Source organism: Chlorocebus sabaeus, chromosome 21 (assembly GCF_047675955.1).
Source record: "Chlorocebus sabaeus isolate Y175 chromosome 21, mChlSab1.0.hap1, whole genome shotgun sequence".
In the NCBI taxonomy this organism is placed as follows: Eukaryota; Metazoa; Chordata; class Mammalia; order Primates; family Cercopithecidae; genus Chlorocebus; species Chlorocebus sabaeus.
The window spans coordinates 123,349,173-123,420,080 of record NC_132924.1 but is presented as its reverse complement, the minus strand read 5'-3'; the positions used below and the strand labels follow the sequence as shown (position 1 = coordinate 123,420,080).

Sequence of the window (70,908 nt, the reverse complement as noted above, 5' to 3'; positions counted from 1 at the left end):
TAATAGGTTTTATTTTAAAAAGCAGTTTTAGGTTTACAGAAAAATGGGAATGATAAATACTGGGAGTTCCCCTATACTCCTCACCGTCTGCCCCAACAATTCCCCCTATTAGTAACATCTTGCCTTATGTGGTACATTTGTTGTAATTGATGAGCCAATATTGATAAATTATTATTAATTAAAGTCCATAGTTTACATTAAAATTCAGCCTTGGTGTTGTATATTCTATGGGCTTTGATGAATGTGTAGTGACATGTATCTACCATTACAGTATCATACAGAATAATTTCACTACCCTAAAAATTCCCTATATTCCACCTATCCATCTCTCCCTCCATCCCCTGGAACTGCCAGCAACCACTGATTGGTTTACTGTCTCCGTCATTGTGTCTTTTACAGAATGCCATTTAGCTGGAATCATACAGTATATAGCCTTTTCAGATTGACTTAGTTCACTTAGCAATATGCATTTAAGTTTTCTTTATGCTTTCTCATGACTTGTTAGCTCAGTTACTTTTTGATTGAATAAGATTCCATGGTCTAGATGTGCCACACTTTATCCATACACCTATTGAAAGACATCTTGGTTGTTTCTAAGTTTTGACAATTATGAATAAAGCTGCTATAAACCTTAGTGGGCAGATTTTTGTGTGGACGTAAGTAATATATTTTTAAATAATGGGATGAGAAAAGAGAACTTTCTAAGAATGACAGTGCCATAAAGAAAACATTTGTTCAAATTTCCAGACAGCAAAAAAGTCACATTGCAAACTTAAGAGACAAACAGCAGGGGGTGGTATTTGCAAAATATGTGACCATAGTTGACAGTTCTATTTTACTTAGTACACTGTGAACTTAAAGGAGATAAGATTCTCAAACTCTTTGACTATTTTATTTTATTATATTTTATTTTATTACCTGCATGTCTGTGGCAGGAGAGAGACAGATCAGTGATTCTCTTTAGATTTGTCCAAAACGTCTTATAGGAATTTAGACCTATTAGGAATTACCAGATTTCTATTTACATCTCACTGTTAGGAAAACACACATTTTGAAATGAAACAACCATAATTCTACAGACTTTTAGAGAGGAAAAGTTGTAACTATTATTATAAGAAAAGTTAACTTTACAACATTAATATGAGAGAATATTTTGGAAGTCAAATGCAACTTTCATTGCAAAGTGCGTTTTGTATATGTTATCTGTGTTAGAACCACCCTCCTCTCCAAACTAAATCAAAGAATCAAGAGTTACCCGTATCTCACTCTCTCACTTATAATTTCTTTAAAAACTGAATCCATCTAAATGCAAATGTGCAAGTAACTGATCAAGCTCTGCTTCATTCACCTGAGAAAGTTCCCAGAGAGGAGCTCCATGCCCTCCCGCTCCCACCACCACAACACAGAAGCTCCCAGCATGACCAGGGCCATTCTCTTCCCTTCTCCCAAGCCCCTTGTTAAGTGCTTGTCACTTCGGCTAAATCACATCATGAATGGGGTTAGATGTCTTCCTGGTCCCTGTGGAAATGAAATCCTCCTGGGTGGGGAAATCTCCTAAGCCTGGCCCCCGCCTCAGGTCAGAGCACAGGTAACCTGAGGGCAGGGCATTTGGCAGAAGTAAGAGGGAGCCATAGAATGTTTCAAGCAAGATGCCTGCTCCTTGTGCAGTGGAACACGGAGAGTGCCCTTGGGTTCAGTCCTCACTGCCATCTAGAATTCAATTGAGGAAACTCTCTTGGCCAGGCTCACGCCTATAATTCCAGCACTTTGGGAGGCTGAAGCAGGTGTATCACTTGAGCTCAGGAGTTCAAGACTAGCTTGGGCAACATAGGGAGACCCCATTTCTTAAAAAAATAAGCAAAAATAAGAAATTATCTTTATGGTGCACTGCAGATGGTGGCTGGGAGATGTGTATATGTTCAGCCTGGGCCAGTAACAGGCAACTGTTGGCTAGCCCTGGGATGCAGCTGTACTCAGATGTTTAGTGGCTTTTCTGGGTATCAGTGCTCCTGCTAATTCTGGTAAAAAGATTGTTTTGCATAAAAGCATCACAGAGGTGTGGTGGGAAAAGGAAGCAGAGCTGTTTTACAAACAGCTTCTTACCCTGGCTGTCTCTCAGCGCTTTGAGTCACCCACTGAGCGCGGCTTTGTACGGAAACCCACACACATTGTTATTTTCCTGTTCTCAGGAACATGGTCTCTTTCTCTCTAGCAGACCAAATTTGTGGCCAGGTTTATCATGTCTCATTGCTCTTGTGTTTTTATAAAGGGCCTGTAAGCCAATGAGAGAGACTTCCTAGGAGAGGGAGAGTTGCTCCGAGGCCATCTGTAGGCCTTGTAAGAAATTCCAGGACCTGGAAGGTAACAAGGCTTGTTTTGTTTTCTTCCATTTTCTCTTCTCTCCCCCACCCCCACCCTCAGTTCTACTAGTAACAGTCTGTGTCAGCCTGGACAAGACACTTGATCTTTCTAAACCTCAGTTTCTTTATTCGTGATTTAGGAGAAAAAATCATATACCCTAAAGTCCCAGATATGTGCCAACTGAAAATATGACTGATACTATATTTTTAAGAACCTAAAATCTGGAATAGAATGAGCTCAGATGGTACCCCTATGGTGATACTAATGAGCTTATCTCTTGTGTTTGTGCAAGAGCATTTTCATATATGCACATAGTGGCTGCTGCACCCCCTATGTGGGTACACATACGGCTTCCCCACAAATTTCAAGACAAGGAAAGATCACCTGAACATCCTTCCCCCACCCTGGTCTTCCCCAGAAGTTATGGGATAGTCTTTGAAGAACAGGCTGAAAATTCACCTTTTGATTTTAATCTTATTTTATTCCCATTGCCTTTTGTTGTTGATTATACCACTCAGCTTGATGGAAGTAGTTTCCATTTTAAAGACTGGAGAAAGATTTCAGGAATAAGACTCAAGATGATCTGCAGTTATATATATGTGTGTGTATATATATACAGTTACATTTATGCATATATTTTTCAAAGCAGTTTCAGGTTTACAGAACAATAGGAATGAAAAATACTGAGAGTTCCCCTATACTCCTTACCGTTTGCCCCAATAAATTCCCCTATTACTAACATCCTGCCTTAATGAGGTATTTTTTATATATATATATATATGAAGAATTAGTTAAAACCCCGCTGTTAGCAAGAATGAAGTCATAGATGGCAAAGGCTTCATTACTAGGCAGTTACCCTGACTCATAACCCTCTAACTGGCAGATCCTCACAACTGCACGTCATGTTTCTCTAATCAGCATGCCATTTATCTTTTGGAAACTCCAGTGAGGGAAATAGAGAGAATATTATTGCTACTTTTGGCAAATGAGAGAAAGATAATCTGTCCAAGGTCAACTACTAGTTTCAGAGCATTTCACATTTTTTCCAGTGGGGATCTCCACCTTCCCCTTCTCCACCACGCCCCTCAGTGGAGGGAACCATTCTTTACTCTCATTAGCTCAGAGATGATGCTCTTTCCCAGTTTGAGGCATGAGCTGTTTCTTTCTTTCCTTCCTTTCCTCCTTCCTCCCTTCCTTCCTCCCTCCCTCCCTCCCTCCCTCCCTCCCTCCCTCCCTCCCTTCCTTCCTTCCTTCCTTCCTTCCTTCCTTCCTTCCTTCCTTCCTTCCTTCCTTCCTTCCTTCCTTCCTTCTTTCCTTCCTTCTTCCTTTCTTCCTTCTTTTCTTTTTCTTTCTTTCTTTTTGAAACAGGGTCTCGCTCTGTCACCCAGGCTGGAGTGCAGTGGCGCGAGCTCAGCTCACTGCAAGCTCCACCTCCTGGGTTCACGCTGGGACTACAGGCGCCCACCACAACGTCCAGCTAATTTTTTTTTTTTTGTATTTTTAATAGAGACAGGGTTTCACCGTGTTAGCCAAGATGGTCTCAATCTCCTGACCTCAAGAGATCAGCCTGCCTCGGCCTCCCAGGGCATTTTTGTTTTTATTGAAAGAATAAAAGGTCTTATCCAAAATCAAGTATCGTAACCATTAAGCACAGATGTATCTTTCTAACATTCCCTAAATTCTCAATGTTAATCACGTGATAGGGAAAAATGACCAAAATGCTCAATTTCTGCAATAATGTCACCTATATGACTCACTGCAACCTCGGCCTCCTGGGCTCAAGTGATCCTCCCATGTCAGCCTCCTGAGTAGCTGAGACTATAGGCATGCACCACTGTGCCAGGTTAATTTTTGTTTTGTTTTATGCTTTGGTAGAGATGGGATTTTACCACGTGGCCCAGGTGATCCTCCGGTCTTGGCCTCCTTCCCAAAGTGCTGGGATTACAGGCATTAGCCACCGTGCCTGAACAGGTTAAACTGATCCAACCATATTCCATGGGTGAGGCATTTAATACCATTTTAAAATGAATTAATGGAAGGATTGATGGATATAAGATGAGTGAGGTGAGTTGATGGCCAACCCAGAATAGGCATTTTTTTTGGAGGGGACTATGATAGTGTGGTCCAGAGGGCTGGTGTGGCATTTGGGTGGGGTTCTCTGTAGTGGTGGTTTGGGCTAGAGGGACAGCACTGTGACTGGAGAGGAAAAACTCCTCAATAAAATAATTGAGGAAAATGAGAACAATCCTGATGCTTCTGAGAAGCCCCCCTTTCACTTCTCTTTCTGTTCAGGCTGGATTCTGAGAGAGCAGCAATTTCAGGTTCTCGTTCTTGGAGGAAATGGCCCGCCACCAATCTCTTGGCCAAACACAGCACGTGAATAGCCCTGCTGCACACAGTCCTGGAGGGCTGACCCCTCTCAGCACATAGGGGCAGCCGCAGATTCAAGCCCTACAGGCACTCAATTTGCCCCGAAACACGTGAAAAACCTGCCATCTCCCTTTGATATCCTTTCACCCCCTCAGTCTCAGGTGCAGACTTGGCCTCATGTCACTGCTGCTTTAGGAAATCCTGGAAATCTTAGTTTCCTGGTGATTAAAAGGGGTAGATGGTATTACAAGATCGCCAGGTCCCTGGCCTCCCCAAGTGTAGGAATATCCGCTTGCAAGTCCACCCACCCCCCTGGGGCTCTTTCAGCATTGCCTCATCTTCCCCTCACACACCTCTCCAGGCACCTACCTGGTACCACTGGTTTTCCTCTGATGCTCAGGAGCCCCTCCTTGGAGACCCACATTCAAGACAATTCAGAGAATCATCCAAGCACATGAGAAAACAGAGAGTCTTGAGTTCAAAACCGTCAGCATTGCAAACAAGATGGCTTAAAAAATTTGTTGGTTTTCCCATTTGCTATCCTCCTTATGCAATCACATCTTTTTTTTTTGACAGTACGAATTTTACTAAATATTATTCATCAAAACTGAGAAGTTTTCTACCATTACTTTTCAAGATATTTTGTCCCTTCTCTTTGTCCTCCTCTTCTGGGATTCCTATTTGATATATGTTGGTACACCTGATGCTCTCCCACAGGTCTCTGAGATTCTATATATTTATTTTAATCCTTCTTTCCTTTTTAAAAAATTTTCTTTTATTGATTTATTTTCTTTATAAGAGGTAGTATATTTACAAGTTTTTTTTATACTTTATGTTCTAGGGTACATGTGCACAACGTGCAGGTTTGTTACATATGTATACATGTGCCATGTTGGTGTGCTGCACCCATTAACTCGTCATTTACATTAAGTATATCTCCTAATGCTATCCCTCCCCCCTCCCCCACCCCACAACAGGTGTGTGATGTTCCCCTTCCCATGTCCAAGTGATCTCATTGTTCAATTCCCACCTATGAGTAAATGCGGTGTTTGGTTTTCTGTTCTTGCGAAAGTTTGCTGAGAATGATGGTTTCCAGCTGCATCCATGTCCCTACAAAGGACATGAACTCATCCTTTTTTATGGCTGCATAGTATTCCATGGTGTATATGTGCCACATTTTCTTAATCCAATCTGTCACTGATGGGCATTGAGTTGATTCCAAGTCTTTGCTATTGTGAATAGTGCCGCAATAAACATATGTGTGCATGTGTCTTTATAGCAGCATGATTTATAATCCTTTGGGTATATACCCAGTAATAGGATGGCTGGGTCAAATGGTATGTCTAGTTCTGGATCCTTGAGGAATCGCCACACTGTCTTCCACCGTGTTTGAACTAGTTTACAGTCCCACCAACAGTGTAAAAGTGTTCCTATTTCTCCACATCCTCTCCAGCACTTGTTGTTTCCTGACTTTTTTAATGATTGCCATTCTAACTGGTGTGAGATGGTATCTCATTGTGGTTTTGATTTGCATATCTCTGGTGGTGAGTGATGATGAGCATTTTTTCATGTGTCTGTTGGCTGTATGAATGTCTTCTTTTGAGAAGTGTCTGTTCATATCCTTTGCCCACTTTTTGATGGGGTTGTTTGTTTTTTTCTTGTAAATTTGTTTGAGTTCTTTGTAGGTTCTGGATATTAACCCTCTGTCAGATGAGTAGATTGCAAAATTTTTCTCCCATTCTGTAGGTTGCCTGTTCACTCTGATGGTAGTTTCTTTTGCTGTGCAGAAGCTCTTTAGTTTAATTAGATCCCATTTGTCAATTTTGGCTTTTGTTGCCATTGCTTTTGGTGTTTTAGACATGAAGTCCTTGCCCATGCCTATGTCCTGAATGGTATTTCCTAGGTTTTCTTCTAGGGTTTTTATGGTTTTAGGTCTAACATTTAAGTCTCTAATCCATCTTGAATTAATTTTCGTATAAAGTGTAAGGAAAGGATCCAGTTTCAGCTTTCTACTTATGGCTAGCCAATTTTCCCAGCACCATTTATTAAATAGGGAATCCTTTCTTGGTTTCTTGTTTATGTCAGGTTTGTCAAAGATCAGATGGTTGTAGATGTGTGGTATTATTTCTGAGGGCTCTGTTTTGTTCCATTAGTCTGTATCTCTGTTTTGGCACCAGTACCATGCTGTTGTGGTTACTGTAGCCTTGTAGTATAGTTTGAAGTCAGGTAGCGTGATGCCTCCAGCTTTGTTCTTTTGGCTTAGGAGTGTCTTGGCAATGCAGGGTCTTTTTGGTTCCATATGAACTTTAAAGCAGTTTTTTCCAATTCTGTGAAGAAAGTCATTGGTAGCTTAATGGGGATGACATTGAATCTATAAATTACTTTGGGCAGTATGGCCACTTTCACAATATTGATTCTTCCTATACATGACATGGTATGTTCTTCCATTTATTTGTGTCCTCTTTTATTTCACTGAGTAGTGGTTTGTAGTTCTCCTTGAAGAGGTTCTTTACATCCCTTGTAAGTTGGATTCTAGGTATTTTATTCTCTTTGAAGCTATTGTGAATGGGAGTTCATTCATGATTTGGCTCTCTGTTTGTCTGTTACTGGTGTATAAGAATGCTTGTGATTTTTGCACGTTGATTTTGTATCCTGCAACTTTGCTAAAGTTGCTTATCAGCTTAAGGAGATTTTGGGCTGAGACGATGGGATTTTTAAAATATACAATCATGTCATCTGCAAACAGGACAATTTGACTTCTTCTTTTCCTAACTGAATACCCTTTATTTCTTTCTCTTGCCTGATTGCCCTAGCCAGAACTTCCAACACTATGTTGAGTAGCAGTGGTGAGAGAGGGCATCCCTGTCTTGTGCCAGATTTCAAAGGGAATGCTTCCAGTTTTTGCCCATTCAGTATGATATTGGCTGTGGGTTTGTCATAAATAGCTCTTATTATTTTGAGATACGTTCCATCAATACCGAATTTTTTGAGAGTTTTTAGCGTGAAGGGCTGTTGAATTTTGTCAAAGGCCTTTTCTGCATCTATTGAGATAGTCATGTGGTTCTTGTCTTTGGTTCTATTTATATGCTGGATTACGTTTATTGATTTGTGTACGTTGAACCAGTCTTGCATCCCAGGGATGAAGCCCACTTGATCATGGTGGATAAGCGTTTTGATGTGGTGCTGGATTCGGTTTGCCAGTATTTTATTGAGGATTTTTGCGTTGGTGATATTGGTCTAAAATTCTCTTTTTTTTTTGTTATGTCTCTGTCAGGCTTTGGTATCAGGATGATGTTAGCCTCATAAAATGAGTTAGGGAGGATTCCCTCTTTTTCTATTGATTGGGATAATTTAAGAAGGAAGGGTATCAGCTCCCCCTTGTACCTCTGGTAGAATTCGGCTGTGAATCTGTCTGGTACTGGACTGTTTTTGGTTGGTAGGCTATTAATTATTGCCTCAATTTTAGAACCTGTTATTGGTCTATGCAGGGATTCAACTTCTTCCTGGTTTAGTCTTGGGAGACTGTAAGTGTCCAGGAAATTATCCATTTCTTCTAGGTTTTCTAGTTTATTTGCATAGAGGTGTTTATAGTATTCTCTGATGGTAGTTTGTATTTCTGTGGGGTCGGTGGTGATATCCCCTTTATCATTTTTTTATTGCATCTATTGGATTCTTCTCTCATTTCTTCTTTATTAGTCTTGTAGCGGTCTATCAGTTTTGTTGATGTTTTCAGAAAACCAGCTACTGTATTCATTGATTTTTTTGAGGGTTTTTTGCATCTCTGTCTCCTTCAGTTCTGCTCTGATCTTAGTTATTTCTTGCCTTCTGCTAGCTTTTGAATGTGTGTGCTCTTGCTTCTCTAGTTCTTTTAATTGGGATGTTAGGGTGTCAATTTTAGATCTTTCCTACTTTCTCTTGTGGGCATTTAGTGCTATCAATTTCCCTCTACACACTGCTTTAAATGTGTCCCAGAGATTCTGGTATGTTGTATCTTTGTTCTCATTGGTTTCAAAGAACATCTTTATTTCTGCCTTCATTTCATTATGTATCCAGTAGTCATTCAGGAGCAGGTTATTCAGTTTCCATGTAGTTGAGCGGTTTTTTATTGAGTTTCTTAGTCCTGAGTTCTAGTTTGATTGCACTGTGGTCTGAGAGACAGTTAGTTATAATTTCTATTCTTTTACATTTGCTGAGGAGTGCTTTACTTCCAACTATGTGGTCAATTTTGGAATAAGTGTGATGTGGTGCTGAGAAGATGTATATTCTGTTGATTTGGGGTGGAGAGTTCTGTAGATGCCTATTAGGTGTGCTTGGTGCAGAGTTGAGTTCAATTCCTGGATATCCTTGTTAACTTTCTGTCTCATTGATCTGTCTAATGTTGACAGTGGGGTGTTAAAGTCTCCCATTATTATTATTGTATGGGAGTCTAATCTCTTTGTAAGTCTCTAAGGACTTGCTTTATGAATCTGGGTGCTCTTGTATTGGGTGCATATATATTTAGGATAGTTAGCTCTTCCTGATGAATTGATCCCTTTACCATTATGTAATGGCCTTCTTTATCTGTTTTGATCTTTGGGGTTTAAAGTCTGTTTTATCAGAGACTAGGATTGCAACCTCTCTTTTTTTTGTTTTCCATTTTCTTGGTAGGTCTTCCTCCATCGCTTTATTTTGAGCCTATGTGTGTCTCTGCATGTGATATGGGTCTCCTGAATACAGAAAACTGATGGGTCTTGACTCTTTATACAATTTGTCAGTCTGTGTCTTTTTTTTTTTTATTCTTTAAGTTCTAGGGTCATGTTCACAACGTTATTGTGGAAAACAGTGTGGTGATTCCTCAGTCTGAGTCTTTTAATTGGACCATTTAGTTCATTTACATTTAAAGTTAATATTGTTATGTGTGAACTTGATCCTGTCATTATGATATTATTTGGTTATTTTGCTCATTAGTTGATGCAGTTTCTTCCTAGCATTGATGGTCTTTAAATTTTGGTATGTTTTTGCAATGGCTGGTACCGGTTGTTCCTTTCCATGTTTAGTGCTTCCTTCAGGATCTCTTGTAGGGCAGGCCTGGTGGTGACAAAATCTCTAAGCATTTGCTTGTCTGTAAAGGATTTTATTTCTCCTTCATTTATGAAACTTAGTTTGGCTGGATATGAAATTCTGGGTTGGAAATTCTGGGTTGAAAGTTCTTTTCTTTAAGAATGTTGAATATTGGCCCCCACTCTCTTCTGGCTTGTAGAGTTTCTGCCGAGCGATCTGCTGTTAGTCCGATGGCCTTCCCTTTGTGGGTAACCCGACTTTTCTCTCTGGCTGCCCTTAACATTTTTTCCTTCGTGTCAGCTTTGGTGAATCTGACAATTATGTGTCTTGGAGCTGCTCTTCTCGAGGAGTATCTTTGTGGCGTTCTCTGTATTTCCTGAATATGAATGTTGGCCTGCCTTACTAGGTTGGGGAAGTTCTCCTGGATAATATCCTGCAGAGTGTTTTCCAACTTGGTTCCATTTTCCCAGTCACTTTCAGGCACACCAATCAGACCTAGATTTGGTTTTTTCACATAATCCCATATTTCTTGGAGGCTTTGTTCATTTCTTTTTACTCTGTTTTCTCTACACTTCTCTTCTTGCTTCATTTCATTCATTTCATCTTCAATCACTGATACTCTTTCTTTCAGTTGATCGAGTCAGTTACTGAAGCTTGTGCATTTTTCACGTAGTTTTCGTGTCATGGCTTTCATCTCTATCAGTTCTTTTATGGTCTTCTCTGCATTTATTATTCTAGTTATCCATTCATCCATTCTTTTTTCAAAGTTTTTAGTTTCTTTGTGCTGGGTATATAGTTCCTCCTCTAGCTCTGAGAAGTTTGATCGACTGAGGCCTTCTTCTCTCACTTCGTTAAAATCATTCTCTGTCCAGCTTTGTTCCGTTGCTGGTGACGAGCTGTGTTCCTTTGGAGGGGGAGATGTGCTCTGATTTTTTGAATTTCCAGCTTTTCTGCACTCCTTTTTCCCCATCTTTTGGTTTTATCTGCCTTTGGTCTTTGATGATGGTGACGTACTGATGGGGTTTTGGTGTGGGTGTCCTTTCTGTTTGTTAGTTTTCCTTCTAACAGTCAGGACCCTCAGTTGCAGATCTGTTGGAGTTTGCTTGAGGTCCACTCCAGACCCTGTTTGCCTGGGTATCAGCAGCAGAGGCTGCAGATGACAGAATATTGCTGAACAGCGAGTGTTGCTGTCTGATTCTTGATCTGAAAGCTTCGTCTCAGAGGTGTACCCAGCTGTGTGAGGCGTGAGGTGTTGGTCTGCACCTAGAGGGGGATGTCTCCCAGTTAGGCTACTCAGGTGTCAGGAACCCACTTCAGCAAGCAGTCTGTCCATTCTCAGATCTCAGCCTCCATGCTGGGAGAACCACTGCTCTCTTCAAAGCTGTCAGACAGGGACATTTACATCTGCAGAGGTTTCTGCTGCTTTTTGTTTAGCTATGCCCTGTCCCCAGAGGTGGAGTGCGTGCCACATTTTCTTAATCCAGTCTGTCATTGATGGATTTTTGTGTTGGTTCCAAGTCTTTGCTATTGTGAATAGTGCCACAATGAACATACGTGTGCATGTGTCTTTATAGCAGCATGATTTATAATCCTTTGGGTATATACCCAGTAATGGGATGGCTGTGTCAAATGGTATTTCTAGTTCTAGATCCTTGAGGAATCGCCACACTGTCTTCCACAATGGTTGAACTAGTCTACAGTCCCACCAACAGTGTAAAAGTGTTCCTATTTCTCCACATCCTCTCCAGCACCTGTTGCTTCCTGACTTTTTAATGATTGCCATTCTAACTGGTGTGAGATGGTATCTCATTGTAGTTTTGATTTGCATTCCTCTGATAGCTAGTGCTGATGAGCATTTTCTCATGTGTCTATTGGCTGCATAAATGTCTTCTTTTGAGAAGTGTCTGTTTATATCCTTTGCCTACTTTTTGATGGCATTGTTTGTTTTTTTTTTCGTGTAAATTTGATTGAGTTCTTCATAGGTTCTGGATATTAACCCTCTGTCAGATGAGTAGATTGCAAAAATTTTCTCCCATTCTATAAGTTGCCTGTTCACTCTGATGGTAGTTTCTTTTGCTGTGCAGAAGCTCTTTAGTTTAATTAGATCCCATTTGTCAATTTTGGCTTTTTTGCCATTGCTTTTGGTGTTTTAGACATGAAGTCCTTGCCCATGCCTATGTCCTGAATGGTATTTCCTAGGTTTTCTTCTAGGGTTTTTATGGTTTTAGGTCTAACATTTAAGTCTCTAATCCATCTTGAATTAATTTTTGTATAAATAGTGAGGATGGGATCCAGTTTCAGCTTTTTATTTGTGGCTAGCCAGTTTTCCCAGCACCATTTATTAAATAGGGAATCCTTTCCCCATTTCTTGTTTTTGTCAAGTTTGTCAAAGATGAGATGATCGTAGATGTGTGGTATTATTTCTGAGGGCTCTGTTCTGTTCCATTGGTCTATATCTCTGTTTTGGACCCAGTACCATGCTGTTGTGGTTACTGTAGCCTTGTAGTATATTTTGAAGTCAGGTAGTGTGATGCCTCCAGCTTTGTTCTTTTGGCTTAGGATTATGTTGGCAATATGGGGTCTTTTTTGGTTCCATATGAACTTTAAAGTAGTTTTTTCCAATTCTGTGAAGAAAGTGAAGAAAGTCATTAGTAGCTTGATGGGGATGACAATGAATCTATAAATTACCTTGGGCAGTATGACCATTTTCACGATATTGATCATTCCTATCCATGAGCATGGAGTGTTCTTCCATTTGTTCTTCTCTTATTTCATTGAGTAGTGGTTTGTAGTTCTCCTTGAAGAGGCCCTCACATCCCTTGTAAGTTGCAAGCACATCTTTTAAAAAGGTCCACCCAAATATCATTCTTGAAAAGAAAATAATCTTCCTTGGAAAGATGAGTTTTTTGGTTTTTTTTTTTTTTTTTTTGAGACAGAGTCTCACTCTGTCACCCAGTCTGGAGTGCAGTGTTGCAATCTCGGCTCACTGCAACCTCCACTTCCTGGGTTCATGCAATTCTCCCCCCTCTGCCTCCTGAGTAGCTGGGATTATAGGCATAGACCACCACGCCTGGGTAATTTTTGTATTTTTAGTAGAGAAAGGGTTTCACCATGTTGGCCAGGCTGGTCTTGAACTCGTGATCTCAGGTGATCCATCCGCCTCGGCCTCTCGAAATGCTGGGATTACAGGGATGAGCCACCACGCCCAGCCAAAAAGATAGATTTATGTTCAGGTTTGCTCTTTCTCTGAGTATCAGTAGAAATAATCAGCTTTGGCTATCGGTCAGGTTTCTCCAGAGAAACAGAAACAACAGGATATATCTAGTGAGAGATTTATTTCTAGAAATTGGCGCATGTGATTTCGGGGGCTGGCATGTCCAAAATCTGTGGTACAGGTGGGCAGGCTGGACACTCAGCCAGGAGTAGACACTGCAGTCTTGAGGTGGAATTCCTTCTCTGGGAAATCGGTTTTTGCCATAAGACTTTCAACTGCCTGAGTGATTTCCCTCTATGTTACGGAAGGTAACTTACTTTGCATTAACCACATCTGCAAAATACCCTCATAGCAACACCTGGATTAGTGTTTGGTTAGACCATTGGGTACTATGGCCTTGCCAAGTGACACATAAGAATGACCATCACACTCAGTTTGAAGGGCCCTCTCACAGATTGCAGGATGACAGAAAGTGCTTTGGTTTCTATCCAAAACATCAGCACTTGCTTGGATGTAAAGGCAAGGCTTGAGTTGTGTCATCAGAGCTGTGGGTGGATAACTCTTATTTGAATTGTGTGTACTGTGGGACAGACTTTGCAACCAGATTAGATTAGCTTCCATGGGACCTGGCTAAAGAATAGAGAGATTCCAGGAGGCAGTACTGGTGTTAAAAATACCCTCAGGCTCAATTACAAAGAAATTACTAGGGAATTACCTCATAGAAAGTGAGTTTTGACATTTAGTACTTCCATGAAATTGATTCCAAAATCATTTATTTATTAATTTATTTTCCCTGCTAAAGTAATCACTGGCCAATTTAACTGTGTCTGCGTTGGGGGGCAAGGAGCTAGATACCATCATATGTGGCATGATCTTAAGGAACATTAGAAAATAGATTTATTCCAAAAAGCATTTTTTATTTATAAAAATATTTTATTTGAAAATTTATTTTTGGAATCTATAAACGGTTAAATTCCAAAATAGTAGTAATACATAATTTTTAACAATATTTTAATATTTCTTTTTACTCGAGTCTGCCTTTCTGTTTTTCTTTCCATAAGCAAACACACTGGATTAAAGCAACAGTACTCTTATCTTCAAGTTCAGTGCCTGAGTTTCTTGAATACTATTTCCATTTAGAGTTTAGTAATTACTTAACTTCACATTATTCTGTCACAAATGATAATCTATATATAACTCTACCTATATAGTAAAAATCATAAAACTGTTATAAGCCAAGTCAACAGAATTTATAAAGTTAATATAAAACAATAACTATACAGATACACATGTGCATTGGTCCCTATTAGAACTATGCCAACATGACAAGCATTATTTAAAGAATGAGTTTTTGGGCATAGAGAAGTGAGGGGTCACTATCATAAAAAATTATTAGGAAGATTATAGGTAAAAAGAAATCAGCCTATGATTTTAACTAACTAAAGGAGGAAAAGGGAGCACGTCATCACAGCTGATGTAGTTGGGAAAATTCAGTTACCATTCTATCACAAACTGGTTGGCTACTTCTAGAGCTCACAGTCAGGCTCTTCAGGCATTCTGTTACTCTCTCACTAAAAGTTTCCTTACATGGGACATAAAGCTACTTTTATGATAACAACAGGATATTACAATGCTGTTTAATCATTAGCAAGCAATAGAAAAACAACTTGGAAATTGGGGGAGCCACACAGTCTCATTACCCCTGAAGACAGGGGCCAAAATAAGTCATTAAGAAACAGTATTTGATCAACCCAAATGCTGATCAGTGATAGATTGGAGAAAGAAAACGTGGTACATATACACCATGGATTACTATGCGGTCGTAAAAAGGAATTAGAGCATGTCCTTTGCAGGTATATGGATGAAACTAGAAGCCATTATCCTCAGCAAACTAATGCAGGAACAGAAAACCAAACACCACATGTTCTCACTTACAAGTGGGAGCTGAATAATGAGAACACACAGACACAGGGAGGGGACTAACACACACTGGGGTCTGTCGGGGAGGGTGGGGTGGGAGGAGGGAGAGCATCAGGAAAAATAGCTAATGCATGCCAGGCTATTAGGTGGCATGGTGATGGGTGGATAGGTGCAGCAAACCACCATGGCACACATTTGCCCATGTAACAAACCTGCACATCCTGCACATGTAACCCAGAACTTAAAATAAAAAAAAAGAAAAAAAAAACAGACAATATTCAAAGAGCACTGTATTATCTAACGTGATTTATAAAACAAGAAACGTGCAGCAATTTTCAATGGAAAATGCCATAGTGTTTGAAAACTAAGAATGTTTTGGTGCTGATTTTTATCAAAGCGGTACGCCAAGTCATTAAATTGAAACAAATTCCAAATTCACAATTACTTGCATCATCTCAGTTTACTAATCCAATAAATGACAAAAAAAAAGACAAATAAATAACACAGCATTGTAGAGTCCAGCAGCTTTTTTTTTTTGGCTCCCTATGGATAAAATCTCCAGTTTGCCCATAGTTTTACCTAGAAATCCAGTTGTAGAATCAAATTGTGAATCCATTTCAGCTAATAATTTATTTTGGGTTTTAACTTCATGGCCTATTTCAATGGAAACATATTTTATAACAGTTACTTTGCTTCTCAGACTTTCAGTGAGTCTCTTGTTTTTTTCTTCACAGGCACTATACCCACTATTAGCATAGCCATCGTTCCCAGAGTTGCCAGGAGGTACTCCTTCACCCAGGCCTGCATGCTTCATTCTGCTAGAGGAGAGAGGGAAAAGGTGGGCGCAAGAGGGTTGGGTGAGTGGGAAAGAGTTAGGGGTGACCTGGATCACATCTTCAGTACCAGGGCCCTGTGGAACACTAACTTCTTCCCTTAAAGCGCCATGACATCAGTCCAAAAAGTATTTTTTCAATTGACCAGGCATAGGCTCTGCAATTCTGCAATTAGGGACTCACTCTTTAGCATTAATGCCTTGAGCCTGTTACAAGGCAACGCACTGAAACTTTGCACACAGCAAGGTCCTCATGTTGCTTTGGAAAGGGTTGTATGGGTTTTTCATAGTAGCGAAGCCTGAGAAGTCATTCTTCTGTGGGGCCTGGGTGGATTTTCTACCTGAGCACTGGAAGTAGGAGGTAGGAGGTAGGAGGAAAGGTATGGTGGGAACAGTGCAAGGAGGTGAGGGGGCTTGATGAGAAGTGCCCCTGGGGTAGTGACTGGTCCAAGACTGAGGTAGGAATAGGGAAGCACCAATCCTCTGTAGCATAAGGCATTAATCTGAGCCCAACAAATCAGTTCTTCTCTCCAATTACTGGATGTTCATGCCCCTACTCCCCACCCCTAATCTGGACCCATGACAATCTCCTACTCTTGGGGTAAGCAACTCATCTTTGTGTGTCTGGGACTTTCCCAGTTCAGCACTGAAAGTCCTTCAATCAGGGAATCCTCGCAGACCTGGGCCAACCAGGATGGTTGGTCACCCTTTGCACCACCATCACCATGGAAATGTAGGGGAGAATTTCTTTTGTGAGTTTATCAAAAGGGGATGCTTTGCCGGGCACACTTTAGTTTGGGTACCAGCCCTGAGACCCTAAAAGTGGACAAGAACACATGACAGCCAGATGTTCAGTTGGAAATGACTGCTGACTTTCTTGATCTGGGTGGACAGCATCCATCAGCCTTCCCTGCCTTCCATTCACCGCCTCCCATTAGCTAAATACAGGTGCTGGGAAACGCAGGTATGTGGTGCATTCTGGGGCTGCCTATATGTTAAATACAGGTGCTGGGAAACGCAGGCATGTGGTGCATTTTGGGGCTGTCTGTATGTTCTTCAGCAGCAAGCCCAGGCTACTGCTGAGAATACCTGAAGTCAGCAGACCTGGGTGTTAGTCTCAGCTCATCCCTTAAATAATGTGTGACCTCAGCAGGCTTTTCTTTTCTTGCCTCAATTTCCTCATCTGTAAAATGTGATGCTTTGTGTTGGATATCACATCCGCCTCCAGTGTGAACAATCCATGTATGTTTTCCCCTCTAGGATAAGATAGAAGGGCTTCGAATGGGTGGAGCAGGTGCCTTCTGCACGGGCAAGGGAGCTGCACTTGGTAAAGCTCTTATAAAGGTCAAGGGTTGTAGACTCAGAACTGGGGGGCAAACTTCCCACCTGGCAGTGAAAGGCACAAGACTGTATTCACCAACGACAAAGAAAACACATTTACCCCCAGAAATACAGCATATTAAGCTCTTAACTGCCATCCTCTTTTCAGTGAGGACAAGATTTTCCAAATAAAACTCTGTGATCGTGAAAAATAGAGATCAGCTAGGGATGGGAGAGGGAGAAAGCGTGAGATGGACCACGCAGTGGCGGAGAAAATGGCCGCCTCCTGGCCCCAGCCCAGGTCCTCAGGGTGGGAAGCATCGAAGGAAGGCCAGAAAGGGGCAGAGCTCAGCAGTCCCAAAGGGGAAGAGCCCTGGAGCTCTGGCCAGCTGGGTAGTCCCACAAACACTGTGTGAGTCCCTCCATTCTCTGTACGTGGGGTCAGGGATGGGAGTGGAGCTGTGGAGTCCTCACTGACCCAGGGTGCCAGTGCCTCTGGATGCCTTTGCCTTCTGTCTTTTGGTGCCTCCACCTCAGAATGCAGTTTTTACACACTCACTCTTCACCCACTCTCACAGGCTGAGGACAAGGCAGGTTGGCTCCAGGATCACTGCTGCTGCTGATCCCCCCGGTGGGCAAAACAGGCTGAGGGAAAAGTGCCACAGGGAACAGCATCCTCGGCCAGCTCGTGTTTGAGTCCAAGCTGGGGGCCCAGTCAGTAACCAGGACGTGCCAGGTGGAGACAGGAACATGGAACAGGAGGAAAGTCCTGGTGGATGACACGCTCTCCATCTTTGAGTCAGAGGTCCAGACTCAAGAGTTGTACAAGAACACTGGGGACTGCTACCTGCTGTCTGCCCCGGGGCCCCATGTGCTGCTTCTGGTGATCCAGCTGAGGTGTTTCACTGCTTAGGACATGGTGGCCGTTAGGAGGGTGAAGGAGGTTTTTGGGGCAGGGGCCATGAGGCATGTGGTCATCCTCTTCACCCACAAAGAGGTCTTAGGGGCCAGGCCCTGGATGACTATGTAGCAAACATGGACAACCATAGCCTGAAGGACCTGGTGCAGGAGTGTGTGAGGAGATACTACAACTTCAACAACTGGGCCGCTGTGGAGGAGCAGAGGCAGCAGCGGGCACAGCTCGTGGCTGCGATCAAGAGGCTGGGGAGGGAGCGAGAGGGCTCCTTCCACAGCAACGACCTCTTCCTGGATGCCCAGCTGCTCCAGAGAGCCTGCCAAGAAGACTACAGGCAGTACCTGGCCAGTGTGGAATAGCGGGTGGAGAAGCAGAGGTGACAGCTGAGGAAGGATGAGAGTAACTGGCCATGCAAAGTGCTCTCCAGAGTTAAAGAGCAGATGCTTTCTTAGGTTGTCATGTCTGCCTTTTTATCACATGTGGTTTGATTTTTCTTGCCATTTTAATGAACTTGTGTATCACTTGTGGACACTGAGCATTTTAGGTGATTTCTACAGCCTGCCTTTTTTCTTTCCCAGAGTTGCCATCTCTGTTTATGTGTCTACAACCCTTTGCTTGCTTTTTACAGAATTTCACTCCCAATTTATCTTCCTTGCAACAGACATATCATCAATTTTCCATCCAGTGCTTTTAGATAAATAAAATATTGGCTGGGTGTGGTGGTTCATGCCTGCAATCATAGCACTTTGGGAGGCCAAGGCGGGCAGATCACTTGAGGTCAGGAGTTCGATACCAACGTGGCCAACATGGTGAAACCCTGTCTCTACTAAAAATACAAAAATTAGCTGGAAAATCACTTGAACCATGAGGTGGAGGTTGTAGTGAGCCGAGATTGAGACACTGCACTCCAGCCTGGACGACAGAGTGAGACTCTATCTCAGAAAAAAAAAAAAAAAGAAAGAAAAAGAAAAACGAGTTTTGTTTTGTTTTGTTTTGTTTTGTTAACTTGTGAGTGTAAATCATAAACTGGCTGGGTATGGCCATGGAATATTTGGTGGCTTGCAGGAAGAAAGGTGCTTGTCTACGAGGGTCTGAGAATGTCTCACCCTGGGCCCTGCTTTCTGCATTCCTGATGTCCAGGGGAGAAATGTGCTATGAGACAAGCTGCTGGCAGAATTCCTTATTTTATTCATAAATATGCTCAGATTTATTCGCAGGCTGAAAAGATGATGCCCTGCCCCCACCTCAGAAAACAAGGATGGCAAGGTCAATCTGCTGAACCAAGTAGGGGACCCTGGAGGTGTGGAGGAGGCTGGAGGACAAGGGGCTGGACTTGAGGGAAAGAGAGCAAGGGGTTGCAGTGGTCAGATGGGGCCTGCCTTGCGGGAAGCAAGGAGAGCAGCTGGGAAATGCAGGACCTGGGATGTCCTGGAGCAGGAGTTTTTAGGGCCAGAGAGCAGAAAACCTGTGCTCAGCAGACTACATGGTAGATGTCCCAGCTACTTATCTCAACTTTGCTGCATAGACAAAGGCCACTATGGATGAGACTGTAAGTGATGTGCAAGGCTTTGATCCCTAGAACTTCATGAGCACTGAACTCTGAATTTCATGCAGTTTTCATGTGTGAAGATAAAATGTTATTTTTATTCTGATTTCTTCAACCATTTGGAAATGTAAACACCCCTCTTAGCTCATAGCTGTACAAAACAGGTGGCGGGCCAGATTTCGGCTGAGGGCTGTCATCTGTTTCACTGATTTCCCATTGTTGGCTGGGCTGCACTGCAATGCCACATCTCTAACCCCAAACTCAGTACCATCCAGGACAGTGATATGTGATGTCCGTGGGAATTTGAGGAAAGGGTGGTGGTCCCCATCTCAATGGCAGTAAAGAGAAGAAGGCAGACATGGGGCTCAAGTATGGGCAGGTTGGGAATTCAGTGGAAACAGGTAATCAGATGAAGAGGAAGTCCCTGGGTCCCTCCCCCACACCTTCTTCTTTGTGTTCAGTAAGGGAGACCTGCAGCCGTCCTGGAGAGGCCATGGCTGGATGGGCAAGTGACTACTCTGGGGTGAGTCTGAGGTGCTCAGCTGTGATGCCCCTTAGCAGCATCCTCCAGCTCTGCTTCTGGCAATGAAGCTCCATGTCTGGTTCCATGGCATTGACTCCTGCATCTTCTAGCACAGAACTGATTCCAAACATGTGCAGGGAGTGTGTTGTGTGCCAGCTCCCTAAACCCTGGGAACCCTGAGTTCTCAGACCAAGGACCACCTCCTCAATGCAGTGTTCCCAAACTGCTCCAATGAGCTTGATTTAATTCAGTCCAGCTTCATAGACATTTATGATGTTAGTACTGAGGGTCAGGGTCAATGCCTGGCACCAGGAGTGTAAGATAAAAAATAACAGGATTCTGCTCCCCAGGAGACTGTGGGGTGGAGGAATGAAAGCACATAAAAGTGGGGCTGTAGGAGAAGGTTTCTTTTGGAAGCAATGTCAGCAAGAAGGAGACCACGGCAGGCTCTGCAGAGGCTTCCTAGATGGAGAGATGCTAAGCTGACTGGGAACATCCTTGGCTCTTGGGGGAAGTCACTGGAGCTGAGGGGCATGTAGTTAAGGAATGGGATGGGAGTCAGCACACAGGAGGAGGAGTGCATGGGGGGCTGGAGCTGGGGCTGGGTGGGGATGGGGATTCTGGGCCTCATTCTCAGGATTTGAGGGTGCCTCCTGGAATCCTGGCCAGAGGCTTCTAAGCAGGTTGGTGTATCTTGGGAAGATCAGGTGGCAGCAAGAGGCAGCTGGGTTGTATGAGTATAAGCCTGGAGACAGGGATAACATTCAGAGGAAATCAGCACCTGCACTCCAGTAGTAGCAGTGGTGATGGACAGGACAGATTCGGGAGAGCTAAGGAGGTGCCCCGCGGTGTGGTCACTGATGACAACATTGGGAGGGAACTCACCTCTGTCCTGGGTGACTTTGAAATGTGGCTCCCTTCACTGCAGAAGCTCCACAGAGAAGGAGTGGGCTGAGTTGAGGGAGGCAAAGACTGCACATAAGTGTGGTGACCTTGAAGCCTCCGGAAACTGGTCCAGTAGATGTTGTCTGGGCTCTCCCTCCCTCCAGGGAGGCACTCTTGATGGACATAGCCATGATCTTAAGAAAGCATTACAGAGCGGCGCTGCCAGAGTAGCCTCCTTCCAGTGGGGGGATGGCCCATTCCCGGGTCACCCGGTCCACACTCCCTCTGCTAACAAGGAAGCACTTTCATGGTGAGCAGGATTGCCTGGTACCCAGCCAACAGCCTGCCCCCCACCCCAACCCTGTGGACATCGACTTCCAAAGAAATAGAGCTGGAGAGCTGATCCAAGGACATTTTACAGTGGAGAAGGAGAAAGGGTTTGGTTAACCTTTCTCATGTGTGAACGTTTGCCAAAGTGATTCCTTGCAGAGCACTGAAATGTGAGCTGTGTTTCTCTTGGGCCCCTGGCCAAACTGAGAAGAAAGCACAGAGAAAGCCCTGCATAGAGGGCACCCCATTTCCTTGACCCTTTCCCACTCCCATTCGTCAATGCAATCCAACTGAAAGCGTTTTGCTTTACTCAGAGTTCAGGGAATGTCCACTCTGTGGCAAGCACTTCAGTAGGAGCAGGAGGTTCTTCCTAATTTTAGGAACAAGAAAAGCCGACCCTGTTCCTTTATTCTGGATGCCACTTGCTCAAAGGAAGCATGTAGACTGGGAAGTTCCAACAGATTGAAAGGATAAAAAGGAATGTGGAGAAATTTTCATTACTTTGAATGTTTTAAAACGCAGGTAAAAGAGACCCAGAGCTCAAATAGTTTAAATAAGTAGGAAATTTATTGGCTAACACAACTGGAAATGCAGAGATGGGGCAGGCTGCAGGGCTGGTGGCTCAGGGCTCAGGTGGCCCCACTCTCTGTGCTGCTCTGAGGTACTGCCTTCAACCTCAGGTTGGCAGCACAAAGCTGCTGACAGTCCCAGTGTCACACCCAGACCCCACAATGCCAGGGACAAAGATAGGTTCTATCTAAGGAGAGATCTTCCATCCCCACCTCTGCAGACTTTTACTCACTTATCATAGACCTGCATGGGATCTCAGGCCCGTTCCTGAAGCAGTCATTGGCAGAGAGAGTGGGATAATGTTTACAGCAGCCAGGCAGTCTTGGAGTGGAGGCACACAGCTCCAAGTCTATAAGGTAGAAGGGGAAATGGGAGCTGCACAGACAGCACGCAGTGTGCTCCACAGACCATGAGGATCCGAGTATGAATTGGTGATTATTAGAACAATGACTCCATGGGGTGATACGTTAGAAGTGCTCCAGGGTCCGGAGATTTAAATATAATGAAAGATGAACAGAAAAATAATTAAAAAAAGTATGCTGCACCAAAAAAGAAAAACAAAAATCTCATAATGCAAAAGCATCAAGTGTTTGACTCTGAGGAGCGCCTTGTATGCCCAGTTACTCTCATTCTCCCTCAGCTCTTGCCTCTGCTTCTCCACCTGCCATTTCACCTTGGCCAGGTACTGCCTGTAGTCTTCCTGGCAGGTCGCAGCTCCAGTTCTTTGGAGCAGCTGGGCATCCAGGAAGAGGTTGTTGCTGTGGAAAGAGCCCTCTCGCTCCCTTCCCAGCCTCTCAATCACAGCCAGGAGCTCTGCCTGCTGCTGCCTCTGCTCTTCCCCAGAGCCCCGGTTGTTGAAGGCACAGTACCTCCTCTCGCACTCCTGCACCAGGTCCTTCAGGCTGCGGTTGTCTGTGTTTGCTACATAGGCATCCAGGGCCTGGCCCCCTAAGTCCTCTTTGTGGGTGAAGAGGATGACCACATGTCTCATGGCCCCTGCCCCAAAGACCTCCTTCACCTTCCTGATGGCCACTGTGTCCTGAGCAGTGAAACGCCCCAGCTGGATCACCAGAAGCAGCACGTGGGGCCCCGGGGCAGAGAGCAGGTAGCAGTCCCCAATGTTCTTGTACAACTCTTGGGTATCAGCCTTTGACTCAAAAATGGAGGGCGTGTCAACCACCAAGACTTTCCTCCCGTTCCATGTTCCTGTTTCTGCCTGGCACGTCCTGGTCACTGACTGGGCCCCCAGCTTGGACTCAAACACGCGCTGGCCAAGGATGCTGTTCCCTGTGGCACTTTTCCCGCAGCCTGTTTTGCCCACTAGGATAATCCTCAATGCCGGTGGTGTTGCAAACAAGTTATCTTCTGATCTACCTGTAGAAAAAGAAGTTTTGTGTCTTACTAAGTTAATGATCCTTAAGAATGTTAGGTCATTGTTCATGGTTATCTCATAAAAGCTATGAACCTCCTCCCCAGAATGACAGACATGTTGATGTGTGTATAAAAGTGTGCATACAACTGTAGGTGAATCTTGCATGTAAAAAGCCTCACTGGAAGCCCATGCTTGGATCCACAGCCAGGAGTCAGAACTGTTGCATTAAGGGGATGGATTAAGCACTTCATCTGGATTGTGGCAAATAGAGCTTTCCTGAAATAAAATGGTCCTTGTGTTTTCCCCTGCGTGGTGTTTAGGCCAGATCCATGGAGAATTATTAGAAGGAGGGAGGGGATGAGTAGTTATAAGTGAGAAAATGCAATTACTTCTCTTTCACCCACACATTTCCAGGCACACTTGTATAGACACACTCCACACATTCATCCAAGCCTTGAGGGTCAAGCAGGTCTCCACTGGCAGATCTATAGTGACCCCTGCCGGGGGTCAGCTGCCTGTCCCTGGGTCTGTGCGCTCTGGATAGGGAGTGAAATGTTTGAAATTGAGGTGACGTAGGTTGTAGTTAATGTTAGGGCAACGTCTGGGAGATGACCCTAAGGTGGATGGCTCAAAAAGGTAGAACATAAGCTCAATAGAAGCATGTGTGTTGAAAAGCCAATCTATGCGGCTGATGGAAGCACATGAAATTATAGCAGAAGTGGTATTGGAGAGGGTGACACTGTGGCAGGAGCTAAAATCTTCAAGGCACAAAGAGGGGAGAACCTGCGGATTTCTGGAGCCCAAATGAATTCAAAGTGCACTTTAGGCTCTTAAAAATCTATTATTTTATTCCTCCCACTCTGGGTTGGTTCTTCCTTTTCTTAAGTTATTCTGTGGTGTTTTGTAGCAAGCACAACGACTAAATCCCTATGGCGACCTTTTTTGTTGTTTTGTTTTGAGCTGTTAGCAGACAAAGAAAGAGAAAACATAATCACCATTTGCTTCCAGACCCTTCAACTTATGACTTGGTTTCCTTTCCACATTTCCCACACACCTAGTGCAGGGAGAGCATCACACTATGGGGTGTGTGTGTGTGTGTGTGTGTGTGCGTGTGTGATTGTTTGATTAGGCACAAGAGGTATGGCGAGGTAAAAAACGATGGTTGCCTTTATCTTCTTCATTTAAAATGAATGGGTTTCTGCCACTGTGTTTTAGGTGGGGGTAAGTGGGGAGAGAATTGTGATTCTCCCAAGCATCTGGGGCTCTTGAGAACTTCAAGACTTTCTTACCTTCAGCCATAGCTCCATATTTGCCCTTCTGGAATCCTTCCATTCTCTCCTGGAATAAAAATAGGAAAAGGATAAAAAGCAAATGCCCATATGGGAGCTGGTAGAGCCTGAGAGCACCTCAATTCAGACATCTAAGAATAATTATCCTCAGATGAGCCATTTCCATCACTAATTTTCTAACTCATATTTTACTTTGAAACATCTGTAAATAACTTTAAGCAAACCAGGTGATGTTAGGTTATGCTAAAATAGTGAACTATTGCTTCCCTCCCCTCAACTTAACAGAAAATCAGGAAATATTTGGAAGCAAATCAGTTGATTATCTCCCCCAACCAGAAAGGCATGAAATGAAGAAAGCATTCTTCTATGGAACAAAGAGTGCATGTTAAAAAAAATTGAAATTACACTAGGCAAACTTACCAGAATAGAGAAAAAATTGCCTTGCTATAAATAAGATTGGTTTATTTGTAGTGGAAACTTCCAGTCCTAGAAAGTCTTTGTGTCAAATGGGTATTCCAGTGGCGGAGAGGAAATTACAAGGTACTTTCCAATGGAGGGGTGGAAGTGGGGATCAGGGACACAAAGAACTGACGTGAGAGGAAATGGTGCAGGGGGACTGGTATGACCGCCTTCCCATCCTGACGGTTGGTAGAGAGGAGGTAGTGAGGTGATTGAAGAGAAAGAATCAACTTCAGGCTAAATTCAAGAACAACTCATTCCTGCTCTGAGTTTCCAGCATTGTGTAACAGCATTGGGGATGTATATCTTCCACCTGACTGGATATTGCCAAATATGACTCCCAGGGAGTCATGCTAACTCCTATTTGCACCACCCATTTATAGGAAGTCCTCAAATCTTGACAGGCACTTGGTAATATTACACTTTTAATTTCCTGTCATCCTTATGGGCAAAAATAAGGATGTCTTAATTGACTTAAACTTATATTTTACTGATTATCATTAAATTAAAAGCAGTTTTCATGGTTTGCTATTTTGGCTATTTATAAACTTCCATTTTTAATAACTTCTGTGATTTCTGTCTTTTCCACATTTTTCTATTCATTCAGTGGATTTTCTTGGCCTTCTTTAGGTCAATCAATCTATTTTTGTATTATCAGAATGTATTAAGACAGCTTCCTGCCTCCCTCCCTTTCCCTTCTTTCTCTTCTTCCTCCTTTCCTCTTCCCCATCCCCTCCCTCCTTTCTTTCTTTTTCTTTTTTTTTTTTTTATTTTTATTTTTATTTTTTTTAAATTTATTTATTATTATTAAACTTCAAGTTGTAGGGTACATGTGCACAACGTGCAGGTTTGCTACATATGTATACTTGTGCCATGTTGGTGTGCTGCACCCATCAACTCGTCATTTACATCAGGTATAACTCCCAATGCAATCCCTCCCCCCTCCCCCCTCCCCATGATAGGCCCCGGTGTGTGATGTTCCCCTTCCCGAGTCCAAGTGATCTCATTGTTCAGTTCCCACCTACGAGTGAGAACATGCGGTGTTTGGTTTTCTGTTCTTGTGATAGTTTGCTAAGAATGATGGTTTCCAGCTGCATCCATGTCCCTACAAAGGACACAAACTCATCCTTTTTTATGGCTGCATAGTATTCCATGGTGTATATGTGCCACATTTTCTTAATCCAATCTAAAAACGATGGTTAGATGCCACGAAGTAGGTGGCAATGCCTTAACCGTATGCGTGTTGTCAGGCCCGAGGGCCTCTTCCATCCTTGTCAAGGGGAGTGCTAACCTTCTCTCCTTTCATACAACACCTTTCTTTCTTTTTCTTAAGCCCCGAGAAGAGTATTCTCTCTCCCACACCCTGTTCTTGTCTCTGGTAAATTATGCTTCTGGCTTTTGCTAAAACAGCACCAGTTCCCTAACATCCTCTCTACTTTAGATGACGTTTTCTGAGGTTTGGAATCAACAAAATGATGTGGTAAGGGTCAAGAGGACAGTGGTAATGATGTTGATTATGAACATCGTAATTGTAATAAACCTCTGTGCAGACATTTATCATTTTCAAATTTATTTCATCCTTCTTATTTTAATTGCTCTCTCAAATTTCCTGTGATGTGATCAAGACTGGTCTTAAAATTTCTATTAAAATGCAAGGAAACTGAGCATTAAATGACCTGCCAAAGGTCACATATTTACAACAGAGCTAGCATCAAGAAATGGCTCCTTTTGCCTGTGTATTGTCCTTGATTCCATAGGCGGAAAAAGAGACTGTTCCAAAAAAGTCAACAAACCTCTTGGAACATGTGTACAATGCTGCTACTCCCTGGTCAGGAGACAAAATAATTGGACAGCTAGAAGCCTACCCTAAAACCAACACACAGAATTTTATTGCAAAATCTTGAGTGCATTTCCTATAAAAGGTTATTCAAAAATAAAATTGTCGGTGGCAAGAATTTCTCTGAATTGGGGTCTTGCCTTTTAAAACAGCCAATTACCTGTCACAAAAGTCAGTCAAACTCTGTTATGTTAGGCAATGAGCAGCAACAATAGCTCTCCCAATCCAATCTCTCTGAGTGGACCAGGCTGCATTGAGGAATATATTTTTGGCAGATATTAACAAATAACAAAGTGTTCACAGGTGAGTCAGAAAGGATACTGATGGCAATGCTAAAATGAGTCATGGAGATGATTATAAAATAACTGAATAAAGCATGGTGGACACATCATAGGCTTGAAGGAAAGGGATACGTGTTGGTCTACAGGGCAGACAAAAGTGGGGGAATTGAGAATGAAGGCAGATGTCTTCTCCAAAGGAAAAATTTTACCAATAGTCCCACAAATGAGACCAAAGGTCATGAGAGGTTGGAAGGCAGTGTGCAAGCAAGAAAGTAGCAGCCTCTGGCAAGCCGGTGGGAGGGTCCGGCTCAGGGAAAAGGGTGAAGCAAATGAACAAAATGCATGTTCTGATTTGAAAATTGCATGAACCTGATTTTACCATGAGAAGAGCTTATTTTAGCAAATCACAAGAAAGCAGCCTCTTCCATACTATTTTAGAAAAGGTCAAACCACTTCTTGTCTTCTTTGTTCATAAGTATTTCCTTCACCCGTCTGCCCCAGCCCATATATTTCCAGGTATTGGAATGATGTGTTTTGCGGTTTGGTCACTGTGGTTCCATGGCATGTCTCTCACATAAAGTTTGGCTGACAAAGGGGTTGTTCGCAGGTGCCCCAAACATGAGCCTGTTTCCCTACAGTGTATCCTGCAGGGTTTCATAGGAAAAATGTGGGAAATCTAGGGGAGCATGGGGTAGTTTTCAGAAGTTGAAAGTCACAAGAAAAGGTCCACTCAGGGGTCTTGTTTGGAACATGAGGCTCCTGGGGTGGGAAAATATCCTACACTTGCCCTGGGGAGCCCTAAGAATCCATCCTCAGCTCCCAGGCTTGTCTGAGACATAGTGCGTGTCTGGCTGGTCTGAGACAGGAGAAATTAGGAGGGTAAAATTGAGAAGAATGTCCCAGCATGCTGGGGAGACAGGGAAAGCCTATTACCCTCTAGGAGCTTCAGTTTTCCCATCTGTCCCACTGGTGAGAGGATCAGTTCAGCCTTACTCCCTGAGAGTTTCATGGAGATCGACTTGGCTAAGTAATGGGCAATGGGGCAGCAAAGCCCGCTGCCCGGGACTGGGCTGTGAGTGCAGGCGCAGATTCTTTAGGCTGTGCTCCACCAGCTGTGCACCTGCTGATGCCCGCAACACTCACCACCATTGCCCCGTTTTACTGACCAGGGAACCCAGAAGTGAGGGGATCTGTGCAAGGTCACGTCAGAAATGAACAGCTGTGACCAAACTGTGATCCTTCCGATTTCCCAAGTCTCTGTGAGCATAAGCCCAGTTCTCCTTACCAGAAATGGCTGTTGTGCCCGGTCCTCCAGGGTGGCTGTCATGTAGGCTCTGGCCAGTTGGTCCTCTCTCAGGAAGGTGAAGTGACAGCAGAGAGAGCCCTGCTCTGTGGTCTGTGTGTGGGGAGGCTATTCACAGGGCTGAGGGAGGCTGAGCAGATGCAGTTAAGGAGGAGCCATGTGCAGGGGCTGAAAGCTCCATGACTCAGCTGCAAAAAAAGAAAAGTAGAGATTATGGAGTGTGCCCGTCACACCCCTGCAGACTAGGACACCCTAGTATTGGCTGGAAACTGATTGGGAACAAGCCCCTGAAAACCAGCCAAATGCAGCGATGTGCTGCCTCCTTAACGGGCCACTTCCTGTCATGAGCCTGCCCTGGGACAGTGTGCCCCGTCCTATTTCCTTTTTATTTTTGACTGTTTCAAGCAAGCAGTATTTGGAAGAAGGAAATATGAAGGGAATTACAGACTCTCCCACTTCCAAGTTCAGAAAAGGCGCCTGGTGACTGGAAAGTTCTGGGCAGCAGCTGCTGCCCTCAGCACCCATCACTGGGGCACCTGCTCCTCCCAGCACTCTTGGGCCCCTTCTCACAGGCTCTACTTCTGGAAAGCTTCCGCTAACCAGGATCAGAAAGGCACTCTGGTCCACAGAGGACCAGAACAAGCCCTCGCAGGGTTTGACTCTTGGCTTGTGACTTACTCTGGCAAGCTGTCTGCCACGTGATGGAGCCCTCCCTGTGGGGACTTTGTGGAGTCCACGTGTCAGTTTATCGGGTAAGGGTTGAAAGCAGGGTGATAGAACCTCTATTTTTGAACTGATTGGGAGAGCGGTGGACATAAAGCTGATTGCCATTTAAGATTAGAGCAGTGGACATAAAGCAATTATGAGATGGAGAACACAATGGGACGTAGGCAGAGGGCCATCAGGGCCAAGAGAATCCCCACATCCCTCGTTGTTGACATTTGAAGTGGAGCTTACAGTCATATCATAACAATTGTCTAAGAGTTGATGGGTAAAACAATTTTAAACAATCCCCTGCCAGCCCAGAAAACCTCTCCACAGAGGCAGAAGAGAAAGAAAACAATTTTATTGAACGTGCGTTGAACCAGAATGTGATCTGGATCCCAGACAATCCAGGAAGAGATTGCAAAGATGGAGAGGGATGTCACCTGGTCATATAGCCAGGCAGGTGCCACCCATTACACACGTGTTCTCAAGCTAAACCGTAACTAGTACTCAAGTAAGAGGACTTGACAGTACCCTTTTTCATACATAGTTCATCCTAAACTCACTCAGTAATCATCTGTGTTAGCTAATTGTCTTTTTCCAGAGGAAAAGGAAACTTCTCATATCCTCTATGGCAAGAGGAAGATTTACAACTCAGAAAGTTGCTGGCAGATGTCGGGCTCCTACCTAAGTTAGGCTCCTAAATTAGGCCCCTGCTTTCCCACGGAGACTGGGAGGTGGGGACGCTACCTTCCCTGATGTTTGCGTTTCAAAGGGATGGCTTCCACGTGCTCTAAAGACAGCCCTGGGCTGTCAAACAGCTTTTAAAAAGATTGCATTACAAAGAGTGGAGAAAGAATTCACTTACAAGCTTTCTAAATAAAATACTCTAAGAAGGGAGGGGTAATTCTTTTCCACTTTGTTTTTTCCCCAGAAAAGAGAATTAACGTTTTTTCCTTATATTTGACTTTTATTGGTCCTTACACTTTTAAATTATTCAAGGACTTTCAAGCTAGTCAGCACTCATAATTTGTGTGAATTGAGCAGAGCAGGGCAGGAAGTGGGCTGTAATCTGACCAGGATTTCACCCTTATTAGATGGGGACCAGGTACTCCCCCAGCAACTGCCTGGAATCCCTAAAAAATTTGATGGACAGAGTTCACATCAAAATCTTATAAACAGTGAGGGGCACCGATGCTAACCATTCTTATCAATGTAGCAAATTAACTTCGTTCTAGTGACATCTTCAAACTCCCTCTCTTCTTTCCTTGTGGTTTGAACTATTCGCAAACATTATATTTATCCACTTAACTGGGTGCTCTGGCACCCCAGCTAAGGACTGATTCTCCGCTTTGAGTTCTGGTCTCTAAGTCTTATCTTTTTTTTCTCTAGTAGTTCCCAGGCTCCTCTTATGGCTCAGAGAGACCTCAGGGAGTCAGTGATGAAATGTGTTAACTGGTCTCTATCAGTTTTCTGGATGAGATCGTGGGCTTTATAGAGGCCAGGGACTGTCTTCAGGTCAGGATCTTGCTAGAATTTAGCCCTATAAAGTGCTCAAAAATACTTACCGAATAAATGAGCAAAACATATGACTTAAATGCTCTAACTCTTCCCTCATGTCTCCCTTTGTAGTTACATTTAGTGCTAGCAGAATAATCTTAGGTAGCTACTTTCAGAAAGCAGGACTGTAGAAATTCATATATATCCAGATATGAAAGTATTTCCAAAACTAGACTCTTTGTGCCTTTTCCCACACCCTCTCTATTCCTCTGTTCAGATTTGCAAAACAAACAAACAAACAAACAAACAAACAAACAAACAAATCCCCAGGAAACCTGGGACACCTAGGAAGTGGCCATTTTCCTTATCCTTCTGTTCAACACCAAATTCAATACCTTTTCAGCCTGGACAGAGACAGTTATCTACCAAACCTGACATAGTACAAAATGTGATGAATCATTGCTGAAAGCAGGTCTCTATCCATCCCCAGCCACCTCTGCTATCCCTGTTCTCGCTCTGCGATGCTCCCTGGTGCACAGAACTGGGCACGCTGAGTTGCAACTCGTGTGCTCTAGTTATGTGATGAAGTTTCTGGAGTTCTGAGCGCAGTAGCCATCTCAGGGTAGATACCTGTAGGCTGCCCTGAGAATCAGCTTTATTAAGCTGAGGAGATGCCAAAGCTCCATCTCAGAGACATTTTGGGCAACCACCTTCCCTATCAACTTGGAGTGATTCAAGGACCTCAAAGTTCACGCCTTGGACCTTCTGTTTCAAATGGAAGATAGACAATTATTGCCTTCTGATGAAGAAGGAAGGAAGAATAAGGGAAAGAGGAGGTGCGACATTTACCACTTTCTCTGGGCTGAGGTCCTAGGTGACCAACCGGCCAACTTGCCCTGAATTTGACTGGATTTAGTACTACAAGGCCCACGTCCTGGGAAACCCCTTAGTCCCAGTCAAATTGAGCCTGTTGGTCACCACATGGTTTCCTAACACTTAGTCATGCTTGCTCTCTTTCACCATCTTGCCTCTGTCTCTTCATCCGTCATCTCACCCTATTCCACGAAGGTCTCCCATGAACATGACTAGTGGGAAATGTGGAAATGAAACCCCAAGCCAGAGTTGGGAGGGGCTGAAGCCAAATGCTGAAGTGTGATTTCTCTTCCTTGTCTGTAGTCACTCTAAAAAAAGTTCTTTCTTGGAACTTTTTTAGAACATTGTGTTCTTATGAAAATCAAAGAGCAGGTAAAAGTTGCTGAAAAAAAGTATTAAAATGCAGGCACTTCTGTATTATCAACATTATCATTTCCTTTGTTTCTGGACAAGGTCATGGCTACTCTTTTCAGAGCTGAGAGGGGGCCAGGTCAGGGGCACCTAATTGGAGGTGAGAAAAGGAGCCTCCTGGATCAGGGTGTTCTACAGAGACCACACCTGCTGAAAAGGCTTCATGGGGGTGGGGGGCGGGGGGCAGAAATCATCTAGGGGTGAGTCCAGGAGGTAGAGTTGAGGATTCAGAAACATCCAGGTCAATAAAAGGGGCAGCTATTTGAGCCCACAGTTGACACACAACATGGAGGAAGGATTAATGATGCCATGAAGTACACTCTAAGTATCTAAATATTGCATCTTTAAAGCAAATTTACCCTATTCTCCTGAGCCTTTGCACACTAGACCTAATGGGTGGTAAGTCCGGACAGCACCCATGGGAAGCAGACAAAAAGCCACCCTCTTAAGGAATCTGAAATCTTATTACAGAGACAAGACTTACGCAAATGAAAGACAATGAGTAAGGGTCCTAAATGAATGTTTTGGACAAGTGTATTTCATACACCCCATTACAGAGCATTAAAAAATGAAATAGAGCAGAAGAGAAACTATCAAAATTAATCACACAAAATATAAGTGTACGTAAGTTCTGGGAAGCAGTAAAAATTTGAGGGTCATGGTAAAAAATACATGAAAGCACAGTTTTAGACAATGTATTAAGCAGGATTTTGGGAAGAAAAGAGGTCAAAACAGACCAACTTGAAGGAGAAAGCCCTGAAGTGTGGAGTAGAACTTGGACATGTGATCAAGGTTGACAGGAGGTGAGGAAGGGGCCCTTTGAAGTGGTTATTTTAAAGGAAGCAGAGAGTATGTAGGTGTCAGGGCAGGACAGTGCCTAGAGTGGGTGTAAGAGCTTTTTATCATGACGTCTGGAGTTGTCTGGGTAGCTGATATCTGGTTGTCTAATTCTGTAGCATTGCATTTAGAGTAGACCCTTCACCCATTTAGTTAGCCCAAAAGGCCAAGAGGGAACAGCAGGGACTGAGTGCATGCCCTGATGCTCTCCTCTAGTTGTTTATTGGATGGGTTAGATGAGGTCCAGATGGGATGACAAGGTCCCTGGAGATTTCCTGGTTGGCACCTTGGAGGACTGCTCCTGTTGCATCTGGAGTGGGGTGGACCTTCCTGAAAGCCTAATGAGACCCTCCCCTACTCTGACATTATCACCTGCAACTGAATGTCTCCTGGTGAGCATCTTGGGATCCACAAGCTGATACCTTCCTATCATAAATGTTTCTGAGCTTGCTGAGGTATACCCTCACCAGGCTGATTTCCTTTTGAGTCATTACATCGGAAATTCTCAGCCCTTGAGCTGTCAATCAAGTATAGGTTTGTTGAGATATTTTCCCCCTTACCCCTCAGAGGGGAGACAAAGAGCCCCTCAAAACCCCAAGGTGGCTCAAGGTCTGAGATCAGTTGCCTCTGAGGTTGAGGGCAGCCTCTTCTGTTTACACACTATGCTGTAATAAATGTTACCATGTGGACATTAACATGAAAAAGTTGGGAAGCTCTGCTTTTGATGAAAAAAGTATAATACACCAAGTCATGCTGTCTGGGTCTTGTTTTCCTTCTGTCTGAAATTACTATTAACATTTGACATCATGAGGTATCAGAGTTACCAACAGGCACATCTGTAGGACTGACCCAGGCTTCTTGGGGTGCACATTGTCTTTTAACATATCCCACCCCAAGATCTCTGGTTCCTCCCCTCCTGGAGCTGTCAGACCTTACACACAGTCAGGAGATTCTGTCAGATTCTGCCCCAGGCAGTATTCTCAAACTGCTCCATGGTCTCTATCAAGGCCAGGTTCTCCTAGACCCAGGACATGAGGTTTGTGGCCTGGAGATGCTTCTGTGTCCTGGGAACCTGAGCAAGGACCACAGTGACTGCATATTTGCTTTTTCAGAGAAGGAAAATCACAGCAAGAGCAATGATAAAAAGTGGAGGCAAAGCTAATTCCTCTGCTGAACATGTGAAGGGAGTTGATTTGCACAAGAAGTGTTAGAATCGGTTCAGTGACAACATAAGAAGTCATACCTCCTATGGCTTTTCTATGAAAACTATATCCTGTGCTGCCATAAGCTTCTTGGAGACCTGCATGCACACATTTGCCACTTGAGTTTAACCCAGTGAATACCTGAGTTGTGTGGAAAGGAAAGGAAAAAGGCATAGCCACAGAAGGTGAGAGCTAGAAGAATCTTGGGGAATCATCTAAACTAGTCCTTTTCTCCCCTTTATTACAGAAAAGGAGACTGCAGTCCAGAGAAATGGTTTTCAGAAGATCATATTAGTTATAGTGTGAGATACAAATCAAGTTTTTTTTTTTTGCAAATGTATGCCCAATTTTTTATTCCATCAACTTACCTTGCAGGGAGTATCCTTTTTTATTAAATTACTTTGGTGCTCTTTCAAAAATTAATCGATCATATACATATAGGTCTATTTCTGACCTGTATTCTGTTACATTGATCTTTATGTCTGATCTTCACCAATACCTCACTGTTATGATGATGGCAGTTATATATAAATCTTGTGATCAGGAAGTGGAAATTCTCTTTTTTCTTTTTCAAAATGTTTTTGATTTTTAAATATAAATTCTAGAATCAGCTTGAAAAATATGTAAGAAAATCCTTCCAGATTTTGATTGTGATTGCATGACTGTACAGATTCATTTGGAAGTAATGATATCTGAATAATATTGAATCTTCTGATTCAAGGACATGGTATAATATTGTTCCAGTTATTTAGGTCTTGTTTGATTTTTCTCACCAATGTTTTGTAGTTTCTGTAAAAAGCTTAGATTAATCCCAATATTTTATAATTTTAGTGGTATTATAAATGGCATTGATGATTTCAGTTTCCTGTCATTCATTACAAGTATGCAAGAATATAATTGATTTTTGTATGTTGACCTCGTATTTTCTGACCTTGTTAATTTATTAGTTCTAGAATTTTTTTTGATTCTTTGAGATTTCCTTCATAGAAAATTATGTCATCTGCAAATAAAAACAGTTTTTATTATGTTCTTTCCAATCAGTGTGCTTTTAATTTCTTTTCTTTACCTCCTTTCACTGGCAGGATCTCTATCAAAACATTAAATTGGAGTGGCAATGAGGGACATTCTGGCCTTTTCCTGAACTTAAGGGAATGTATCCAGTCTTGCACCTTCCGTATTCTTATGGATTTTCTGTCTGCATGTTTTATTGATTACTGAGAAATAAGGTTTAAAGTATCCAAGTATAATTTTGGATTTGTCTATGTATCTTTTTGGTTTCTTTAGTTTTGCTTCATGTATTTTGAAGCTTTGTTTTTAGGTGCAAATATTGTAAGGATTGTTATATTTTTCTGATACATTAACACATTTATCATTATGTAACGTCCATCTTTATCCTTGACAATATTCCTTGCTCTGTAGACTACAGATCTATGTTATATTAATGTAAGTACTCCAGCTTTCTTTTGATGAGTGTTTTCATGATGTTTATTTCCTCATTCTTTTACTTTTAAGCCATCTCTATGATTGTGATAGGTGGAATTCTAAGGTGGGCTCCAAGATTTCCACAAACTAGTATACATGCCCTGGATAATCTCTTCCCCTTTAGTGTGGGAAGACCTGTGAATAGAATAAATGCCATTTCTATGATTGGTTTACATGGTAGAAGTGAAGGGATTTTGCAAATTTAATTAAAGTCTCTAATCAGCTAGTTTTGCATTAGTTAAAGGGGAGATTATTCTGGGTAGGTCTCACCTAATTAAAAGAAATCTTAAAAGCAAGAGATACTTCCAGATTTTAAGAAAGCAAACATTCATGCTTTAAACTGCCTATCAATATATGGAGAGGGGCAGCCTCTAGGATCTACCGACAATCACAGTCTTTCAACCACAAACAACTGAATTCTGCCAATAACCCGAATGAAGTTGGAAAAGGACCCTGAGCTCCAAATAGCAGGATGGGTGATACTTCGATTTCAGCTTCACAAAACCCTGAGTAGAGGATCCACCTAAGCCATGTCTTGACTCCTGTGCTAGGCTGTTTTTACATTGCTATAGAGAAGTATATGAGACTGAGTAACTTATAAATAAAAGACATTTATTTTGGCTCACAGTTTGCAGGCTGTGCAGGAAGCACAGTGCTGGCATATGCTTCTCGTGAGGGCCTCAGGAGGCTTCCAATCATGGTGGAAGACAAAGGGGATCCTGCATGTCACACAATGAGAGTAATAGCAAAGTGTAGGGGAGGTGCTACACACTTCCAAATAACCATATCTCACTTACTGCTGTGAGGACTACACCAACCCTTCTATGAAGTATCCACTCCCATGACCCAAACACCTCCCACCAGGTCCTGCCTCTAACAATAGAGATTACATTTCAACATGAGAAATGAGGGGCCAAAACATTCCAAAAATATCAACTCTTGATCCACAGAAACTGTGAGATAATAATTGTGTGGTGTTGTAAGTTTTCACATTTGTGTTAATTTGTTATGCAGCAATAGAAACCAATTCAGTCATTATATTTAAAGTGCATTTTTTTGTAGATAGCATATGGTTGAATCTTGTGGTTTTCTTGTGGTTTTAACCAATCTAAATGGATTTTAGACCATTTACCACAATCTACCTATAAAAATTTCAGGCCACTTCACATATATTTTAAGAAAGTTACAATAGTGTACTTGCAATTCATCTTTCCCATTTTTGTGTTATTATCGTTGTAAGCTTTTACATATTTTATAACTTCCCTAATACACTATTACTATTTTTGTTAGAGTTATAAAATGTAAAATAAATTTCTTTTATGTTTGTATTTTTTTTCCATTTCTAGGACTTTTCATTTCTTTGTGTAGATTCAAATTTCTGTCTGGTGTCATATTCATTCCTTCTGCCTGAAAAACTTCTTTTAACCTTTCTTATAGTGAAGATAAGTTGATAATTAATTGTTCCAGCTTTTGTTAGTTAGATTCTTTATTTCACCATCATATTAGAAAGACTTCTGCTGACTGAATATTCTGGGTAGTTTTTTGTATTTCGGTATAATAAAGATGCTATTCAATTGTGTTCTGAATTACAGTTTCTGACAAAGAATCAGCTGTAATTTAATATTTATTCCTCTAATATAATGTCTTTTTCCCCTAGTTATATTTAAGACTTCCTCTTTATCATTGGTTCTCAACAGTTTAAGTATAAAATATCTAGATTTTCTGTTTTGCTTTGTTATGTGTTTACCCTGCTTGGAGCTCTCTGTTTCTTGGATCTGTAGTTTGGTGTCCTTCCATACTTTTAGAAAAGTCTTAACCATTACCTTTTTAAATATTTCTTCTGTCCATTCTCCCTTTCTGACATGTATGTTAAACTGCTTGATATAATTTCATAACTCCTATATATTGTTTTCTCTCATTTGTTTTTCTCCTTTTGCTCAGTTTGAACAATTTCTATTAACTTATTTTCAAATTCACTGATTCCTTCCTCAACTGTGTCAAGTCTACTGATGTAACCCCTAAGGAATACTCCATGTCTCATAAAATGTTTTTAATTTCTAGCATTTACATTTGACTCTTATAGTTTCCATCTCTCTGTTGAAATGTCTAATCTTTTATTACATGTTGTCTACATTTTTCATTTCATCCTTTAGCATAGTAATCATAATTATTTTAAAGTCCCTGTCCCACTTCTGGATTATTTCTGAGTCTGGTTCTGTGGATTGTTTTGTCCTTTCATTATGGAGTATTATGCTTTTGCTTTTCTGAATATATTATAATTTTCTTAAATTGTAAATATGCATAGTAGGAAAGTAGATTGGGATAAACAGTATTTATACCTAGAATGGTTATGCCTCTTCTTCTATTAGGCTGTTAGTGTTCAGGTGAGTCAATCTAATTAAGAGTTGAAATGGGTTGGGGTTGTTGCTATGGTCACCTTCAGTGCATCTTAGGTTTTTAATATGTTTAGTGTTGCCTTGTGCTTAGGTAGAGACTGAAATGCCATAGGGCTTTACCTGGTGTTCCTGTTCCATTCACCCTCAGATTTCAGTCATCTCTGCATAACTCCACTTTACAGAGGGTTGTTCCAGGCTTTGACCCTTCCCTATAGTAGACTGGATTGCTTGTTAATCACCCAGTGTTTTTTAGATATATGGCAAGGGCAGGGAAGTGTTCTTTGTTGTTCCTACATAGCTTCAGTCTTAGGCATGGCCTATGTGCCTGGGCCTTGGGCGCTGGGCTTTCTCTGTGATCCTGACCTTCTTCCTAATGGCAGCTGTATTCGTTAGGGTTCTCCAAAAATAGAGAACCATTGTGTGTGTGTGCGTGTGTGTGTGTGTGCGCGCGCGCGTGTGTGTAGAATTGGTCTGCATGATTATGGAGGCTGAGAAGGCCCATAATATGCTGTCTGTGAGCTGGAGAACTAGGAAGGGTGATGGTGTAATCCAATATGAGTTTGAAAGCTTGAGAACCAGGGAAGCTGATGATGTAACTCTCCCAGTTTGATGCCAAAGGTCCAAGAACCAGGTGTGTGTGGGGGAGGTTGTTGGTGTAAGTCCAAGTGTTCAAAGGCTTGAGAACCAGGAGCTCCAATGTTCGAAGGCCAGAGAAGATGGATGTCCCAGCTCAAGAAGAGAGAATGAATTTGCCCTTTGCTGCCTTTTTGTTCTATTTGGAACTTCAACTGACTAGACGATTTCTGCCCATATTGGTGATGGCAGAACTTCTTTACTCATTTGAATCTATGGATTCAAATGCTAATCTCTTCTGGAAACACCTTCACTTACACACACAGAATAATATCTTACTAACTATCCGGGCATCCCTTAGTTCAATCAAGCTGACACATAAAATTAACTATCACAGAATCCAGGGTGTTCTTTGTATATGTGTAATAGAAGTCTTGTACAGAACAGAGGTGTTTTTTTGCCTCTTTTTAGAAGTCAGTTGTCAGTCCAATTTTTACTCCTTTATAATATCTCTTTTTTTCTGCTTTAAGTTTATTGGTTTAACTGAATTAGTGGATTGATATATTTTATCTGTTCTGGAAATTTCTCGTGTTTTCATATATTGTCTTAACTCCTGTGTTTCTATTCCTTTTTTCTTTTTGCCTTATCTCTGTGAACCTGTGTTTTTCTATTCTTTCAGAATGATGATTAATATGTTAAAACTTCTCACTCTTTTCTCTATATTTCTTACCCTCTCTCCACATTGCCTATCTATTTGGTATCTCTGGGCTGCATTCCGGATTTTCTTCTACCCTGATTCTCTCTTCAGCACTGTCTAATCCGTTAAATCTGTCCACTGAGTTGTTAATTTCAGTTGTATTTAAGTTCAGGTTTGTGAAGGAGGAAGCACCAAAACTGGATTAGATGTACAAAAAATTTAATGGAGGCAGAAGCAGGTAGAGGGAAGGATAGCCTTCAGACCATAATGATTTGACACCTGTGAAGGGAGAGTGGGAAGAAAGAAGGTTTGGTTAGGAAGAGTCGTGAGCAGTGCGGTTCCAGGAAAGATTCAGTAGCCAAGGGGGAGTCTTTGAGCCAAGCCGCCAGTTAGAGGAAGCTCATGTCTTTCCAGGAGGAGCCTGAGTACCCTCACCATTTCAAGGTGCTAGCTCACTGGCTGGGAGTAGTCTGCAGGTGGCATGCCTTTGGCACAAACATGGTGGTGGGTCCAGAGGGGCAGCAGCAGGGCCATTTACCAATCATACTCGCCAGAGCTGGTGATGTGGGTGGCATGTTTTGTGGCTGCCACATTCCATTTGTCGATTCTAATAGTTTTATTTGGTATGTTTGCAAATGTATCATGTCAGTTTTATATTTTCCTATTTTCAGAAGACATTTTCAAGATTGCTTAAAAACTGTCGTAGATATTGTAAGTGTACTTATTTTATACCCATATCTGATAATTATAGTATCTCAAGTTTTTGCTTATTTGTTTCTGTTACTTTTTGTTTGGTTTTCTCATTGCATCATGTTTCTTTTGGTGTTTGGTTTTCTCCAAGTGCTACACATTACATTTAAAAAGAAGTGTTCAAGGGAAAATGTAAGGCCCAAAATATTAGTATCATCCTCCAGGTAGAATTTCTTTTTAATGCCAAATCTTCAGACACTATTGAAGAAAGACCACTTTAATCAAGTCTAAGGACACTCACACTGCAAGTCTACAGGAAGGATGATTTACATCTGAGAATTTATCACTTTGGGATCCTTTTTTTTCTTTTTTCTCTTTTTGAGATGGAGTCTCACTCTGTCACCCAGGCTGAAGTGCAGCATCACGATCTCGGCTCACTGCAACCTCCGCCACCCATGTTCAAGCAACTCTCCTGCCACAGCCTCCTGGGTAGCCGGGATTACAGACATGCATCACCACGCCTGGCTAATTTTTTGTATTTTTAGTAGAGACATGGTCTCACCAAGTTGGACAGCCTGGTCTCAAACTCCTGACTTCAGGTGATCCACCTGCCTCCCAAAGTGCTGGAATTACAGGCGGGATCCTTTCTAAAAGTAAGGCGAAGATGATATTCTTCACTTTGGATGGATTGTGGGTTTTACTTTTATCTTGATTATCCTATAAAATTACCAAATCCCAAATTGTGGCTCCATCTTTAAGCTGTTTCTACTTGATCTGAAAATATAAATGGCTCCTCACCAGACTTAGGTTTCTGGGTTTTCACTTTTCTTAGGTTTATTCTAGAAATTCCTCACTCTCTTGTTATGTCTTTGAAGCTTACTATTTAGTTTATTTTATCCAGAGTTTTAACATTATTCTCTATGGGAGTACTGTCCTAATTATCTACCCACCATTACCATAAGATGTATGTTCCACTGATTTTTTTTTTGAGATGGAGTCTCGTTCTGTCACCCAGGCTGGAGTGCAGTGGTGTGATCTCAGCTTACTGCAACTGTTGCTTCCTGGGCTCAAGCGATTCTCCTGCCTCAGCCTCCTGAGTAGCTGGGACTATAGGTGTGCGCCACCACACCCGGCTCATTTTTTTTGGAATTTTTAGTAGAGATGGGGTTTCACCATGTTGGCCAGGATGGTCTCGATCTCCTGACCTCATGATCCACCTGCCTCGACCTCCCAAAATGCTGGGATTACAGGCATGAGCCACCGCGTCTGGCCTCCACTGATCTTATTGATTCTGAGTAACCCTAATTCTTTGAGCATCAGAGACAATCCTAATCTAGGTCTTCATGTGCAAGCTGTTACAGAGGGACCTACAGAGAATATTAGTTATCTCCTTTAACACAAGAAAGAATTGCTCTTCCCAGGAAAGAATTCTTGTTTCCAGGAAGAAGGTCTTCTTTGCCTACTGGAGACAAATTCTGGGAATTCAGGCTTAAAACTTGGAGTTGATCCTTCTGGAGAACTGGAAGTCAGAAAGTCTTTCTTTCATTTTTGTTTCTTGAGATTGAGATGTCTATCCTTGGGGTGTGTGTGTGCGTGTGCGTGTGTGTGTGTTTGCATGCATGCAAGTGTGTGTGTTTAATTTTTGAGCAGTGGTATGCAGTTCTCTTCAGTGTTCACCACGATACATCCTGCTAACTGTAGTAGAAAAGATAGTCTAGGCATCTTCAGATGTATGAAATCAGGAGGGTATGAACAATATAACACCATTTTGAAATTAAAAAAATGTCCAAGTGCCTAAACTTAATGGTATGTAAAGAGAATTATGAGGAGGGAAAGAAAATATAAAAATATGAAAAGAATTAGGCAAAGAATGTGATTGAAAGTATAAAAATAAGACTCTGTTATATGGAGTGATAACTGCTTAAAGAATTAAAGAGGAGGGGACAAATTTAGATGCATCTCAATAAAATATTTTATTGGTAGAATAAGCAAGAACCAAATCTAGTTGCCAAAGAATAGGTCAACAGTGCCACTGTTAGATTAAGAATCATGGGGGAAAAATGAGTGTTGAGCCATAGTCTAGCTATAGCTTCCCCAAGAATTTACAGGAATTCTCTTCTAGGGTACTGAATCCATAGGTGAATCTCTGGAAGGAGCACTGGTATCTGTTAGGGCTATTGTGTGGGCTGGAACGGAATATTCATTGTGTAAGAATATGTAAGAATGTACTCGTTGCCTGAAATCTTTTGCTCTAAAAGTTAATCATGGCCAATGCTAGCTTTCAGAAATAAGCCAGATACAAGTCTTTTTTTGTAGAACAAAAGCTGATCCAGGTACCAGGGCACAGAAATATGAACAGAAACATCATCAGCACACGATCCATACATTTTTATCCTTGAAGAGATAAAAGGAGAGGAGAGGAAGGGGGACACAATTGAAATGGATATATATTCATATAATTTTTGAGGTATTGGACAGTATTTTTACCCTATGTCTGGTTAAAATTAGCAAGCAAGTTTTTCTACAGGAGGCAGTGCTGTTTTATGCTGCAATTTAAATATAAAATTGATTTGTGCTATCAAATCACTCAAATTACATAACTGAGGTTACAAGGCCTAACCTTGAGCTATGGGGGAAAAAGCATCCTTTAAGCCACAGACTAAAAAAAGACTTTACTGAAGGGAATGGTGAATGCCAACTGTTCTGTAGTAGGAGAAAAGGATAAAATAACTGAAAGGGGGTGGAAATACAGTAATTTGGGGGGACCCTGTGCTTGAAGGGAAGTAAATTTCCTTAGGGCAGAAGAGTATCATTAATACAATGGCATGCTTGCATGAAATAATTTTCTGTTATCTAGGGTAGAAAATTTAGAAAATGGTCAAAAGTATGGTAGTTGGAAACCTAATATTAAAAAGGTACAGGAAAGTCAACCTTACAATTCATTTTCCAAACATTTGTTGATCCCACTTTATATGCCAGGCACTGGGTTGTATAACAGGGATACAAAGATGGAAAAAAAAAAAAGATCATAATCAAAGTAACTGAAAAAGAAAACCACTAAAGAAATGTTATTGAATGTAAAGGAAAACTGTAACTTCTTTAATAATATATTATTCAAATTCAAAGATGATAGCACATTTTGAGATTCAGATTGGTAATGTATCTTTGATTACACTTTGCAAACGTATTTGACAATTAACCATATACTACTACTTTTTATTACTGAGAGGAGGCAGGACTCGACTCTGGAGGTGGGGATTGGGCTCCAGACCACACTGAAGACGAGCTGAAAGGGAAGAGGTTTTATGAAGTCTCTCCATAAAACACACTCACCAGTGCCATGTCAGGTTACCATTGCTAAGGCAACACCTGGAAGTTATGGCTCCTTTCCATGGCAACAATCTCATGACCTGGAAGTTATCACCTTTTTTTTTTTTTTTAGAAATTTTGGCATAATCCACCCCTTAATTTGCATATCATTGAAAGTGGGTATAAATATGATTGCAGAACTGCTTCCGAGCTGCTACTCTGGGCACACTGCCTATGGGGCAGCCCTGCTCCACAAAGAGCAATACGTTTGTTGCTGCTGTTGTTCTCTACCACTTTGATAAAACTTGTTCTCTACCACCACCAGCAGCACTGGTTCGTGCGCAAGTGGCCATGGACGACCACACTGTGCCCTCCCTGCTGCCCCCTCCGATCATCAAAGGAATCCCTGCCTGGCTCGAGGCCCCTACAAGGCCCAGTATGGCTGCTGAGGAAGCGAAAGGCAGGAATTAAACATGGGTTTTACTTGAGCCACGCTTCAAAAAGTCCAACTCCCTGGAACGTCACCAAGGCCCTCAGGACCCCTGACCATAGCCTGCCCGAAGCCTGCAGCCCACCTGGAACCTCCTGCAGTCCTTAGCTTGACCTGGTATTTGTGCGCATGCTTGCAGACCCCTCCTTCCCAACGTGTGCTGGGGAAGACCCTAGGGCGCCTGCGCACACTCCCTTCCTCCTCCTTTTCCCCTTGATTGGGGCTAATGTGAATACCTGCTTCCTGTGTCTCCATGATCTCACTAGAGTTGGCTGATTTAAAGACAATGAGTTCCCTTAAAGGGTTCTCATTATGCTCAGAAGTAGAAATAAGGAAATCCTATTGTTTGATTCGCACAACCAGTCAGCCTCACATTTTCTAATCATCTGGCATTCAAGAACCTTCCTGGACAGGCCCATCCCGAAAAATACCGCATGCTTTTGCCTCACAGTAATAGGATGGTCAGGTGTCTGCAGTCTCAGCCTATGCACCTGGTGCTCTGCCTCTTCTCCATAACCAGAGTGGAGCTGGAGATACAGACTCTGTGTGTGTGTGTGTGTGTGTGTGTGTGTGTGTGTGTGTGACAAAAATATGAAAAACCATATAGGAGATATTATACGTTATTTTCCCAGTATCCTACTTTTTTTCTTTCTTTCTTTCTTTTTTTTTTTTTTTGAGACAGAGTCTCCCTCTGTCACCTGGGCTGAAGTGCAGTGGCCGGATCTCAGCTTACTGCAAGCTCCGCCTCCTGGGTTTACGCCATTTTCCTGCCTCAGCCTCCCGAGTAGCTGGGGTTACAGGTGCCCGCCACCTCGCCCGGCTAGTTTTTTGTATTCTTTAATAGAGACGGGGTTTCACCGTGTTAGCCAGGACAGTCTCGATCTCCTGACCTCGTGATCCGCCCGTCTCGGCTTCCCAAAGTGCTGGGATTACAGGCTTGAGCCACGCGCCCGGCTATCTTTCTTTCTTTCTTTCTTTTTGAAACAGATTCTTGCTCTGTCATCCAAGTTGGAGTGCAGTGGCACGATCTCGGCTCACTGCATCAAGCGATTCTCCCATCTCAGCCTCCTGAGTGGCTGGGATTACAGGCGAGTGCTACCACGTCTGGCTAATTTTTGTATTTTTAGTAGAGATGGGGTTTCACCATGTTGGTCAGGCTGGTCTCGAACTCCTGACCTCAGGTGATCCGCCTGCCTAGGCCTCCAAAAGTGTTGGGATTACAGGCGTGAGCCACCTTACCTGGCCCCTACTTCATTCTGGAATGCCACGAACCATAATATGTTCTAGAAAAGTGGAAACTTATTTTCTGCTTTGTAACAGTACAGTTACATTCATCTTTTTGGTAGTAAATCATTGTACTAATAAACTGATGTCGCAGAAGTAACATTAACATGTATAATGCCCACATTTCTTTTATTGATGGTAACAGTCAACAAGAACCACAAAAGAACATATCTACTCATGTATATGAACTAGAAATTTATCAAGGTGGGGCAGTCTAAATTTTTTAAAAAGTTCAAAAATAAAGGCACTTGTTTCCCCTGTGCCACGCATTTGTCCCCACCAGAAGCTACTTGACATTACACTACCAAAACTACCAAAGGAAGTTATGTTAGACAAATTGAAAACTCTGCATACACATCATTTAAAATGAGTTAAAAACTTAAAAGCTCTGAGCCTTGGCAAAGTTGCAAAGATGATGCAGCATTCAAAGTTTTCTGTGTCATTAAAACTGTGCCTGAAACTACAGGATTCCTTCCGTTGGAATAAAGTTGTCCTTTCAGCTCCAAGAATTCAGCCTCTCTTGACCAAGTTGCCTTCGGTTTTAGGACCTGCAGTGTCAGTCAGGCCCGACCTCCGCAAAGGCCGCCGACCAACGCCTGTGGAGCAGCACGCAGAACAGGAGTGCGCCCCCCAGCAGCAGTGCCAGGCTCAGCCTCCAGCTCCAGGGCGGCTTCGGCCACGCCCACAGCCCGGCCCGCAGCCAGGCGCCCCATGGCCTCCTCCGCATGCGGGCGGCCACGCCCTCCGCCACCCTCTTGAGCCGCTCCTCCGGGCCTGCCCAGCGCAGGAGATGCGCCAGCTCGTACAACTCGTTGGAGTAGTGGGCGCCCTTGTGCTCCCGCACCAGGCCCTCCACCAGCCCCAGCAGCTGCTCCGCCTGGGCTTCTTGCTCCCGGCCGGTGGCCCGGTTGTCAAAGGCACAGACACGGCCCCCGCACTCGGCCACCAGCTCGCGCAAGGCCCGGTTCTCTGTGCTGCACACGTAATCTTGCAGGGAGCCCCCAGCCAGGTCCTCCTTCCTGGTGAAGACGATGACAGTCCATTTCAAGACGTCCTCCCCGAACATGTCCCTCACCTGCCTCACTGCTTGCTGGTCCTGGGCGGTGAACCGGCCCAGCTGGGTCACCAGGAGCAGCGCGTGGGGCCCGGGGGCCGAGAGCAGGTAGCAGCGACCTCTCTCGTCACAGCCGGTGTCTGTCTTAGACACTTCGGAGCTGAAAATGTCCGGAGTGTCCACGACTTCCACGTGGTACTTGTTCCACCTGCGGCTGGCCGTGGTGCAGGCCCTGGTCACAGACGTGGCCCCCAGCCTGGAGAGGAACCGTTTCTGGCCCAGGATGCTGTTCCCAGTGGCGCTCTTTCCGGCCCCTGTTCTCCCAACAAGGAGGAGCCTCAGCGTGGGATCCTGCCGGGACCAAGTGGTCTCTTCTAAACCTGTGAGACCAAGTGTTATAATCTTACTTAAGTTTAACTAACTTTCCCTTGGGAACTGGAATCTTCTTGCCTTTAGCATAAGTGGTTAAGAATAGAGATTTGAGCCCGTAGGCGTTCATTTCCACCTTTTCCTTTTGTATTTAGGTTGTCTGCCTGCACCTGTAGATGCTCCAACTACAGCTGATTATCATAGAAATGTTCCTTTATCAATCCAGCCCAATAGTTCTGACATTTCTGGTCAGCCACACACATGCAGACATATTTATTTAGTATTTGAAAATTTCGATGCACTCTGAAATATTCTCCCAGAGACTATCCCCAGAGAAAGGCCGTGGGGGCAGTACTGCCCGGTAGGGAAGAGCTGTGTGGAGTTCCAGCTACCCTGGTTTGAATCACAGCCCCACCATGTGCTAGTTGTGTAACCTTGGGGAAGTTGCATAATCTAAGTATTAAGCCTCTTCGGCAAAAATGGGAGTGATAATAGAGGCCTGTTTCTCAGAGGCCTGTTGAGGGGGTGAGATAAGCCCTCTTTCCTTCTTCCCTCCTTCTCTTCCTCTTTCTCTCCTTCCTCTCTTCTTTCTCTCTTAAACTGGCTGCCTAAAAAGAATATCTGTTTTAACCCTCTATCCTTGTTCTGTAAACATTCTACCTCGCAAATCTTATGTTCACTGTAGTGCATGATTTGATCCCCTCTGCACTTCTTCTGTGGTGATCAGAGTAGGCTTATTATCCTTATTTTATACCGCGGAACCAAGGGAGCCGGCTAGTCAAAGAACTTAACTTTTCACAGCAGAGATCCAGCTAAAATGCAAATCTCAGGGCTAGTGCTGTCATCCCAGGGTTGAGACATCTCTGGAACTTATCTCTATTCAGTCTTGAGGAAGCCCCATTCTCATTATCTTAAGCTGAAGCCTAGGGGGGCAAGTATGAGGTGTAGAGATATGGTCTTACCATAGATATTTTCTTCATCTCTCGCCATCTTCCTTCCTCCCATGCTTACCTGGAAGGGTACCAAACACAATTTGTTAATTCATTTATTTATTCCTCAAATGGGCATAACCATCTACAGTGTGTCAGGCAAAGTCCGAAGAGCTGGTGACAGCACAGTGGAAAGACATGGTTTTTGCCTGCAAGGATCTAAAAATCTAGGTGTATGTCTTGGCAGAAGGGCAGGTGGCTAGAGAGAAGACAGGTAAATTTCGTCAAATATAATACATTGTGCTAATCCTTCTTTAAGTACTTGAGAGAATGGCCTTGGAAGGGCCAACACCCTGCCCTTGAGTTGGTATGATGCTGTGAGAACACTGGGTGGGGCTGGATTTTTCTTTTCAGGAACTCCAAAAGCAAAAAGCAGAGGGTAGGTTATAATATTTACTCAATGCCAATGGGCTTTAGGCATTACTTTTTCCCCGGGTGATTCTGTATCACTGACATAAGCTAGAGATATCAGGGGATTCAGCAGCCGGGGGAAGATTAGGTAAACCCTCAGAACCAGAAAATTTGCCCAGTGACTTAGGCACCCACCTTCAAGTGGCCGGCCTGGGAAAAAAGAAGAAAATTGGGATTTTTCTTTTGGAAATTGAACAGATCTCCCAAGTAGATCTGGAGGGCCGCTGACTCTGTTTTCTTAAAATCAAATAGTTTTGTTTGTCTAGAGATGTCTAAATACGATGTCTGTGCTGGAGAGACTTGAACACTCCCCTTCAACTCCTGAAGTTGTCTTCCCTTCCAAATCTGATTATGCCGAAATCTAACATTATGTAATACAGCTAAACACTCTCTGATCCAGTTTGCCTAATCACACAAGCTCCTGAACACAAATGCACTTCTCCCTGCATCTATGTCTCCAGCCTCATTCCCAGACAATCCCCCACTCGGTCAGCTACTTCACGATCAGCAGATTTCAGGGCCTTGCCAACCCAGTCTGCTTCCCCTCCTAGGACTATTGATCCTCCCCGACCATCTGTCTGTGCCTCACCATCCATGTCAAACTCTTTGTGTCTCGCACCCTGGTCACTCAGGTACCTGTGTTCTCTCCCATTGGCACCACACATGAAGGAAGGGCGGAGACAGAGGCTGGCTAAGTAACTTGTCTTTGATCGAAGGACTTGGAGAACAGGTTTGCCTCATCCTCTATTAAATCTAGAGCTGTTTCTGTTTCTGCAGGAACTCTCCTGGCCCTGCCCAAAACCTTCAATAAGATTCACTGCATGGGCCTTATGTGATTAATTATTTTGCGTGTAGGAATGAACAGACGATCATCAATGACATCAGAGCAGAAATGAAGAAACAGCTGCAAGATTCGGAGAAAATAATTTAGATGAAGCAAAATGTCCTTGTCAACCAAGAAAATGAGAATGTGTGCTGCAGGGAGTCCACAGAACTCTGGATAGCCCGCTGGAATTTTCCATAGTTTGGAACAGGGGTTGAAATGATTTTAAATAGATTTTTTTAGAGGAAAGTAAGACCCAGCTGAACTCTGAGGTGACAAATGGCCCTTAATCATTGAGGAATGTACACTTGTAGGATCCTATATTCCTAATACTTTAAGAGACCTCAAAGTTTATTGAGTTCTTTGCCACTCAAATGTGCTGTTTCTCAGAATTACGTGAATGTTCTTTAAAAATGTACAGCTCTTGGATCCATCCTCAGAGATTCTGATTCATGAATTAAATGTTTCTGATGTCCACAGCTCAGAACTTGGACATCAGTCATTTTTGCAACCCCCTTTATTGTACAGGTGGGAATTTAAGGTGTCCCCGTTACTGGAGCAGGAGAAGCTTGAATTAAGGGAGCAGATGTTAAAGGGACCATCCAGGGAAAGAGGATGAAGACCAAGATATTAATCTCAGATATCTCCTCAGGGGCCCCTTTTGTGGACAGTGAGGAGGAGAGTTCAAATGTACCCAGTCTTGTCATGTTGTAACTCACTCTGAGGTTAGATGGCTTACGGGGCCACAGAAGTATCTTTTGCCTTTGCTCAATAGGGAGCTTGAGGAATGTTTAATGCCTTTCAAACTGTATTTTATTCCTGGAGGTGGTTCCAGCACACTCTTCTCTTACTTTATTAAGGGAAGTGGGAGGAGACAGGTTTCACTCCCCACCAAGAACGTGTGTGCTCCAGAGCTGGAGAAGATGATCCTAAAATTTCCTCTGAACTTTGCCTACTTAAAAACCTGGAAGCATGTCTTTGATTGTTCCAGAAATTGCTCACCTGCGTGATGCCTTGTAGAATGCAAGTGCTCAGGCAGTAAACACTCTAGGAATCACGTTCTTTCTGGTTCTCAGAGGACCCCCAGCCCCCGCCACTCCCAGGCTCAGGCTCACCTTTCCTGGTGACAGGCTCTGAAGTTGGCCACAAGAAGCCCCAACCTGCTGCCTTCCCTTCGGCTGTGAGTGCAGAAGGCTCTTTCCTCTCAGCACACAGAGGAAATCACTCAGACTTCAGAAATCAGGAAGCTCAGGGTGGGCCCCATGGTTACGATTTAAAGAGACAGAAACATTTCCCATTGAGCTGTGAATTGGCAATACTTCTCCTACCGACTCTACTTTCTGCTGTGACTGAGGTTATATGTCTCCAGCAGGACCTCATGATATCAAATATCTTGCCATGCCCTAAGAAGGGAGGAATGTTTAGTCCCTGAGGCCTGACTGTTCTTCTAAAATTGATTACTAAGCTAACCTTCAGTTGCCTTTTGCCCTTTAGGGACGTTTCCCCATATAAAATAGGCCCAGAGAGTCTCCTGCCCCAGAACAAATAACATGATAGCTGTTCTCATCATCTGTCCATTAATTAGACATCCATGTGATCAGTGCCAGTCCCAGATCCAGTCTGCCAGAAAAACTTGGAGGCAAAGTCTTATCATTCTCTGAGAGAGGAGGGCTTTCCCAGCTACTGATGGACTTGAGGGTGAACTGGTATGTTGAGAATGAACACCTTTGCACTATCTTCAAATTAGCCTTATTAGGAGGCTTAGTCATCTATGTTGGTATCACCAGTTCTAGTTATTCTATATTCTTTCAAGAGCATCATGAGGTCAGCAAAAAAGCGAATCATTGGGTGGTGAGAAGGTTACAGAAGAACAGGCTGCATATCTGGTTAGGTCATTAGCCAGCTATAGGACCTCACTTAACTCAAACTTTCTGGAGTTGGCTTTCTGGAGTTCACTATATGGGGAAGACAGTAACCCAAGTGTTACCCTACTGGATAGGATCTGCTTTTTAACCTTTTTCATGCCAGTCCACTTTTTTTCTGGTAGGGAAGAGACCCAACTTTTACTGTTTCCCATCTTTTTGGGTGCACAGCGTCTCCTGGATGTCTGACATGTCCACTGTTTCCATTCATCATTGCTGAAACAGGGAGCCTGTCATTCTCCCACTAGACCAGCAGGGCTGGGGCTATTGTGAGGCAGGTGGGGCATCTAGGGCACACAGCTTAAGGAGGCACTCACTCTCAGGTCACCCAAGTGCAGATCCTGTAGGTGGGTGGCCCTGGGAGTGAGTGTTTTCTTAAGAGTGAGGTGCCTAGGGCTTCTCACTAGCCTCATCCTAGCCCAAGCCATGTAGATCAGCTTTGAATAAGTTTTTGATACATGACGTGTACCTTTCATAAAGATGCTTTCAGAACCTCTTCAACAGCTCCTTGCCATTTATTGTTTCCATGCATGCGTATGATGTCTTACTTCAACCACTCATAACTCCCTGTCAGAGGGTTTATCTGATTACAAAAGTATGTGTATGTAGGTAGTGCATGCAGCAGCCTGAAGTTGTCAGAGCTGATATCCTAGGAGCATATTTCAATCAATGTCAGTTAGGACTTATGGATAAACACCACAGCTTCCTTACTTATCAAGCTGTCCACCAAGTGAGACAACTCTGTGATGTACTGCATACAAATTGCTGAGTCCGCAGCAGGACTGAGACCCAGTTGTTTACAGTGGGAACATCCTTATCACCATATACAGTGGTAATGTGCTCATTAATGCAACCTACACTGGCTAGTATCCCTTCCTGTCTCACATTTCCACTTTCCTACTGGTGCTTTCTGGGACCTTCTTCCTATTGAAAAGTAACCGTTTCTGTCTTTATTTTCCTCTACATTTCTGTTAGCTCTTGATTATGTCTCACTTTCTCTGGGCTTTGTTGCCTATTATTCATTGATATTTACTATCAGTTGTGGAAACCCAGGTGAAGCTCAAGACCCTGACTACACTTGAGTCTCAGAATTATATTTAGAACTCCTGCTTCCTTTTCTACCCTGTATTAACACTCCTTCGTCTCTTTCCAGTCTTTGCATGTTCATTGTTTTCTTCCCTATCCTTATAAATGCGGTAAAGAAGATGTGTTAGTCCATCCTCATGCTGCTTTAAAGAAATACCAGAGATTGGGTAATTTATAAAGAAAAGAGGTTTAATTGGCTCACGGTTCCACAGGCTGTACAGGAAGCATGATGCTGGCATCTGCTTGGCTTCTGGGGAGGCCTCAGGAAACTTATAATCATGGCAGAAGGCAGAGGGGAGGCATACACATCACATGGCTGAAGTAGGAGCAAGAGAGAGTGGGAAGGAGCTGCATACTTAAAAATTTTATTTAATATACTTTAAGTTCTGGGATACATGTACAGAACATGCAGGTTTGTTACATAGGCATACATGTGCCATGGTGGTCTGCTGCACCCATCAACCTGTCATCCAGGTTTTAAGTCCCACATATGTTAGGTATTTGTCCTAATGCTCTCCCTCCACTTGCCTCCCCACCCCTTGACAGGCCCCCATGTGTGAAGTTCCCCTCCCTGTGTCCATGTGTTCTCATTGTTCAACTCCCACTTATGAGTGAGAACATGTGGTGTTTGGTTTTCTGTTCCTGTGTTAGTTTGCTGAGAATGATGGTTTCCAGCTTCATCCATGTCCCTACACAGGACATGAACTCATCCTTTTTATGACTGCATAGTATTCCATGGTGTATATGGGTCACACTTTCTTTATCCAGTCTATCACTGATGGGCATTTGGGTTAGTTCCAAGTCTTTGCTATTGTGAACAGTGCCGCAATAAACATATATGTGCATGTGTCTTTATAGCAGAATAATTTGTAATCCTATGGGTATATATCCAGTAATGGGATTGCTGGGTCAAATGGTATTTCTGGTTCTAGATCCTTGAGAATTCACCACACTGTCTTCCACAATGGTTGAACTACTTTACACTCCCACCAACAGTGTAAAAGCATTCCTATTTCTCCACATCCTCTCCAGCATCTGTCATTTCCTGACTTTTTAATGATCGGCACTCTAACTGGTGTGAGATAGTATCTCATTGTGGTTTTGATTTGCATTTCTCTAATGACCAGTGGTGATGAGTTTTTTTTTTTCATATGCTTGTCACATAAATATCTTCTTTTGAAAAGTGTGTTCATATCCTTCACAAAATTTTCGATGGTTTTTTTTTTCTTGTAAATTTGTTTAAGTTCCTTATAGATTCTGGATATTAGACTTTGTCAGATGGATAGATTGCAAAAATTTTCTCCCATTCTGTAGGTTGTCTGTTCAGTTTGATAATAGTTTCTTTTGCTATGCAGAAGTTCTTTAGTTTAATTAGATCCCATTTGTCAATTTTGGCTTTTGTTGCAGTTGCTTTTGGTGTTTCAGTCATGAAGTCTTTACCCATGCCTATGTCCTGAATGGTATTGCCTAGGTTTTCTTCTAGGGTTTTTATGGTTTTAGGTTTGACATTTAAGTCTTTAATCCATCTTGAGTTATTTTTTGTACAAGGTGTAAGGAAGGGGTCCAGTTTCAGTTTTCTGCATATGGCTAGCCAGTTTTCCCAGCACCACTTGTTAAATAGGAAATCCTTTCCCTCTTGCTTGTTTTGGTCAGGTTTGTTGAAGATCAGATAATTGTATATGTATGGTGTTATTTCTGAGGCCTCTGTTTTGTTCCATTGGACTATATATCTGTTTTGGTACCAGTACCTTGCTGTTTTGGTTATTATTGCCTTGTAGTATAGTTTGAAGTCAGTTGGCATGATGCCACCAGCTTTGATCTTGATCTTTTTGCTTAGGATTGTCTTGGCTATACAGACTCTTTTTTGGTTCTATATGAAATTTAAAGTAGTTTTTTCTTGTTCTGTGAAGAAAGTCAATGGTAGCTTGATGGGAGTAGCATTGAATCTATGAATTACTTTGTGCAGTATGGCCATTTTCACGATATTGATTCTTCCTATCCGTAAGCATGGAATGTTTTTCCATTTGTTTGTATCCTCTCTTATTTCCTTGACCAGTGGTTTGTCGTTCTCCTTGAAGAGGTTGCTGACATCCTTTGTAAGTTGTGTTCCTAGGTGTTTAATATTCTTTGTAGCAATTGTCAATGGGCGTTCACTCATGATTTGGCTCTCTATTATTGGTGTATAGGAATGCTTGTGATTTCTGCACATTGATTTTGTATCCTGAGACTTTGCTCAAATTACTTATGAGCTTAAGGAGTTTTGGGGCTGAGATAATGGGGTTTTCTAAATATACAATCATGTCATCTGCAAACAGAGACAATCTGACTTCCTCGCTTCCTATTTGAATACCCTTTATTTCTTTTTGTTGCCTGATTGCCCTGGCCAGAACTTCCAGTGCTATGTTGAATAGGAGTGGAGAGAGAGGGCATCCTTGTCGTATGCCAGTTTTCAAAGGGAGTGCTTCCAGCTTTTGCACAGTCAGTGTGATATTGGCTATGGGTTTGTCATAAATAACTCTAATTTTTTGAGATACATTCCATCAATACCTAGTTTATTGAGTGTTTTCAGCATGAAGGCATGTTGAATTATATTGAAGGCCTTTTCTGCATCTATTGAGATAATTATGTTTTTTTTTCCCATTGGTTCTGTTTATGTGATTGATTGCATCTATTGATTTGCATATGTTGAACCAGACTTGCATTCCAGGGATGACGCCAACTTGATTGTGGTGGATGAGCTTTTTGATTTGCTACTGGATTCAGTCTGCCAGTATTTTATTGAGGATTTTTGCATCGATGTTCATCAGGGATACTTGCCTGAAATTTTCTTTTTGTGTGTGTGTCTCTGCCAAGTTTTGCTATCAGGATGATGCTAGCCTCATAAAATGAGTTAGGGAGGAGTCCCTCTTTTTCTATTGTTTGGAATAGTTTGAGAAGTAATGGTACCAGCTCCTCTTTGAACTTCTGGTAGAATTCGGCTGTGAATCTATCTAGTCCTGGGCTTTTTTTTTTTTTTTTTTTTTTTTTTTTGGTAGGCTCTTAATTACTGCCTCAATTTCAGAACTTGTTATTAGTCTATTCAGGGATTTGACTTCTTCCTGGTGTAGTCTTGGGAGGGTGTATGTATCCAGGAATTTATTCATTTCTTCTAGATTTTCTAGTTTATTTATGTAGAGATATTTATAGTGTTCTCTGATGTTAGTTTGTATTTCTGTGGGATCTATGGTGATATCCCCTTTATCTTTTTTTAATGTGTCTATTTGAGTCTTCTCTCTTTTCTTCTTTATTAGCTTGGCTAGGAGTCTATGTATTTTGTTAATCTTTTAAAAAAAACCAGCTCCTGGAGCCATTGATTTTTTTGAAGGGTTTTTTTGTGTCTCTGTCTCCTTCAGTTCTGCTCTGATCTTAGTTATTTTTGTCTTCTGCTAGCTTTTACATTTGTTTGCTCTTGCTTCTCTAGTTCTATTCACTGTGATGTTAGGGTGTGAATTCTAGATCTTTCCCGCTTTCTGATGTGGGCATTTAGTACTATAAATTTCCCCCTTAACACTGGTTTAGCTGTGTCCCAGAGATTCTGGTATGTTGTGTCGTTGTTCTCATTGGTTTCAAGAACTGCATTATTTCTGCCTTAATTTCATTATTTACCCAGTAGTCATTCAGGAGCAGGTTGTTCAGTTTCTATGTATTTGTGCAGTTTTGCGTGAGTTTCTTAATCACGAGTTCTAATTTGATTGCACTGTGGTCTAAGAGACTACTTGTTATGATTTCTGTTCTTTTGTATTTGCTGAGGAGTGTTTTATGTCCAATTATGTGGTCAATTTTAGAATAAGCGCTATATGATGCTGAGAAGAATGTATATTATGTTGATTTGAGGTGAAGAGTTCTGTAGATATCTATTAGGTTTGCTTGGTCCAGAGCTCTATTAGGTCTATGTATTAGGTCTGCTTGGTCTTGGATATGCTTGTTAATGTTCTGTCTGATTGATCTGTCTAATATTGACAGTGGGTTGTTAAAGTCTCCCATTATTATTGTGTCAGAGTCTAAGTGTTTTTATACATCTCTAAGAACTTGCTTTATGAATCTGGATGCTCCTGTATTGGGTGCATATATATTTAGGATAGTTAGCTCTTTTTGTTGCATTGATCCCTTTACCATTATGTAATAACCTTCTTTGTCTTTTCTGATTTTTGTTTTTTTAAAGTCTCTTGTATCAGAGACCAGGATTGCAACCTCTGCTTTTTTTGCTTTTCATTTGGTAAATATTTTTCCATCCTTTTGTTTTAAGACTATGTGTGTCTTTCCATGTGAGATGGGTCTCCTGAATACAGCACACAAATGGGTCTTGACTCTTTATCTAATTTGGCAGTCTGTGTGTTTTAATTGGGGGCATTTATCCCAACTACATTTAAAGTTAATATTGTTATGTGTGAATTTCATACTGTCATCATGATGCTAGCTGTTTATTTTGCACAATAATTGATGCAGTTTCTTAATAGTATCTTTGGTCTTTATATTTTGGTGTGTTTTTGCAGTGGCTGGTACCGGTTTTTCCTTTCCACATTTAGTACATCCTTCAGGAGATCTTGTAAGGCAGTCTTGGTGGTGACAAAATTCCTCAGCATTTGTTTGTCTGTAAAATATTTTATTTCTCCTTTGCTTATGAAGCTTAGTTTGTATGGATATGAAATTCTGGGTTGAAAATTCTTTTCTTTAAGAATGTTGGCCCCTACTCTCTTCTGGCGTGTAAGGTTTCTGCAGAGAGATCCACTGTTAGTCTGATGGGCTTCCCTTTGTAGGTAACCTGACCTTTCTCTCTGGCTGCCCTTAACATTTTTTCTTTCATTTCAACCTTGGAGAATCTGACAATTATGTATCTTGGGGATGCTCTTCTTGAGGAGTATCTTATGGGTGTTTTCTGTATTTTCTGAAGTTGAATGTTGCCCATGTTGCCCTGTCTTGCTAGATTGGGGAGGTTCTCCTGGATAATATCCTGAAGTGTGTTTTCCAACTTGGTTCCATTCTCCCTGTTACTTTCAAGAACACCAGTCAATTGTAGGTTTGGTCTTTTCATATAGTCCCACATTTTTTGGAGGCTTTGTTCAATCCTTTTCATTCTTTTTTCTCTAATCTTGTATTCACACTTTATTTCATTAAATTGATCTTCAATCTCTGATATCCTTTCTTCTGCTTTATCTGTTTGGCTATTGATACTTGTATACGCTTCAAGAAGTTCTTGTGCTGTGTTTTTTAGCTCCATTGGGTCATTTATGTTCTTCTTTAAACTGGTTATTCAAGTTAGCAGTCTCTGTAACATTTTATTAAGGTTCTTACCTTCCTTGCATTGGGTTAGAACAATCTCCTTTAGCTCAGAGGAGTTTGTTATTACCCACCTTCTGAAGCCTACTTCTGTCAGTTTGTCAAACTCATTCTCTGTCCAGTTTTGTGTCCTTGCTGGAGAGGAGTTGTGATCATTTGGAGAAGAGGCATTCTGGTTTTTGGAATTTTCAGCATTTTTGTGCTAGCTTTTCCTCATCTTCATGTATTTATCTACCATTGATCTTTGATGCTGATGGCCTTTTGGTGGGGTTTTTGTGTGGGTGTCCTGTTTGTTGATGTCGATGTTGATGTTACTGCTTTCTGTTTGTTAGCTTTCTTTGTAACATTCACCCCTGTCTTCTGCAGGTCTGCTGCAGTTTGCTGGAGGTCCACTCCAGACCCTGTTTGCTGGGGTATCACCAGCAGAGGCTGCAGAATAGCAAAGATTGCTGCCTGCTCCTTCCTCTGGAAGCTTTGTCCCAGAGGGGCACCTGCTTGATGCCAGCTAGAACTCTCCTGTATGAGGTATCTGTCAACCTCTGCTGGCAGGTGTCTGCCAGTGAGGAGGCATGGTGATCAGGGACCCACTTGAGTTGGCAATCTCCCTTAGCAGAGCTTAAGCACTGTGCTGGGTAATCTGCTGCTCTCTCCAGAGCTGGCAGGCAGGAACATTTAAGTCTGCTGAAACTGTGCCCAGAGCTGCCCCTTACCCAAGGTGTTCTGTCCCAGGTATATGGGAGTTTTATCTATAAGCCCTTGACTGAGGCTGCTGCCTTTCTTTCAGAGATGTCCTGCCCAGTGGGAAGGAGTCTGGAGAGGCAGTCTGGCCCCAGCCACTTTGCTGCACTGTGATGATTTCCACACAGTTTGAACTTTCTGGTTTCCTTAACATTGTCAAGGGAAAACTGGCTACTCAAGCCTCAGTGCTGGTGGATGCCCCTCCCTCCTCTGAGCTGGATTATACCAGGTCGACTTCAGACTGCTGTGCTGGCAGTGAGAATTTCAAGCCAGTGGTTCATAGCTTGCTGGGCTCTGTGGGAGTGGGAACCACTGAGCAAGACTACTTGGCTCCCTGACTTCAGCCCCCTTTCCTGGGGACCAAATGGTTCTGTCTCACTGGGGTGTCAGTTGCCACTGGGGCACGGAAAAAAAGTCCTGCAGCTAGCTCGGTGTCTGCTCAAATGGCTGCCAAGTTTGGTGCTTGAAACCTGGGGCCCTGGTGGTGTAGACACACGAGGGAATCTCCTAGTCTGCAGGTTGCGAAAACCGTGGGGAAAAGCATAGTATCTGGGCCAGATAGCACAGTCCCTCGTGGCTTTCCTTGGCTAGAGGAGGTAGTTCCACAGCCCTTTGCACTTCCTGGGTGAGGTGGCGCTCCACCCTTCTTCTGCTTTCCCTCTGTGGGTTGCACCCACTATCTAACTAGTCCCAGTGAGATGAATCGGGTACCTCAGTTGGAAATGCAGAAATCACCTGCCTTCTGCATTGGTCTTGCTGGGAGCTGCAGGCCAGAGCTGTTCCTATTTGGCCATCTTGCCCAGCACTGCACACTTTTAACCACATCTCATGAGAACTTGCTCACTCTCATGAGGACAGTACCAAGGGAAAGGGTGCTAAACCATTCATGAGAAATCTACCCCTGTAATCTAATCACCCCTCCAACACTGGGGATTACAATTTGATATGAGATTTGGTGGGACACAAATCCAAACCATAATCAGAAGATATGGAAAACATTGAATTCATGAATATTAAGGAAAACATCGTTCTTGAATAGACCTTCAGTAATAAGAAGTTCAAACCTTCTGAGGTCATCCTTCAGCCCTGGTGTCTTCCCTGTCTTTGCTTAATATGCCCAGAGCTCAACCAGAAGAATCCCCAAGGCCACAAAGGAATAAGGGACTTCATACATAGTCCAAATAGCATTTCAGAAGATAAGGCTATAGGGAAATGACTTCAATCAAATATTGATTATCTGAAAGACACTAGCTCCACTGTGCCCCAACTTATAGAAGCACTATTTCAGTGTCCATGTAGATCCTGCTTTCTTTTTGGAAGGGTAAGGGAAGAGATTGTGGCAATCAAGGTTTACCTGTTGTAAGTACCAACCAAGTAGATAGAATTCAGGATTCAGTTTCCCAGGAGAGAAACCAGGGTTGACAGCATGATATAAAGGATATGCGGCCAGGCGCAGTGGCTCATACCTATAATCCCAGCACTTTGGGAGGCTGAAACAGTCGGATTGCTTGAGGTCAGAAGTTCAAGACCAGCTTGGCCAACATGGTGAAACCCCATCTCTACTAAAAATACAAAAATTAGCTGGGTGTGATGGTGCACACCTGTAGTCCCAGCTAGCAGGAAGCTGAGCTGGGAGAATCACTTGAGCCTGGGAGGTGGAGGTTGCAGTTAGTTGAGATCATGCCATTGTACTCCAGCCTGGGTAACAGATCAAGATTCCATCTAAAAAAAAGAGGCTATGGACATTTGTAAACCAATTCAGAAGTTAAATGCTGTGTATTTTATCTTCAAATACCAGGTCCAATGGGACACTGAAGTCAAAGGTGTAAAAAAAGTTCAGAATGAGAGAGACGCAAGCAAAACAGTAAACCTATACTTGCTCAATAATCTAAGATGAGTTTCAATTAATAAAGGACCAAGAGAAAGGACTCAGCTGGAGGTGTATTTAAAGAACATCAGAATGCCATGAAAAAGACAAGTGAATGAGAAAAATCACTCAGATGAAACGTACAATTTTGAAAAAAAGAATGGAAAGCAGAACCCCAAAGACCCTTATAAGCCTGGAGCCATTAATGGGAGAGTGGTGCAGATGTTAGAGGATGATAACTGAAAAGCAGGATGATAGTTGAAGAGTGTGTTATTAAAAACAAGGCTAAATGGTACTACCTAGGTTTTCCTCTAGGATTTTTATGGTATTAGGTCTAACATTTAAGTCTCTAATCCATCTCAAATTAATTTTCGTATAAGGAGTAAGGAAAGGATCCAGTTTCAGCTTTCTACTTATGGCTAGCCAATTTTCCCAGCACCATTTATTAAATAGGGAATCCTTTCCCCATTTCTTGTTTCTCTCAGGTTTGTCAAAGATCAGATGGCTGTAGATGTGTGGTATTATTTCTGAGGACTCTGTTCTGTTCCATTGGTCTATATCTCTGTTTTGGTACCAGGACCCAGCCATCCCATTACTGGGTATATACCCAAAGGATTATAAATCATGCTGCTATAAAGACACATGCACACATATGTTTATTGCGGCACTATTCACAATAGCAAAGACTTGGAATCAACCCAAATGTCCATCAGTGACAGACTGGATTAAGAAAATGTGGCACATATATACCATGGAATACTATGCAGCCACAAAAAACGATGAGTTTGTGTCCTTTGTAGGGACATGGATGCAGCTGGAAACCATCATTCTTAGCAAACTATCACAAGAACAGAAAACCAAACACCGCATGTTCTCACTCATAGGTGGGAACTGAACAATGAGATCACTTGGACTCGGGAAGGGGAACATCACACACCGGGGCCTATCATGGGGAGGGGGGAGGGGGGAGGGATTGCATTGGGAGTTATACCTGATGTAAATGACGAGTTGATGGGTGCAGCACACCAACATGGCACAAGTATACATATGTAACAAACCTGCATGTTATGCACATGTACCCTAGAACTCAAAGTATAATTAAAAAAAAAAAAAAAAAAAAAACAAGGCTAAAGCAAGTTGCGAAACAAAAAGGAAAAAATCAGTTAAATTGGTTTTTCTTCTGGTTAAGTTAGAGAAAGATGCAAAAGCCTGTACCTTCCACACTGATGACGAGAAATAGAAAGAATCAAAACACACTTATGGGTAGCCAAGAGTGGTGAAGCATTGAGATGCCGAATTCCAGAGGGAAGAGAGCTTGATGTAGGTGATCAGAGGGCTGAGGTGCTTTCTATATCTACCCTGGATATAAATAAATGGAGGCACTGGCCTGCTACAGACAGACTTTGCAGAGTGGAGAAATTAGATAAGCCTTTGATAAAAATGTGTGTTATTAAAATAGATTGGAATCTACATGATCCTCCCTCCCCCATTACAATTTTTTCCCTGAGAGCAGCAATGAAGGATCAAAAAATCAGACAGAAATTATTCCTTTTCATATATTATCAATAGATCTTACAAGTGAAGTAAAGCCATTTTTAAAATTGAAGTCCTTTACCCTCCTAGTTCAAATGTTGACTACATAGAAAAACAGGCAGAAGTTGCATAGGAGGTTGTCGTGGGTTGCATGAATCAGAAATGAACTAAATCTATGTAAAATGATGGCTTAGTCAAACTTCAACTCAAATTTAGGAGCAAATGGTGTGGTCACTCTAACCACTAGGCAGATAAATGAACTTGCATTCTCCAGGAAAAACTGAAGCAGACTAAATATGTACCTTAGATTTCAGCTTTATTGTGTGGAATACAATAAAAATTTACATGGCATATGAAGAATCAAGAAAATATGACTCATAATCAAAAGATTAAACAGTTAGTAGAAACAGAACCACAGATGACTCATTCATTGTAATCACCATATAAGGACTTTATAATAAATGTGATAAAGAATTTAAAGAAAAATAAATATAATAGGTTAAGAGATGAAGAATTTCAGGACAGAAATATAAACTCTGAAAAGAACTAATTCTGGAACTAGAAAATAAAATATCTGAAATGAACAAACTTAAGTGGATGGATCTAATAGCATATTGGACATTGTTGAAATGATACATGAATTTGAAGGAAGTTCAGGAGAAATTATTTGGACTGAAGTATAAAATGAAAAAAATTTGAAAAAAATGAACATGGCATTAATGATCAGTGGGATAATATCAAGCAATCTAATATAAATAAAATGTAAGAAAGAGAAAAAAAGAATGAACTGGCTAGAAAAAAATATTTGAGTAGATAATAGACAAAATGTTTAAAATTTCTTGAAAAACTTAAACTCATGAATCCAAAAATCTTAATGAACCTTAAGTAGGAAATACAAAGAAAAACAAACACAGATATTTTATAGGCAAATTGCTGAAAACCAAAGAAAAAGATAAAAGTGTTAAATAAAGGAGAGGAGGATAAAAAGACACATTACACACAGGGCAATGACATAAGAATTATGGCTGCTTCTTTAAAAAACATAAGAAACAATTTAAGTGAGAAAACACTGGCATATGTTCATACTTTGCTGAAGAAAAGAAACATATCAACTTAGATATTTATATTCAGCAAAACTACCCTTAAATAATTGAAAATTTTAAAAAGACAATTGAAAATTTTAAAAAGACAAATGAAAACAAGAGATAAGTTATCTTGTTTCACAAGGCTTGTATTACAAGAAATTTAAGAAATTGTCCAGATTGAAGAAGAATGATACCAGACAGAAAGAATAAAGATTGCTCAAAATTTAAAATATATGGGAAATAGGAAAAAATTATTATTTTGATTATTATTTAATTTCTTTAAAATTAAATTGACTAAAACAAAATAATAACATATTGTGAGTTTTAAACATACGAATGAGTGAAAAATAACTACACTATCATTAAGGAAGGGTAGCAGTTAACTAGAGCTACACCACTTTCAGGTTCTTACATTTTATTTGAAGTGGAACACCATTAACTCAAGGTAGAGAATAATAAGTTAAGGATAAATACCTTAGTCCCTAGACCAACCACTAAAACAATGAAAGCCCCAAGAGGTGATAAAATGGAATAATTTTAAAAACCAATTAATAGAAAAGAATGAGAAAAAAAAGAACAAAGAAAAGATGGGGTAAACAGAAGCATGAGCAAGATGGTAGACTGAAATCCAATCATAGCTCTACTTACATTAAATGTAACTGATTTTTGACAAAGGAACAGAAGTAATTCAATGGAGAAAGGATGGTCTTTTTAACAAATGACTCTGGAACAACTATACATTTACTAACTCAAAATAAATCATAGATGTAAATGTAAAGTGCACAGAACTATAGAACTCCTAGAAGATAACACTGGGGAAAATCTAGGTGACCTTGAGTTTAGAGATAACATTTTATACAAAATACCAAAAGCCGAATTCATGAAAGAAAAAAATTGGTAAGTTGGACTTCAATGAAATAAAAAAATTCTGTTCTTCAAGAGACACTTTTAAGAACATAATAAAACAGAACACAGAAAATACAATAGAGAAAAACAAAGCTAGATTTTCATAAAGTTTAAAATAATAGATAAACTTCTAGTTAGGTTGATCAAGAAGAAAAGAGATAAAGAGATAAAGTCTGAGGTGTTTTTTTTTTTTTTTTTTTTTTTGGTGAAAACATTTATTTAAAAAAAACTAACATATATTTGATGGCCAGAGATTGGATGCTTTTCTTTCTTTCTTTCTTTTTTTCTTTTTTTTTTTTTTAATTATACTTTAAGTTCTAGGGTACATGTGCACAACGTGCAGGTTTGTTACATATGTATACATGTGCCATGTTGGTATGCTGCACCCATTAACTCGTCATTTACATTAAGTATATCTCCTAATGCTATCCCTACCCCCTACCCCCTCCTCACAATAGGCCCCAGTGTGTGATATTCCCCTTCCTGTGTCCAAGTGATCTCATTGTTCAATTTCCACCTATAAGTGAGAACATGTGGTGTTTGATTTTCTGTTCTTGTGATAGTTTCCTGAGAATGATGGTTTCCAGCTGCAGCCATGTCCCTACAAAGGACACGAGCTCATCCTGTTTTGTGGCTGCATAGTATTCCATGATGTATATGTACCACATTTTCTTAATCCAGTCTGTCACTGTTGGATACTGGGTTGATTCCAAGTCTTTGATATTGTGAATAGTGCTGCAATAAACATACATGTGCATGTGTCTTTATTGCAGCATGATTTATAATCCTTTGGGTATATACCCAGTAATAGGATGGCTGGGTCAAATGGTATTTCTAGTTCTGGATCCTTGAGGAATCCCCACACTGTCTTCCACAATGGTTAAACTAGTTTACAGTCCCACCAACAGTGTAAAAGTGTCCCTATTTCTCCAACATCCTCTCCAGCACCTGTTGTTTCCTGACTTTTTAATGATTGCCATTCTAACTGGTGTGAGGTAGTATCTCATTGTGGTTTTGATTTGCATTTCTCTGATGGTGAGTGACGATGAGCATTTTTTCATGTGTCTGTTGGCTGTATGAATGTCTTCTTTTGAGAAGTGTCTGTTCAAATCCTTTGCCCACTTTTTGATGGGGTTGTTTGTTTTTTTCTTGTAAATTTGATTGAGTTCTTTGTAGGTTCTGGATATTAGCCCTTTGTCAGATGAGTAGATTGCAAAGATTTTCTCCCATTCTGTAGGCTGCCTGTTGACTCTGATGGTAGTTTCTTTTGCTATGCAGAAGCTCTTTAGTTTAATAAGATCCCATTCATCAATTTTGGCTTTTGTTGCCATTGCTTTTGGTGTTTTAGACATGAAGTCCTTGCCCATGCCTATGTCCTGATTGGTATTTCCTAGGTTTTCTTCTAGAGTTTTTATAGTTTTAGGTCTAACATTTAAGTCTCTAATCCATCTTGAATTAATTTTCATATAAGGAGCAATGAAAGGATCCAGTTTCAGCTTTCTACTTATGGCTAGCCAATTTTCCCAGCACCATTTATTAACTAGGGCATCCTTTCCCCATTTCTTGTTTGTATCAGGTTTGTCAAAGATCAGATGGCTGGAGATGTGTGGTATTATTTCTGTGGGCTCTGTTCTGTTCCATTGGCCTATATCTCTGTTTTGGTACCAGTACCATGCTCTTTTGGTTACTGCAGCCTTTTAGTATGGTTTGAAGTCACGTAGCATGATGCCTCCAGCTTTGTTCTTTTGACTTAGGATTGTCTTGGCAATGCGGGGTCTTTTTTGGTTGCATATGAACTTTAGAGCAGTTTTTTTCAGTTCTGTGAAGAAAGTCATTTGTAGCTTAATGGGGATGGCGTTGAATCTGTAAATTACCTAGGGCAGTATGGCCATTTTCACGATATTGATTCTTCCTATCCATGAGCATGGTATGTTCTTCCATTTGTTTGTGTCCTCTTTTATTTCAGTGAGCAGTGGTTTGTAGTTCTCCTTGAAGAGGTCCTTTACATCCCTTGTAAGTTGGATTCCTAGGTATTTTATTCTCTTCGTAGCTATTGTGAATGGGAGTTCATTCATGATTTGGCTCTCTGTTTGTCTGTTACTGGTGTATAAGAATGCTTGTGATTTTTGCACATTGATTTTGTATCCTGAGACTTTGCTGAAGGTGCTTATCAGCTTAAGGAGACTTTAGGCTGAGATGATGGGATTTTCTAAATATACAATCATGTCATCTGCAAACAGGGACAATTTGACTTCTTCTTTTCCTAACTGAATACCCTTTATTTCTCTCTCTTGCCTGATTGCCCTAGCCAGAACTTCCAACACTATGTTGAGTAGGAGTGGTGAGAGAGGGCATCCCTGTCTTGTACCAGTTTTCAAAGGGAATGCTTCCAGTTTTTGCCTATTCAGTATGATATTGGCTGTGGGTTTGTCATAAATAGCTCTTATTATTTTGAGATACATTCCATCAATACCAAATTTATTGAGAGTTTTTAGCATGAAGGGCTGTTGAATTTTTTCAAAGGCCTTTTCTGCATCTATTGAGATAATCATGTGGTTTTTGTCTTTTGTTCTGTTTATATGCTGGATTACATTTATTGATTTGCATATGTTGTACCAGCCTTGCATCCCAGGGATGAAGCCCACATGATCATGATGGATAAGCTTTTTGATGTGCTGCTGAATTCAGTGCCAGTATTTTATTGAGGATTTTTGCATCAATGTTCATCAGGGATATTGGTCTAAAATTCTCTTTTTTTGTTGTGTCTCTGCCAGGTTTTGGTATCAGGATGATGCTGGCCTCATAAAATGAGTTAGGGAGGATTCCCTCTTTTTCTATTGATTGGAATAATTTCAGAAGGAATGGTACCAGCTCCTCCTTGTAACTCTGGTAGAATTCAGCTGTGAATCCATCTGGTCCTGGACTGTTTTTGGTTGGTAGGCTATTAATTATTGACTCAGTTTCAGAGCCTGCTATTGGTCTATTCAGGGATTCAACTTCTTCCTGGTTTAGTCTTGGGAGAGTGTAAGTGTCCAGGAAATTATCCATTTCTTCTAGGTTTTCTAGTTTATTTGCATAGAGATGTTTATAGTATGCTCTGATGGTAGTTTGTATTTCTGTGGGGTCGGTGGTGATATCCCCTTTATCATTTTTTATTGTGTCTATTTGATTCTTCTCCCTTTTCTTCTTTATTATCTTGCTAGCGGTCTATCGATTTTGTTGATCTTTTCAAAAAACCAGCTCCTGGATTCATTGATTTTTTGGAGGTGTTTTGTGTCTCTATCTCCTTCAGTTCTGCTCTGATTTTAGTTATTTCTTGCCTTCTGCTAGCTTTTGAATGTGTTTGCTCTTGCTTCTCTAGTTCTTTTAATTGTGATGTTAGGGTGTCAATTTTAGATCTTTCCTGCTTTCTCTTGTGGTCATTTAGTGCTATAAATTTCCCTCTACACATGGCTTTAAATGTGTCCCAGAGATTGTGGTATGTTGTATCTTTGTTCTCACTGGTTTCAAAGAACATCTTTATTTCTGCCTTCATTTTGTTGTGTACCCAGTACTCATTCAGGAGCAGGTTGTTCAGTTTCCATGTAGTTGAGCGGTTTTGATTGAGTTTCTTAGTCCTGAGTTCTAGTTTGATTGCACTGTGGTCTGAGAGACAGTTTGTTATAATATCTGTTCTTTTACATTTGCTGAGGAGTGCTTTACTTTGAACTATGTGGTCGATTTTGGAATAAGTGCGATGTGGTGCTGAGAAGAATGTGTATTCTGTTGATTTGAAGTGGAGAGTTCTGTAGATGTCTATTAGGTCTGCTTGGTGCAGAGTTGAGTTCAATTCCTCGATATGCTTGTTAACGTTCTGTTTCATTGATCTGTCTAATGTTGACAGTGGGATGTTAAAGTCTCCCATTATTATTGTATGGGAGTCTAAGTCTCTTTATAAGTCTCTAAGGACTTGCTTTATGAATCTGGGTGCTCCTGTATTGGGTGCATATATATTTAGGATAGTTAGCTCTTCCTGATGAATTGATCCCTTTACCATTATGTAATGGTCTTGTCTCTTTTGATCTTTGATGGTTTAAAGTCTGTTTTGTCAGAGAATATGATTGCAACCCCTGCTTTTTTTTGTTTTCCATTTGCTTGGTAGAACTTCCTCCATCACTTTATTTTGAGCCTATGTGTGTCTCTGCATGTGAGATAGGTCTCCTCTATACAGCAAACTGATGGGTCTTGACCCTTTATCAGATTTGCCAGACCCTGTCTTTTAATTAGACCATTTAGTCCATGTATATTTAAGCTTAATATTGTTATGTGTGAACTTGATCCTGTCATTGTGATATTAGCTGTTTATTTTGCTCATTAGTTAATGTAGTTTCTTCCTAGCATCAATGGTCTTTACATTTTGGCATGTTTTTGCAATGGCTGGTACCAGTTGTTCCTTTCCATGTTTAGTGCTTCCTTCAGGATCTCTTGTAGGGCAGGCCAGGTGGTGACAAAATCTCTAAGCATTTGCTTGTTTGTAAAGGATTTTATTTCTCCTTCACTTATGAAACTTAGTTTGACTGGATATGAAATTCTGGGTTTAAAATTCTTTTCTTTAAGAATGTTGAATATTGGCCCCCACTGTCTTCTGGCTTGTAGAGTTTCTGCCGAGAGATCTGCTGTTAGTCTGATGGGCTTCCGTTTTTGGGTAACCCGACCTTTCTCTCTGGCTGCCCTTAAGATTTTTTCCTTCATTTCAACTTTGATGAATCTGAAAATTACGTGTCTTGGAGCTGCTCTTCTCGAGGAGTATCTTTGTGGCGTTCTCTGTATTTCCTGAATATGAATGTTGGCCTGCCTTACGAGGTTGGGGAAGTTCTCCTGGATGATATCCTGAAGAGTGTTTTCCAACTTGGTTCCATTTTCCTCGTCACTTTCAGGCACATCAATCAGACGTAGATTTGGTCTTTTCACATAATCCCATATTTCTTGGAGGCTTTGTTCATTTCTTTTTACTCCATTTTCTCTACACTTCTTTTCTCACTTCATTTCATTCATTTGATCTTCAGTCACTCATACTCTTTCTTCCAGTTGATCGAGTCAGTTACTGAAGGTTGTGCATTTGTCATGTAGTTCTCGTGTCATGATTTTCATCTCTATCAGTTCGTTTATGGTCTTCTCTGCATTGATTATTCTAGTTATCCATTCTTCCATTCTTTTTTCAAGGTTTTTAGTTTCTTTGTGCTGGGTACGTAGTTCCTCCTTTAGCTCTGAGAAGTTTGATCGACTGAGGCCTTCTCTCAACTCTTAAAAGTCATTCTCCGTCCAGCTTTGTTCTGTTGCTGGTGATGAGCTGCATTCCTTTGGAGTGGGAGATGCAGTCTGATTTTTTGAATTTCCAGCTTTTCTGCACTGCTTTTTCCCCATCTTTATGTTTTTATCTGCCTTTGGTCTTTGATGATGGTGACATACCGATGGGGTTTTGGTGTGGGTGTCCTTTCTGTTTGTTAGTTTTCCTTCTAATGGTCAGGACCCTCAGCTGCAGGTCTGTTGGAGTTTGCTTGAGGTCTACTCCAGACCCTGTTTGCCTGGGAATCAGCATCAGAGGCTGCAGAAGATAGAATATTGCTGAACAGCGAGCATCACTGTCTGATTCTTGCTCTGGAAGCTTTGTCTCAGAGGTGTACCCTGCCGTGTGAGGTGTGAGGTGTTGGTCTGCAACTAGTGGAGGATGTCTCCCAGTTGCGCTACTCAGGGGTCAGGGACCCACTTGAGCAGGCATTCTGTCCGTTCTCAGATCTCAACCTTTGTGCTGGGAGAACCACTGCTCTCTTCAAAGCTGTCAGACAGGGACATTTACATCTGCAGAGGTTTCTGCTGCTTTTTGTTTAGCTATGCCCTGTCCCCAGAAGTGGAGTCTATAGAGTCAGGCAGGCCTCCTTGAGCTGCGGTGGGCTCCATCCAATTCGAGCATCCAGGCATCTTTGTTTACGTACTTTAGCCTCCACAATGGCGGGCGCCCCTCCCCCAGCATTGCTGCCGTCTTGCAGTTAGATCTCAGACTGCTCTGCTAGCAATGAGGGAGGCTCTGTTGGCATGGGACCCTCCAGGCTAGGTGTGGGATATAATCTCCTGGTGTGCCATTTGCCTTGTCCTGCTTCAGCTCTCGCTGGTTGGGCTGCACCCACTGACTAGCACCGATCGTCTGACGTGCCCCAGTGAGATGAACCTGGTAACTCAGTTGAAAATGCAGAAATCACCCGTCTTCTGTGTCGCTCAGGCTGGGAGCTGGAGGCTGGAGCTGTTCCTATTCGGCCATCTTGGGCACAACCTCCAAGTCTGAATTTTTAATACCAGAATTCAAAGAGGAAAATTACTATAGTTCCTGTATGCATTTAAGGGATAATAATAAGATTTTATGAGTTTGTCCAAAGAAATTCAATAATTTTAATATAATCAACTAATTCCTTTACAAGGATACTTACCAAAATAAGCACGAGGAAATAAAAAATAAGAACAGCTTTATATATTTAGTTTAAAAATTGAATTTGTAATTAAAGGTTTTCTCACCAAGAAAAGTTTAGATTCAGATAGCTTTGCTGATGAATTTGGTCCAACACTTAGGGAGAAATTACTCCAGTTTTATGCATCTCTTATAAAATAGAGGAGGAGGGGAACTTTCCAACTCAGTAGAGGCATCATAACCTTAATGTGCTTAATGCCAGGCTTAATAACCTTGTGTCAAAAAATTACAAATGTATCTGGGTCCCAACTATTTTGTGTTGTAGGATGGTTGTAGATTCTCCCCTGGGCTCACTCCATTTCCCATTTGGTCTGGAGGAAGACAGCAGATGTTGAATCAGCTGGCATGGTGAGAACTAAAATTAAACCTGCCATGGAAGGAAGATGTCCCATGAAGGTTTTCCATACAGAAACATTGGAAATGTTTCAGGAGCCATCCAATAGGAAGCCACCTGGGGTCATAAGTCCTGTGGTCTCTTCAGGAAACCCACAGCCTCAGCTACCTCAACCTCCCTTCTGACCTCTGTAGGGATGGGACATCTGAGAAGAGGCAAGAGGCAGAGATGCTGGGGACAATTAGGTGAAAGAGTGGGAGAATTGAAAACTGCTTAGGGAAACATCTAGTTGGTTTTTCACAAAGTTATTTTTTAAAAAAATAAATTCATGTCTCTGATATACAAAGCTTTACACCATCAGGGATTGTGCTTTGCTTTTCAAAGGTGTCTCTACCTTCTGTGAATTTTCATTGGGGCATTAAAAAAATTAGATCTTAACTGTTTTCTTTTGAACTGCAAAAAAAAGTGGTGGGTATCTTTGAAACAGAAAATTGTAAGGTTGAACAGACATTATCAAACCATGGAACCTTTGAAATGAGTATACATTTCTCCTCTATACTCTCTTGATATTTGAATATCACTCATATAATTTAACAGATTAATATTAGAGACGATTACATTATGGCTGAAAGTTAAACGGCCTGTGCCAGTTGGCCCTTAAATTTAGTGGCAAAGAAAAGATGTACGCTCAGGTCTTTTTATGTTATTTTTCACTATTTATTCCCAGGTGGTTCATTCATTATCATTTAAAGCATGCTACATGTTGGTAGTTCCTTAGCGAAAACCCCTTCTTCACGTTGTCTAGCAGAGGAGGCCTATGCTGACCTCAGGTGAGCAGCTGGGAGGTTTTCCTTCCTTTTCAATTTTCTACAACAGTTTTTATAGAGTTGGTATATCTTCCTAAAAGATTTCATAGAATTTAGCAGTGAAGCTATCTGTGTGTGGAGCTGTTTTTTTTTTTTTTTTTTTTTTGTAGAAAGGTTTGTAACTATAAATCAAGTGTTTTTAATAGATATAGGACTATTTGGGTTATTTCTTTTTGATTGAGCTTTGGAAATTTATTTCTTTCAAGGAAGTTGCACATTTCATCTACATAGTCAAATTTATTGGCATAAAGTTGTTCATAATATTCTGTTACATTTTAACATGTGTAGAGCTT

The 70,908-nt window shown here is 41.8% G+C and overlaps 3 protein-coding genes, 1 non-coding gene and 1 pseudogene across 5 annotated transcripts; 1 reads left to right on the top strand and 4 right to left on the bottom strand.

The window, feature by feature from the left end:
* Positions 1–15,355: 15,355 nt before the first annotated feature.
* LOC119621597 (BET1 homolog) lies at positions 15,356–15,719 on the bottom strand. The gene is given in 2 exon segments (XM_037991114.2): positions 15,356–15,433; positions 15,435–15,719. Coding segments are annotated over 2 exon segments (363 nt in total).
* A 597-nt stretch (positions 15,720–16,316) lies between these two features.
* Positions 16,317–18,425, top strand: LOC103227420 (GTPase IMAP family member 5-like; annotated as a pseudogene).
* Positions 18,426–21,802: 3,377 nt separating this feature from the next.
* Positions 21,803–28,643, bottom strand: GIMAP5 (GTPase, IMAP family member 5). The gene is made up of 3 exons (XM_007983446.3): positions 28,351–28,643; positions 24,489–24,537; positions 21,803–23,201 (listed from the first exon to the last, which is right to left on the bottom strand). Exons 1-3 carry the CDS (start codon positions 28,390–28,392, stop codon positions 22,321–22,323), a joined length of 972 nt encoding a protein of 323 aa, XP_007981637.1. The 5' UTR covers positions 28,393–28,643; the 3' UTR covers positions 21,803–22,320.
* LOC140709744 (U6atac minor spliceosomal RNA) lies at positions 26,135–26,260 on the bottom strand. Its single transcript, XR_012090484.1, has one exon. It is a non-coding gene; the product is annotated as a U6atac minor spliceosomal RNA (small nuclear RNA).
* A 16,286-nt stretch (positions 28,644–44,929) lies between the features above and the next one.
* Positions 44,930–49,678, bottom strand: GIMAP1 (GTPase, IMAP family member 1). Of its 2 annotated transcripts, none has more exons than XM_007983444.3 (3): positions 49,579–49,678; positions 47,203–47,251; positions 44,930–46,251 (listed from the first exon to the last, which is right to left on the bottom strand). In XM_007983444.3, the coding sequence occupies exons 2-3, from the start codon at positions 47,243–47,245 to the stop codon at positions 45,374–45,376; spliced, it is 921 nt and encodes a 306-aa protein (XP_007981635.1). In that variant the 5' UTR covers positions 47,246–47,251; positions 49,579–49,678; the 3' UTR covers positions 44,930–45,373. The 2 variants fall into 2 exon arrangements, with proteins under 2 accessions (XP_007981635.1, XP_007981636.1); XM_007983445.3 differs by having other exon boundaries at positions 49,466–49,631.
* Between the last annotated feature and the right edge of the window lie 21,230 nt (positions 49,679–70,908).

What these genes read in the sequence shown, in the direction of transcription:
- GIMAP5 (XM_007983446.3), bottom strand. Translation starts at nt 28,392, where the DNA reads ATGACAGCCACCCTGGAGGACCGGGCACAACAGCCATTTCTG. An exon ending in GGGCACAACAGCCATTTCTG is followed by an intron (nt 24,538 to 28,350) that starts GTAAGGAGAACT and finishes TTTTTATTCCAG; the next exon opens with GAGAGAATGGAAGGATTCCA. An exon ending in ATATGGAGCTATGGCTGAAG is followed by an intron (nt 23,202 to 24,488) that starts GTAAGAAAGTCT and finishes CTTTTTCTACAG; the next exon opens with GTAGATCAGAAGATAACTTG.
- GIMAP1 (XM_007983444.3), bottom strand. Translation starts at nt 47,245, where the DNA reads ATGGGAGGAAGGAAGATGGCGAGAGATGAAGAAAATATCTATG. An exon ending in AGATGAAGAAAATATCTATG is followed by an intron (nt 46,252 to 47,202) that starts GTAAGACCATAT and finishes TTGGTCTCACAG; the next exon opens with GTTTAGAAGAGACCACTTGG.